Below are 69,912 nucleotides of genomic sequence, written 5' to 3'. Positions count from 1 at the left end.
ATCAATATTAGGTTCCTCAATAATTTTGGAGTTCTCCCATTTTCTGACGGCAGCAAATATGAAAAGGGACTACATGAAATTGCATACAGGGCACGGAAGCTGTACATTAATCATGCAATTGCAGTAATTTAATCACCACGCGACTATTTATAATTTTCTACCACCCCCCTACCAAATGAAAAAAAAATCTAGTATTGATTTGACACTCCATAGAATGTAGGACAAAAATGCATCGCATCACTTTGATCTTCTTTGCAGTCGGCAAATCTTGTGCCCCAAACTACAAATCCAAGGATCGTTGAATTCTAAGCTTTGTCTGGATTACCGTTTTTCGTCGAAAAATTACGTCATTTTCCGTGATCACATTTTCCTATTACCTTTTTTTTCACATACATCAAATCGCTACAGTATTTTTTTCATGAAAAATCATAAAAAATACAATCCAAACACAACCTAATATTCTTTTTGTTGAATAGTATTATGCTCTTCCACTTCTAAATCTACTAGGTTTCTTTAGAAAACTTCACAATATAATTACACTTAACAATCCGACATCAGACATTTTTCTTGAAGTGAATCTAGTTATGAAGTTGCCCAAAAAAAAAAAAAAGGAAATTGATAAACCTCAACCATAAAAGGAGCCGTGATGCCATGGCCAAGTTACAGTCATCATGTGTCTCCGGCTCTAATTTATTATATTTTATACGTGGCCGAGTCTGGTTGAGAATTTCTTCTCAATAAGACAAGAAAGGGAACAATCATTACTTCAAAGACTTTTCTTTAACTACGTGCCAACTGGCTATCCACTAGCCTAATGAATTGGCTAAGGTTGTACTACTGTGTTTACTAGTCGCTTTGAAATGAGTTATTGGTTCTCCGAAGAGAAAAGTAACCGGATCTTTTTAAATAATATTTTTATTGTATTATAAATTTATTTTTTTATATTTTTAATTATTTGTTTTATCTCATATACATTACATTACAAAAAATATTCCAATAATTATACCAAACAATACTCTATCCAAGTGTTTTTTGGCCGCGCATTTGCATTCTCGGGGTGGCAATGACATTAATGATTGGTTGATGCAGTATTTTAGATGAAGCAAATTTTCCATCGAAAGTATTTTGTGGTTTAATGGTAGTATGAAGCTATTTAACATATCCATTGTAATATTACTGCGACTCGTTTGGTTAATTTTGTGCACAGTTTAGAGCAAAATTGGCTGCGAGTAGCTCAAAAAAGAAAAACAAAAAAAAAGGGCTGCAAGCAGGATCTTCTTTCGGCGTAAGCATTTGCAGTTTGCGTGAGAGGTCAGAATCGCTCAATCTATGAAGTCCAGGATTTGAGTGCAAGAGAGAGAGAAGAAAAAAAGAAATATCTAGAATTCAGAACCCTAGAGTGCAAAAGAGAAAGAAGAAAAAAACTCCAATTTGGCTCGGAACCTTACTAAATTCCAATTTGGCTCCATAAGAGCTGGAGTTTGTTTAGCTCCCGACTAAACAAACCAAATGATGAGCATTTTGTGTTCTTGAGTTTGCACAATTAGTGTAGAATTTGAAATATACATGTAAAAATTTCACACTGACTCGATAAAATTTATTTGAGATTGACCAATAAAAAAAAAGTTAAACTCGTTAAAATAATCAAATAGATTTAAATACTAGCTATCTAGTTTGATTAGATCCGTTTGTATTTCTAATTATACATCTAGAGCTTTTCTTAACTTTTCTGTTTGTTAAGGATTAGGTTGATATCAATGGGCGTGTTTAAATACAATAAATGCTATTTGTATTATAAACGTATTTTTCAATCACATTTTATATTCTGAACTATATTTTTATATATCATACATATATCATATCACAAAACATACTACAGTTAAAATTATAAATAATACTTCAAATAATCTCTAAATTTGTGCACAGTAATATTTTTTGTGATGTGATGTACGTGAGATAAAAAGATAATTAAAAATATAAAAAATGAGTTAAAAAATATATTTATAATGTAAACAAAATATTATTTGAAATAACTTACCTATCAAACACACCCACTAGGGAAAGAAACAATTCCTTTTGTTACGTTAGTATATAAAGGGGAAAAGTCTAGATTTTTAATTCCTTATGTCTTTGTCGTTTTCTGCATGGTGGCCAGAAATGACAAAAGATAAATTATTACAGTTTTTTTTTATAGCAATTAGTACATTTCTAGTTACATATAGATATATGCAACTCCAAGGAAGGAAGAAAAAAGCATTTATTTATCGAGTACATAAAAATCCAGAGCAAATACAAGATTGCAATTCCGTGAATGAAAGACATAAAGGTTCCGGTTCCATCATCCAAGTCGGTGTCAGAAATTGCAGAAGCTAAGGGAAAGCGAACTATTAAGAATACCCATATTACAATGTTAATTCTCGAAAAGAATTATGGTGGTATCTGAGGCTGGGCCACACCAGATATGTATATGACCTACCAGTTACCACTTGAACTTGATCCTGTGGTTTTCAAGCCCTTAGTACAGGAAGATGGTGAAAATATTGGATTATCCATCTAGCATATGCAGCTGATATGGACCAGACCGGCGGTACTATAACATAAAACATGTGTAAAATCGTGCATCAACTTGCAGACCAACGATAGCGCCTTCCCCATCGTCACTTGCTCTTTTCTGGTTAGTGATTGTAGAGTGCTGTTAATAATGATGGATTCATTAAGCAATGATTTAGTTGCTGCAACGTTTCTTCAAGGTATTCGAACGCTCGTATGAAGAACTGTTACTTGTCTTACACATCTAACTGGGTTATTAAATTATAGCAGTAAAAGGTATTAGCGTCGTACATATTATCGATAGTTACATTAATCACACCTCGATAAAGAAAAAGAACAAACGGTAGCTCCCACCCCACCACACAGACATTTACATCTACAGCTATACCTTTTACAGTAATGACAAATTAACCAGTGGACACCATGTTTAGTGAAGCACAAGGACTTGAATTAGAGAGAAAGCAGTTCCCTTTAGTTCCGGGCAGGCGAGAGCAGCTGAATTTCAATCACTTGTCCGAACAGCTTCTGGAGTTGGAAGACAGTGAAGTTATATGGATTCAGGCCAAGAGTTTAGGAAAGGGCAGGCAAGAGCCCGGCCATGTCGTCAAATAAAAGATGATCGTCTAGATCATCAAATTTAGTACTGAAATCCTCCATATCCAGCCCTTGCAAAGGAGTTGATGAGCATGAGTGCATGCCAGAGACCACTTCTTCGTGATAAGCTCCATTAACGTTGGAGGATCTCCGTCCAGATGTCTCTGAATTAGTCGTTGGATTCTGCAACATGGTAGAAGAATCCAGGCATGATTTGTTGTCGGAGACATCACTCTGCGTCTCATCTTTGAATTCTTGATTCCCTGTGGCTGTGGCGGTGGTCATCACCCGATTAGGATAAAGAAGATTTTGCTTGATTGGGGCCTTTGTTTCGAAACTAAGCAGACAAGAGTCCATGGGATCTGTGTCTGAGATGATTTGTGGAGCCCTCATCAGGGTATCACTGCAAGTATGATGCCCAAAATATGTGGTTTGGTACATGACGGGCTCCTCTTTGATCCTCTGGACTTGCTTGGTTGCCTTGCAGCCTTGATCATGCTTGTGGGTGCACCTAAAGTAGCACCTGCCAATCACAAAATTGAGAAAAAAGGCATCACTATTCAGTTCTAAAGGGACTTTTTATTTGTCATGACTTGTCAGTGGTGGATCCTCATCAGATAATAGTTTACAAAGCATTCTTGTGCTGCCAACTCCTTTTTATAACTGAGATAATTAAAGTAATATTTTCAGGCTGCTGTGATTTTCTTATACTGTTCTAGTACTGTCACATAAAGAAACAAATTATGCTTCAAGAGACAATATATACCTTGGATATGTTGTGTTGAGGATTTCCTTTTGTCCATATTTTCTCCATGCATGTCCATCTTCCACAGTAGAGGAGACAATAATCGAAGACTGCGCAACGTTTCTGCAGATTCAATATGGATAACTTAATTGATTAGATAGTTGAAGGAGAATGGAAATGTACATAGATCTCAAAAATAAATAAGTAAATCGAATACTCAAAATTTTACCACCCAAGCTCATGAAAGGGAAATAAGGAAAAATAAAAAGAATCACAGAAGAACCTGGCCACCAATTTTATTTATCACAATTATCTAAATAAAGCCTGTAGCTAGTACAGAATATTTAAAGCATATATACGTAACAGATATATATGTCTTTTCTGGGTTAGAAGCATTAAGGTAAAAGAAAATATATAAGGCCATAGGAATATTCAAATGAATAAGAAATAACTGTCTAATCCCATGTGTGAGTTTCTACTACTACTACTATTTGGGACATTATTTGTCAGCAAGTACGTACTTCCTTTTTTTTCTTTCTTTTTTAATCACAAGAACCAAAAAAAAATGTTTGTTATATTTGTCAGCTACACTAATAATTAGCTGAATAACTGGGATGGAGTTATACCAAAATTTCGGCTCTATCATTATTATTTCTGCTGCTCCATATATGATCACCATCATGGTGGCTGAAAAGTGAAATCAAGTATATATTCTTCTTTGTTTTTATTGCAACTTTGAGTTATTTAAAGTTTACTTTCTGAAAACATCTCAGAATCTCCAAACACACACATCCAAGCAAAAATCCAAATCAATATATATACTACTACTAATTTCTTATCGCCGCCATCACCTTGCAAGAAGAATCATGCAAATTATACAACACAACATTAATAAGTACAGTACAGTATATGCTTGAAGAATAAAGAACACAAATTCAACAAGAAGCCAACAGTAAAAATACTAGTGGTAGTCACTATTGCAGAAAGTAATATATTATCGCTTCACCTTCTCCTATAGCAACCCCTCCGATCTTTCACTCCTAGCCTCTTCCTGCTGTTGTCCGAAGTCTTGGAGCTCCCCCGGTCAACGGAAGACACCCTAACGACGCCGTCGGCGGCAACGATCTGGCATATCCCATTACCCTTACCCTCAAGAGAGCTAAAGGCAGAAATACTCTCAGAAAAAGATCTAGAGATTTGGAGGGCAAGTTCCTCAGCCGAGACCGACCCACCACGATCTCCAGAGCTTCTGGGCTTTTTGAGTAAGGCTACAAGTTGGGTTGCGGATTCTTTTCCTTTTAGTAGCTTTCCGATCACAGTTTCTTGGATTGTACGGAGCTGTTGAGGGTTTGGTAAGTCCATGGTCTTAAGCTTATCCAAGAAGTGGGTTTTTGGCTGGGGGGATATTTGGAAGGAGGGTCGAGTGAGTGAAGAAAATGGAAGGGTTGCGCTGCTTTTTGGGATAGGAAAGGAGGAAGGTGGGAGGAAAACGGTAAGCAAATTGGAGGAAAAGAGAAAGAAAATTACTACACCAAAAAAAAATCTCCAGCGTAGATTATACTACTAAGTAAACTAATAAAAACGCACAGTAGTAATGCTGACGCTTATCTTGTGATGTCTTCCTGATGGCGTCTGGGTGATGACGCAGAGGGCAATGCTTCTGGCATATCTTATTTGTGTATTTCCACTTGTGCACCCAAATACGAGACAATTAGTCAGAATCTACACTTCATTTCTTAGGGGGACACTTCCGTAATTTACGATGTAATTTCCAACTGGAACTTCTTTTTTTCTTTTTTTCTTTTTTTGGGAGGGATGGTAATTGCAAGATTATGGACTTATAGTATCGCCTTTTTAATATTTTGCACCATAGTTTTTATGTAATGACAATCTGCCCCCTCAATGTTGCCAGGCTGTAAGTTTAGATGATTCTCTAATACTACTATATATAATTCCTAAAAAATTGTTGAACATTTCAAAGATTGACTAAGAGTGTGACAATCGTATTGTCGGTTAATTACTTCAAAATATTTTTTATTATCGAACAAGTGAAATGTCGAGTTTTAATCGGACCAAATTACTGCATTAGCAAAGTAACTAAAATCATATTTATACATGATAGCAACTAGTAGCAGTTTTTACTTTCTTTATTACTGTGAGTGATTACTGTCATTGGTTGGAATCAGAATATGGAAAAGGAAAAATTCTGGGACTAGTAAGTCGGTTAGTCTAAGGATGAATCAGCTTACTAGCAATTTAGTCAATCCTAAACTGCAGTTTTAACTGCTACTAACGTAGACTGTCAATCATATTTACTATACATTTCCTACAATTTCTGAGCTAATCTTATCATAGTTACTGTGGGATTTAAACTAATTACTACAATGAAAGTTGCCGTTTGTCTTTTACTTGATGGACTAATGAAGTGCGTCTGGAGAGTAAAATGGGAAGGTTATTCTTGATTTAATTAAGTACTTCTCTGTCCCATTTTGATAGTTTTAGTTTTTTTTTCACACAATTTAAGAAAAAATAGTTAACTTTATTGGAAAAACAAATTTAGATTGTTATTTTCCTAATATACCCTTACATTAAATAAAGTTGGCTTTTCATAATATGTTTTGGAAAATCTAAATGCATTAAATAGGGTAGATTATATTCAATACTAACAATCAATATTAAATAAGGTAGTTTACAGTAATAACAACTTACATTAAATAAGGGTATTTTTGAGAAATTAAAAGGCAACTACATTTTTCAATTGGAAAGTAGACTACAATTTGGGACAGACGAAAAAAGAAAACAGCACTATCAAAGTGGGACGGAGAAAACGAAGCGTCTAAGGGATATTCTAAAATGGCAACCGGCTTGAACCTTTGATTTTGTTTTTGGCAAGTTGTCTGAGATTAGCCAATACGAGTATATTGAAGCCTGTTAATTCCTACCCACTTGATCTCGTGGTCCTCATTAATTACGTAGGGAACGAATTAAATTTGATAAATCACTTGCCAATTGCCAATAATAAATACTAAGTACAAGACATTGAATAATCCTATTCCGTACAAAGAGGTATGCCCCCCCCTCCCATCCCCCACTGGTTACATTGAACTATGAATTCCATCTTCAACTCTGCATGTTGATCGAAACCTTTTAAGTAGTTTTTAAATGGTGATCACAACAAAAATAGCTAGTAAGAGAGTGACAACTACAAGAAAGTGTCAAACGACTAGCTCAATAGTAAAATAAAATTTGACCCCAAAAATAAAAAGAAAAAAAAGAAGAAGAAGACTAATTCAAAAAGTAAAAAGTAGTAAGAAATAACCACAGCAAAGTTCCTTTTTCTTTCTTTTTTCGAGTTTTTGAAAAAATATAAATCTTTCTCAACTAGCCAGGGTTCTACTTCAATATATATATATATATATTGTCTCCTTAAAAAGCCAACATCTAGCACTGCACCTTACTTGGGGGGAAAATAGTGAATGACTTATTAGTGTCTCCAAAAATTAATTCCTATGCGTGCTGAGCACGAGATTTTAAGTATCAGGGAAAAATAATTCTTGGAATTTCTCCTTATTATTACTTTTTTATTTACCCAATAAGTAATTTAATTGAGCTCACTCTGGCCTTGTGCCTCAAGTATATATAAGTATCTAACCCTGAGAGTTTATTATAGCCGTATCATCCCAAAGCATGCCTGGGTCTATTGGTGCTAGTTGTTATCCTTTTAGAAGCTTCAAAACCATATAATTCCTGGGATTCTTTTTATTATAAGATCTTGAATTAATCTTATAGATTATTTACCAATTTCTCTTTTTTCTGTTCCAGAATATGAATTAGCTCTCAAGAGTTCCGACGCACCAACTTGCTCTATGATTGTGTTATACCACAATAGTACTGCAGCAAATGGGAAGAAGCGAAGGTCAAAGCCCCAAAGTGGCAATTTCGTCGGCAGAATTATTATCTTACTTGAAATTGGGGTCCTTGTGTCTCGTTGAAGCGCGTAAATATATGCTTAAGCACTTTTAATGGTCGATGCACGTTTTCTAATTGTCGGGGTCTCTTTAGAATAAATGCTCAAGGGGCCTTGATTCTAATTCGGAAACAGCCTTGTTTGGATTGCAATGCTTAAAAGTTTTTGTAGAAAAATATGCTATAAAAAATTAATAAATGTAAAATAAAAATGTGATCAGAAAATATGTTTACGAAAAGCATAAAAAATTTTCGCTGAAAAATAACAATCCAAACAAAACAAAACCGAGAAAATAACACTCGTAGACTTTCCTCCTTTTTGGCAGGGGTAATCCAACAACATAGTAGTATCATATGTCAAATGAAACTCACCTCTTTGCTTATATGGTATTGGTACATGCATATAAATTAGCAGACGATGAGAGGATAAGTAACAAGGGAATCAGTAATTGTGTGATTAATTTTAGTTGTATATGGATCTCAGTTCGATGTCAAGTTTTTGCCAAATCGATCGGCTCTGTTTGGATTGTAAATTATTGGAGATATTTTTACTGTAGCACTTTTTGTGATGTGATGTATGTGAGATAAAAAGGTGAACGCAACAGATCTTCTGTCCCGTATCTTGTGCCACTCTCTGTCCCATTTTTTATTATATTGCTATTTCTCCTGCATAAACATCATGTTTTAGTTCTTTTTTGTTTACTATGTGTTTCTACTGTCACAGGGACCGGTGACATGGGCACAGATTACTACCTTGATTTATGGTACACCTAGCAGCATGAATGCGCCTATAACATTGCACTCCTCTTTTCCAGCTTTCACCATGCTGGATGGATTCAATGTACTAGAGCAGCAATATCACATCAATCAACGACAGTTTCGCGTATTGAAGATTCCTAATAATAGATATAGTAGTCTAGAATATAAAAATCGAGTCCATTTCACCATGTGGTCAAGATTGGAGTGCGAGCTCAGGTTGAACAGTATTTTACCTTCACTCGAATCACTCCATCTCTATCCATCTCTGCTGTGGAGAGAGGGATGCTCATTTTGTAGGTATGCAGATTGCAGAAAAGGAAAGGGCAAAATCATGGCGTTGAAAACATTTTGTGGCTCAGCCAGGTTTATCTAGAAAGAGAGTGCAAGTCATTATACGTCTAGAACATGTAGGAAACCCCAACCAATCCAGGTGATAACGGACATGATGTCATAAACATGCATCTATTCCTATGATTACTCTAGCTTCTTGATTTTTCCACCAAAAAAAAAAAAATGAAAAATAGCTTTTTTGATTTGTTTCGCAATTTGATTATTCGGAAATTCTCCATCTTGCTGTGTTCTAATTTATATCCGACACATCTTGTCATAGCTCTGAAGGTTCGTTTAGAATAAAATTTGAATATTTGATAGCGTGCCTGATTGATTACGTATTTAACAAGTTTTTTTTTTTATTATCCGCAAAAAGAAAAGTGTTTTGGTGTTAAAATCCACTATGTAAATAACAATTTTAGGGAAAAAGGAAGAGGATAAGAGATGCTTTGATCGAAGAAGTACGATCAATTGGTATTGTAACTTAATTACCTCATTATTACTTTCGGACACTTTCACAAAGGAAAGGAAGATATATGAGGGGAAGGGAAGGAACCAGGACAAGACATACGGCTTGTTATCGTTTGATTATTTTACATGATTCTAACTTTTGATAATTATAGGTTTTCCTTTTGAAAATTTATGTTATTGTTTTCCTTCGTATCTAGATTTTATATTTTTAAATGGTTTAAAAAAAAGCTAAAATATAAACCTACCCAAAAGTGGTTTTAGTTTTTTCTAATCATTCTATACAGTCATTTTTCATAATCAACTTTTACAAAATGTAAAGTAGAAAAGAACAAGCCTACTTATTCTAAAATGCTCTGCTGATTATCCAAATACAGCAGCTAAATGATGGGGATTTTTTACTAGTATAAAATTCGATGCTTCTGCATATTCCGTGAATCTTGTTCATAAAAAGATTATCAAATTTTATATTATTGTTAGCTTTAAATTACCAGATATAGAGGAAATATGTCATAAATTGTGGATCGGTTGTGTGCAAAGTAAAATTTTACTCTGATATCAATGTCAACAAATTAAAATTGCTGATAATTATAAAATTTATAAAATATTTCAACAAAATGAAATACTATACGTGAAATGTGATATCATAGAAAAAATTCATAGTGAAAAACAATACAAAAAATAATATGGTGCTATTTTAAATAATTTTTTCCAACATTATTGGTCCATAGAGTCTAAAATATCTGTTAAGTAGAACATATTAATGCGTCCGAATTAAATACCTACGGAATGAGGATCTGATTTTTTTTAGAAAAAAATTCCCACATTTTTCAACCTGGAAATTTTTGAATGTTTGACAACATTTTCTTTTTTGTTTTTGACAATAAAAGTTTTGGAAAATTGTGACAACATTTTTAGGATCTTGGATTCCTCTTTTTTTTTTTAAATAAGTTTTTCATATACAATACTACAATAACACATAAATAAAAATAACTCCAAAAACACCACATCCATACAATATATAAAAAAATAACTCTAAATATACAAAAAATAAAATATAAAATATACACAATTTTCTTTTTCCATCCATCACCATCACCCACCACTGCTGCCGCCGCCACCATCCCTTTCTTTTTCTTGTTTCCTCTCCCTTCCTCTCCCTTCCTCTTCCTCCTCCTTTTTTCTCTTCCTTCTCCTTTCTTGCCACACCCTGCCCTTCCCTTCCCCTTCCTACGATCTAGCCACGATGTCGTGACCAGCGGCCTCGAACTAGTTGAGGCTAGATCGAGAAGGGGGGAAGGGAGGGAGGTGTGGCAAGGAAATGGAGAGGAAAGGGAAGGGAGGAGGGAAGGAAAGAAAATGAGGAGAAAGATGGGAGGAGAAAAGAGACGGAGGAGGCAGAAAGAGAGGGAGGAAGAAGAGGAAGAGAAAGAGGGAGGGGATGGTAGAAGTGGTGGATTACAAAATAATATAAAATTTTTAACTTTAAAAATACTCTAAAATATATTTCAAAAAATACCTTCAAAAACTTCACGAAAAACATTTATAGTTAAAAAAAAAAGTTTCATATACACTGTTACAGTAAAATATTTTTAAAATATCTTAAACAATAACTAATCAAAATAGAGTCAGGGATGTTTAGGTTGACTATCTAAAGGGAAAAAAGCCCTTGGAGTTAGCTCAAATGGTCGCAGGTTTGTAGTCACAAATCCGATGATAATGTATTCGAGCCCCTTCTACCGGTTGTGTATCCCTAGGGCGGAGTACATAGCCACGAGGGAATTAGTCTAGCATAAGTTGAGATACCTTCTGTGTTTAAAAAGAATAAGGGGGAAAAGTGATAAAAAAATAACCTTAGTACTATACTGCAAAGTACTACTAGAAAGGTTAGGGCGCTTATTATCTCTTGCCGTAAATCAAAATTTAGATTCCCCTATGTCTTAATGCAACTTAATCAGCCGCTGCTCCTCTGCCGACCACCGACTCCTTTAGCGGCGGCTCAGAGAATGCTCTCTCCCGCCTCCTCACTAAACCCTAGTGCCAAAACTCGTTTAGTAAACCGCGGAACGAAGCCTACTACTGCCACCGACTCCTTGTCTTGCACAACTCCAATAAAGATTCATCCATCTTCAAATCCCAAAATTGCCTTCCCAACTTCCCAGAATTTCCCTCAGGCCCTCACCCCGTTTAAGTGTTCCTTTGCAACTACAGCTACAAACCCAGCAACCATTTCGAACTCATGTGAAGCAAAAATGGAAAAGCTTGAAGCGTCCAATGACGTCTGCCCTGAGTCGCCATTGGTAGTGGTTTCGTTCTACAAATTTGCTGATTTTCCAGACCATGCTGATTTACGGAAGCCATTGAAGGAGCTATGCGAACGCCTGGTAATTTTCTTCTTCGCGTTGGTACAGTTTATTTTTCTATTTCGCCGTAGTTATCAAAATTGATGCAAGTTATGAGCTTGAGAGAAGTATTTGAGAAATGTGGGTAGATTTTTTTTGTAGTGTTTGTAAATTGAGTAAACTGTGTCTATTTTTTCCCTCTTCTTGTTGCTTGTTCTCCTTGGATTTAGAGATTGCGTGGAATCAAACGTGAAATAAAATGAGGCATGCTTATCAAGTTTGAATCTTTTATTGAGATGGATGTAGCAAGAAAGGGATTTTGCGGCTTTGTTTTTTGTTGTCAAGTGTATAGTACAGTCACTTGTAATTTGATGTGAGCTTTAGCTTTGTTTTTGGATAATATTTGCAGACAGTATTATAATATTTTTATACATTAATATATATTACATAAAGATATGAAAAAGGTCGTTAGATTGGATAGGGTGTAATACTTGGATAGTTGGGCTAATTGATCTTTCATCGAATGTTTTTGCCGTAGTAAGATTTTATTTCATGGGCTCTATGGAGAGTAGCAACTACAATGACTGGTTCAGCTGGAATTATATCTGCATCATTGTTCTTTTCTTGCGTTTACGGCTACCTTAACCCATTGACGTCGGGTCTTTATGTTTTCTGCCTAAATCTCTTCGTGTGATTCATGCCTCACTGAGCTGATATTCTTCAGCGTGTTTCAGGTGGCATCATTCTTGCCCCAGAAGGAATTAATGGGAGTATATGTGGGACCCGAGATTCAGTAGAGAATGTTCTCGCATTTATTCAGAATGACAGTCGCTTAAGGGGCCTTAGGCGTGTGGAGTCACCTGTAAGTCCTGAAGAAGAAGCTATTCATCATGGACACATGAGCAGTTCTCCTCTAGCAGCTGGGGAAGATGCTCCTTTCAGATGGGATCATGTGAGGGTGAAGTTGAAAAAAGAGGTACATTCTATTTGTTAAAGCAACAACTCTTTCTGTTAACCAAAGGCTGCTTTTTTGCTTACTGAAATATGATTTTAAGCAGATTGTTACCCTTGGATTGCCTTCTGTTTCACCAATTGAAAGAGTTGGAGAGTATGTGAGCCCAAGAGATTGGAATGCATTAGTTAGTGAACCAGATGTTGTAAGTAACCTTGCTATGATTTTAGTTCTGAATCTCCTTTCTACCTGTTGAAAAACTCTGTTATAGGTTGCTAATTTTTTCCAAATGCTTTCACTTACTAGCACCTTAATTCTGTTTAGAAGCTAAGAACATTTCCATTGTGTCTGAATGCATTTGTGTTTGCATGCCATCACTTAGATTGTCAGATTATCCTGAATGTTGTTTTCTGGTGAGGTGAACAATTGTAAAATTTTTTGTATGTTGTTATGTAATATTGATGGATTTTCCTGTGCTCCTCAAAGTGTAAGTATCCCTACATTTATTGGAAACTTCTGTAGGATTTTTTTTTTGGTGAGGCTCATATATATTGAAATTGCTTTCTTCTCCTGCTTTTTTTTTTTTGGGAGGAGAGGGGAAATGGAGAACAGTTCTGGAAAAAATATAGAATACATGGGTGATATAGAGTATTCAAGTTGACTTGCTTATGCTGTAATACATCAATGCACCTTCAATCGGTCAATGCACATGTGTTTTTGGAGCTAAACATCTGGAGTCCAATTTATTCCCATAAACATATTAACTGCTATCCTTCTTTAAAAAGTCATCTCGTACTAAATATTTTCATTCGACTTTAGGTGGTGATTGATGTGCGTAATGACTATGAAATTAGAATTGGAAAATTTAAAGGAGCAGTTGATCCATGTACTACAGCATTTCGGGATTTTCCATCTTGGGTGGTTGACAGGTTTGGACTTGCTGAACCAGAAGATCAGGTGGAAACTGCATGTTCACCTGGAAATACAGGTGCTGCAAAAGGAAAGAATATACTGCCACGAGTAGCAATGTACTGTACAGGTGGCATTCGGTGCGAGAAAGCTTCGAGTTTTCTCCTAAGTAAAGGTTTTAAGGAGGTAAATTAGTTATCTACTTTTGGTTTTCTTGTGGGTAGAATTGAAGCTCTAACTGGTGACATGATTGGCTTCAGAAAAGTAGTCTTTCTAGCAATATTTTGTTCTCATGATCATCTTCAATGTACTTCCTGTAAAAAGGGTCTTGGATTCCTGATCGACTGACTAGGTGGTTCTTGGTTATACTGATTCTTATGCTAGGTTTATCATCTAGAGGGTGGAATTTTGAACTATCTGGAGGAAGTTCCCAAGACTGAGAGCCTATGGGAGGGAGAGTGCTTTGTGTTTGACAAGCGAGTGTCAGTTGAACATGGACTAGTGCAGGGAACTTTCAAACTTTGCTACGGATGCAAGCAACCAGTGAGCGATGAGGACATGGAAGCCCCAGAGTGGGAATATGGGGTTTCTTGTCCATATTGCTACTCGTCAAAATCTGAAGAAGAGAAAGAGAGGGCAAGAGCTCGACAAAGGCAGTTCGAGAGATGGGGTATTATTGGTGGTCCGGACAAGGGCCGCAGACCGGTAAGAGCAGGTTGCAATGGCGAGAGCACCGCGGAAATTTCAAATTCGATATAACAGCTTGTTCCGAGAGGACTATTTCGTGTTTGAAGTTGTTAAGAAGGACGAACTTGAACTTTGAATTATTTGATTAGCTCTAATGAGAGATGAATTGTTAAGCTGATTCTGTCTAGTATTACTAGACCAGAGACACAATTTAAAGAAAAATAAAAAATTTCACCACGACTTTGCAATTTTGTTCTGGTTGCTCACTTAATGTTGGTATGACCAATCTGCTGCAGTAGCTTGATAGAGAGATGGTTGATGAGTAATTGATCTGCATACTTGCCTGTGCAGGTACTGTTTGGAATGGTTTTCAAGTTTAACGGACTGCAAAGTGTAATCTGGCCAAGAAATGATTTAAGTGTATTCCGTCAGATTAAGTCACTAATCCCTTTAACAATGAGCCACAGGTAACTATTGTATTAGCGGTACTTGGTTGGCGTATGCTTTAGCTAAGGTTGACAGTAACAATGTACGTAATCGAGTCGCTTCAAACTCTAGCAGCAGGTGCTATCTAGCGGCCTTCTGGGGAAGCTGCATTTTTCCTCATTCAACGATGGCTCTAATCGGTTATTGCGCTGGAGGAATTGCTGGTGTTGCTTTACCTCGATTAGCGTATGGATTTTATGCCTGTGGCCTCCTATGTACCAAGAGAGGGGAGGGGGAGGACTTTCTGTTTCATGGTTAGTAAATTAAAAAGTTGATAATTTTATCAGCTATTCCCCGCCCTTGCATAGGGTAGTACAAGAATCGAATTAATCCGAGCTCTAAGTTGTCAGGCTCGGTTTGAATTCTTGTGCTCAAGTTCGAACCCATATTTGAGCTTAAAATTCAAACTTCTATTGGTGTTAGGATTGAAAGATAAATCAAATTACTCAATATTTAAATCAAACTCGATTTGATAAGAGTTCATCCAAAGTTAATTTGCTAATTAGTCAAACCAACTTTAAACGACATTTATATTAAATAAACTTTTAAATTCAGTTTGAACTTGGTTCGATCGGTCTAACATTATAGTCTATATGTAAAAACTTCAAACTACTCAAATTTGACGCGATAAAAGTTCGTTCAAGCAAAGAGTCAACCATTAGTTCCCAACCATGAGGTAAATGAAATAAGATACATAAATCTGTTAATAAAAAGAATAGAAAAGGCTTTGATTATGTGGCTTAAGTTATATAGGAATTTTTGGGTCCAATAGTTAAGAATAACAAGTTATTTGTTATCCAAAATAGAAAAATCGTTTAGAATACCAAAACATATTATATTTGTAAAGAACTGCAAAATCATATAAATTCAACCCTCATTGTATATGTTGATTAATTTGATCACTTATTTTTGCATTCCTATACAAAGTTTTTATAGATGTGTCTCCGAGTATTCCTCGATCAGTTCATCTAAGACGAGTAGTTCCTTTAATTCTATGAAATTTTCTAAAATACATTCTTGAATATTGATGCGGCAGCCAAAGACGCAATTCGAGTTGAGCTGCTGCGGGCCGGGCTGGCTGAGAGCGACCGAGTTGAGAGGGGGAAAGCGAGCGGGCTATCCTGCAAAGAAAGCGATGGCGGGACTGGTGTCCCCGCAGTAGCTCCGACGGTCAAGTCAATGAGAGCTTGAGAGTGAAGTAACAGTTTAGAGTACTATTGATGGCGTCCCTTGTGTTGTCTTGTGGCGCTGTATTTATAGGCTTGAGGGAGAGAGTTTCCTTATAGGATTTCGAGTTCTAGTCAAGGGGGAGTCTTGCTAGGATTTCACCCGTGGATCCCGAAAGGTTCGGGAGGCGCGGCCCATTAAGCCCACACGGCTTGTGGGGCGGTGAAAACGGCCGAACTAATGCTCTCTATGTCCGAGCTGCTCTGCCCGAGCTGCCATATCACAGCATCCGAGCTGACACGTGGCATCCGCAGATTGGCCCCACTACACTAGCTCCCCCTTTGAGTCTAGGGTCATCGAAAAGTCGTATGAATCTGGACCAAATTTCGAGACAGGTCGGTTCCTTGTGGGGGCCACAATCCCCTGACAGTGGCTTTTCCTTGGTAGCTGCCATGTCTGTTGATGCAACCATCCCCTCAAGCGTCACATCTCTCATAATGGCGGTTGCCAGCTCAATCGTCACGCAACACAGTGATTTTTCGGTAATAAATTCAAATTTCAAGTCGGAACGTTTTGTCTTCCCGCCCTGGTGGCCTATAAATAGGCCCTACCAGACGTCACTTTCACACTTCCTTTCTCATTTCCTCCCTTCTCCAATTTCTAGCAGCTCGCGCATTTCTCCTTCCAGGTTTGTCCGATCACTTAGTGAGTTCAACCAAGAATCAGTTCGTGCCCTCCTCTAAGCACCCCTCAGCTTTCCTTCCCTGTTCGCCAGTAAGTCCTCTCTCTTTTATGTTTTCTTCTTCTACACATTCTGATATAACTAGTTCGGCCCCTAGGTGTAGAGTAGCCCGGCCTATTCCCACAGAAATCATCTCTTCCTCTCCCTCTTCTTCTAGTTCCTCGCCTCCGAGTGCATCCGAGTCGGAGTATATTTCTTTCCCCACTCCTTCTCCTGTCCGAGCTATGGCTTACTCCGACCAGCCTTCTCAGCCCACGGCTGGAACTCCTGATGGAGCAATTCCGCTCGAGACAGCTCCACTCCGAGCCAGGGAGGGACCCTCCAGGGGTCCCGACATTGATTTCGTAGAGGTTGACCTCATCCCCCCTATCCTAGATCAGGGAGATGTGGATAAACTGGTGGAGAAATATGGCATTTTCCATCAGTTTGAAGCCCAGGCTGCCTAACCTGGGGAGGTTGCCTGCCGACCTCCCCCGAGTTTGTGGCAATCTACAAGGACCAGCTCATAGCAGGTCTCCGTCTTCCTATTCCCCACTTTCTTTTTCAAATATGACCTTCTGGGGAATCCGAGTGACCCAGCTCGCCCCTAACGTTATTCGATCAATCCTTGGCTTCTTCATGATGTGTAGAGTCTTGGAGATCCCCTACTCTTTAGAACTGTTTAGGTCATTTTTTCATATGAAAGTCATCGGGCAAGTTCACGGTTGGTTCTATTTCGCTCGTAGGAGCGGGACAGAGCTCCCAACTCGCGAGCTGTTCTCCGGTGCCCCCTCTTCCACCAAGGGCTGGAAAGCCCAATTTTTTTATATGAAAAACATAGGTTTTCCTCCCCTAACCTGAAGAACTGGAGAGAGGAAATTCGGGTATCCGACCCTCTTCCTCCACCCTTTCCTGCTGTCGAACTAGACCGACTGGTCAGTTCGGACATACGTTTGAACGTGAAGGAGTTTAATAATGCCCAACTATGGTCTGCGGGGCTGATCCGGACAGACGTGGTAGACCCCGCACCTGACCTCAGGGCGCTTTCCCCGGAAGAGCTGGCCGCCCGTAAACTGTTTTCCCTTCCTATTCATTGCACAACCCCCCCCCCTTTTTTTTATCTGACCTCTTCTTCTCTTTGCAGTAAAAAGATTCTCCCAACTGTTGAATATTGGAGGAACTGGCAGCTCGAGCATGCCTGCCACCGTGCCACCCAGCACCCCAAGCGGTTTGGTTCCTGTAGCTCCTCCTCCTCCAGTTCCAGCCTCCCATGCCCCTGCTCAGTCATCTCCTACTGAGAGGGCCAGCAAGAAGAAAAGGAAGAAATCAACAGCCAAGAGGGTCCGAACCGAGGTAACTTCCTCTGATGTCCCGGTGGAGCCTGCTACGTCCACTGCTGTCCAGCCCAGGCACTATGGGGTGAACTCTGTGGAGCAGCAAACCTCCTCGGATTTGCCGCCTGCCATGTGGCGGCGAAGGAATGTTATCCCCTTGAAGTCGTCTTCCGAGCCGAGCCCCCATCCTCACCCCGCACACTTTTGCTCGAAGTGGGGACTGTCGGTGAATGATCGGGCTCAATTTTCGGAGGCAGCTCGGGAGCTTCTGAGAGGCGCGATCCTCCCCCGCGATCACCAATTTATCCAAATAGCGTCAAGCCCCGAGCTACTCGAGCACTACTATCTTAGCGCGGCCCAGGTGAATCTTCAAAGTTGGCTAAGACATTCCCTCTAATCTGCTTGTCTAATTTTTGTGCTTTGAATGCAGCTTAACGTGGTCGGTGCCGAGCTGACGCAGAGGTATAAATACATGGGAGTGAACTTGTCCCAAGTAGGGGCTGCCAAGGACAAGCTGACCAACCAGCTCGAGGCTGCCAATACTGAGATAGAGTCGCTTAAGAAGCTGCTCACGGATGCCCAATCCGCTCACGAGCTGGAGCAAAAGAGGACAACTGAGCTGACGTCGCAGCTGCTGGTCAAGCAGAAGAAAACCGTCGAGCAGCTCAGCCAGATTGAGGCTGCCCGCGATGAAGACCGCCAACTGGGCATCAGAGACTTTAAAAAGTCAGAGGACTTTCTGAAGGATCTGGCCATCCTAAACGGGCTAGTTCTACAGGTCGGATACGCCCAGGCTATGCGCGACGTGTAATCCATGAACTTGTCTGGGTTCGACCTGGGGAGGTGGCCCGACTATAACCCTTGGGCGATCGACCAGATAGCTAGGCTTGTAGAGGGCTACACTCACGAACGTAACCTGGACGAACTGGTAGCTGACCCTACTCTGCCTGTGACTTCCCCCGAACCCAAGCAGGAACACTAATGGGAGAACTAGATAGCGCTTCGTGTAGGCATAGTTAGAGTAGAGTAGGATTCCAGACTGGCCAGTTTGATTTTTGTATGGCCCCTCTTTTGTATCTTTTCCTGAAATGAATGAAATTCCCTTTGTTCAACACTTAGCAAAAATTTAGTTTCCCTTCATAATATCTGAGTACATAGGCGTGTAGAACGCGCCGCCAGAAATCGCTTTTAACATGTGTGAAAAACAGATCATCCAGCCGTCCGAGCTGGTTTTCTAACTCTTCTAGATCTACGCGAATCAATCCCAGGCCACGCACCCAAGTATTAGCGAAAAAGCCTTAAATGGGAGTTGTGCCATGTGCGTGGGACTTCTTCCCCGTTGAGGCGAGCTAACTTGCAGTAGCCAGTCCAGTTCGCCTCCTTTACCATATAGGGACCTTCCCAATTTGGATCTAGTTTGGACATGCCCACAGCTCGACTTACCAAATTTTTTCGTAACACCAGATCCCCTGATTAGAATGAGAGGTGTTTTACCCTAGGGTTGTAGTACCGCGTGACATGCCCCTTATACTTTGCCATCATTATGGCCGCTTCCTCCCGCTGCTGTTCGAATAGGTACAGGTTAAGCCGCATCTTCTCCTCATTGTCCTGGGTTACGAAATATTGCACCCTGCCGAGGGTATCCCAATTTCTGCTGGGATGACGGCCTCCGCTCCATAGGTTAGGACAAACGGGATCTCCTGGGTAGCAGTTCAGGGTGTAGTCCGGTAAGCCCATAGTATGATTAGCAGCTCGTCTATCCACCCAGTTCGATCAGACTCGATCCGAGCCTTCAAGACGTACAGGATGGTCCTATTGACATTCTCGACCTGGTTGTTAGCTTGTGGGTGCCCTACGGAAGTGAAGTTTGCTGAATTCCGAGCTCGGAGCACTAATCTTGGAAGGACCTGTCGGCGAACTGTCTACCATTGTCTGAGATCAGGGCCCGTGGGATGCCGAACTGACACACTACGTTTCTCCAAAATAACATTTGAATCGACCTGCTGCTGATGGCGCAGAGGGGCTCAGCTTCCACCCACTTGGTGAAGTAGTCTATTGCCACAACTAGATGCTCATATCCTCCCGAAACCCGGGAAAAAGGACCGAGCAGGTCAACTCCCCACTGGAAGAATGGCCATAGGCTTTGAAGAGGGATCATTTCTTGAGTCGGGGCATGATGGACCGGCGCGTGCAGTTGGCATGACCTGCACCTTGCTACTAGTTCGGTCGAGTCTCGGAAGATGATCGGCCAATAATATCTGGATAACATGCCCTTCTTGGCTAGAACCCGTGGGCCGACATGATTACCACATATCCCCTCATGCAGTTCAGCAGAATGTAGCTCCCTTCCTCGGGCGTCACGCATCTCAGCCATGGACGCAAATACGACTTCCTATAAAGCACTCCATCTGCGAGCACATACCTCTGTGATTTGAGAAGGATCTTGCGAGCCTCCATCCTGTTCGGGAAAAGTTCTCCACTGGTTAGGTATTGTACAATGGGATCCATTCAGGAGCTCATCAATTGTATTACTGCCGTGTCTAGCTGCTCATATGCTCGACTTTTGACGACCTCTACCAATACCTCTTGATTTAGCGTGTCAAAAGAAGTGGAGGCTAGCTTAGACAAGACATCCGCCCTTTTATTGCGGCTCCTCGGGACTCGCTCGAGAGTGAACTGCTTAAACCGGCTTCTCAGCTCATGTACTTTAGCCACGTACTTCTTCAATGGTTCTTCCTTGACCTCGTAGTTCCTCAAGACCTGGTTTACTATTAACTGAGAATCGTTGTGGACCTTTATTGACTCAGCTCCCGATTTTCGATCCATCTCCATTCCTGCAATCAGGGTCTCATATTCGGACTCGTTATTGGAGGCTCTGAAGTCGAATATCAAGGCATAAGCTAGCTCTTTCCTGGTAGGGCTGATCAGGAGGAGTCCGGCCCCACACCCTTCTTTACTTGAGGAGCCGTCAACGTATAACGTCAAGGTTGGAATAGCAAGTCCAGCGATCTCCTCTGTTTCATCGATTTTAGCCCGTTTAGGGCTAGTTTGGCCTCCGCTGACTGGATGCCGCATTCTCTGGCTGATTAGGCCTCAGCTTGCATAAGAGTTTCTCCGATCTGTATGGCCTCGGCTCGCTTAGGAGCCTCTTCGGCCTGTGTGACCACAGCTCGCACAGGAGCATCTCCGGCCAGTATGGCCTTGGCTCGCTTAGGAGCCTCTCCAGCCTGTATGGCCTCTGCTCGCTTAGGAACCTCTCTGGCCTGCATGACCTCGACTCGCACAGAAGCCTCTCCGGCCTGTATGGCCTCGGCTCACAAAGGAGCTTCTCCGACCTGTCGGGCCTCAGCCGGCCTGGTGCCAACCTCTCCGGCACGTTCGACCTCTGGCTGCCCAAAGGAAACACCATCCGTTATGAAGTCCCCCAATGCTAGGATTTTGATGGCCGTCCGGGACTGATAACCAAGGTCATATTCGGACAGCTCGACAGCCCATTTGACCATCCTCCCTGACACGTCCGGTCTGGATAAGATCGGTTTCAAGGGCTGGTCAATCACTACCATAATAGGATGAATCTGGAAGTACGACCTGACCTTTCAAACCGCGTGAACTAATGCCAGGACATAGCGTTCAACTGGCGAATATCTGACCTCCGTCCCCTGTAACGCACGACTGACATAGTACACCGGCCTCTAGATCTTGTTTTCATCTCTTATTAGTACCGCGTTAATGGCCTCTTCCCCCACCGCTAGGTAGATGAACAGAGTTTCGCCTCGTTCGGGGGAAGTCAGAGTAGGCAGCGTGGCAAGGTGACTTTTTAGCTCACTGAACGCTTTCTGGCACTTTGAGATCCACTCAAACTGGGGACCTTTCTTTAGGGCCTTGAAAAAAGGCAATCCCCGGGCTGCCGATTTGGACAGAAATCTACTCAAGGCGGCCATTCTGACAGCTAAACGCTGCACCTCCTTAATGTTTCTGGGAGGAGCCATATCCATGATAGCTCTTATCTTATCCGGGTTAGCCCATACCTCATTTTTGGATATCATATACCCTAAGAACTTGTTCGACCTGACCCCGAAAGTGCATTTCTTGGGGTTCAGTCGCATACGTGAGTTTCGAAGCACGTTGAAGACCTCTCTGAGGTCCGTGATGAACTGCTCTTCAGTTCGACTTTTCACCAACATGTCGTCCACGTAGACCTCTATATTTCGGCCTATCTGTCATTTGAACAGTTTGTTCACCAATCTTTGGTACGTCGCGCACACGTTTTTCAGTCCAAACGACATGGTGACATAACAGTATGTACCATACTCCGTGATGAACGAGGTCTTCTCCTGATCTTCCTCGTCCATAACTATTTGGTGATATTCCTTGAAAGCATCCAAGAAACAGAAAATTTCATACTCGGTGGTCGAGTTCACAAGCAGGTCGATTCGGGGAAGAGGATAGCAGTCCTTCGGACAAGCTTTGTTTAGGTCGGTGAAGTCCACGCACATTCTCCAAGTCATGTCGTCCTTTTTGACCCGCACCAGTTGGCCAGCTAGGTCGGATAGAAGACCTCCTTCACAATTTTGGCTTCTAGCAGCTTGTATACCTCATCCTTGACGACCTCGTTCCACTCAAGCGCAAAATTCTGCTTCTTTTGCTTCACAGGTCGGACGTTTGGGTCTACGTGTAGTTTGTGAACTGTCAGTTCAGGCGGAATCCCAGGCATGTCCTCGGCGCTCCAGGTGAAGATCTCCGCATATTCTTCGAGAAAAGTTTCGAGTGCCCTCCGCGTCTGCTCACCCAGGCCTGAGCCGGCTTTGACCGCATGATCGGGTCTCTCCTTGTTGACTGGTAGTTCAAGTAGCCCTTCGTCCGTCTCCAAGCACTCCTGCTTCTTCATTGGCTCCCAGGGCTCCAAACAGGTCGTCTGAGCCACCAGTTTTTTATTGCCCTTGAGAGTCGCGATATAGCATGCCCGAGCTATCTCTGGATCCCCTAGTATCTCAGCTACCCCTGCAGGTGTAGGAAACTTCATGCTAAGGTGTAGTGTTGAGTAGACAACTCGGAACTCGTTCAAGGTCGGCCGCTCCAAGATCATGTTGTATGAAGACGGTTCCTTCACCACTGCGAAGTTCACGGGAACAGTTCGGCACTTTGGCGGTGCCCCTACCGTGACCATGAGAGTTATCATCCTCTCAGGTCTTACCGGTGACCCGGCGAAACTGATCTGGGGAGTTCGGACTGGGATGAGCTACTTATCTTCCAATTGCAGTTTCTTGAAGGTCTTGTAGTATAATACGTCAATAGCGCTCCTGTTGTCTACATACACCTTCTTGATTTTGTAGTTGCAGGTTATAACTTCTATTAGAATGACTTTGTAGTTATTGGAGGCGAGTGGTACTGCATCCTCAGGTCCGTAGATGATTTTCTCGTACATCTTCAACCGTTTGCTCGAACTCTCTCCATCAGGAGGGGGCGATTACTCCGCATGCCGTATAACTATCTCCTCCAACTGGTCCCCCCGCAATGGTGTTGATCACCCCAGCCAAGTTCTGCTCCTCTGGCTGGGGAGTTCGGTTATGGGGACCCTGAGGTCGATCGCGCTGATAGCTTGTGCGTTCACGCTGATAGCTTGTGCGTTCGCGCTTATACCCTCCTGGCTTCTGGTCAGCTCGTCCACCTCGTATGAACTGACTCAGGTACCCTCGCTTGATCAATTCTTCGATGTCTTTCTTGATGTGACGGCAATTTTTAGTATCATGTCCTACGTCACGATGATAGGCGCAATACAGGTTTCGATCTCGTCTGTTCCTGTCACCGATCAACTGCGGGAGAGACCGATAAAGGCCCTCCTGCTCCATCACCATGAGAACCTGGGCCCTGGGCGCTGTGAGGAAAGTCCAGGCTCTCTCTCTCTCGAAGGGCTTATTTGCGCCCGACCAGGGGCTACTTCTAGGTCGGCGGTCGAAGGGGTTCATCCGCGCCTGGCTAGGTCACACATCCCCCGAATTGGCACTCTTCCTGTGCCTATCATCCCTTAGTCTTTACTGTGCACCTTTTAGGTGACTGGCTTCCTCCGCATTAGTCTTCTCATGGGCTCGGTCAAGCATCTCCTGAACCGACTGGGGAAGTCTCTCAACAAACTCAGTGTATAGCTTTTCTTGCGCAACCCATTGATAAAGGCGGCCATGACGACCTTATCGTCCCGATCTCGGATCTAGAGGGACTTGTTGTTGAATCGCACCATTTATTCACGCAGTGACTCCTCGGGGTTCTGATAGATCGTCATCAGGTGAGCCGCGCCCTTGGAGAAGGCTCGCAACGAGATGAACTGTACTGAGAATAGTCTCGCGAGCTGAGTGAAGGACCGGATTGACTTAGGGGGCAACCCCTGAAACCATTGACGTGCCTTTTCCTCTAGGAATATCGGAAAGGTCTTGCATCTGACCGCATCCGCGGCCGTTTGCAGGCGCATTTGCGTCATAAATGTGAACAGGTGATCCTCCGGATCCATGGTCGCATCGTAGGATTTCATACTCGGTATTTTAAATTTCGCGGGCAGCGAGTAGTCCTCAATGTCGAGCACAAAGGGGGAGGCGATATATTTTGTCCGTATCCGGATCCAACAGAAGATCCAGCTCGTCCCGCACTTGGTGTTCATCAATGTTTTAAAAATCGGACCGTTAATTGAACCAGTGAAGTGAAAGGGTCGAGATTCAACCGGTCGGACCGATTCAACCCCGGTTCAATGAATTTTTTAAAAAATAATTTATATAAATATATATATACACAAAATAAAACATGTAATGGACTAATTTAATACTTTATATGATGAAAAGTTTACTATTTTTTAATAACTTGGATTTTTAAAAATAAATTTTTTAAATTATAAGTTAAAATAATAAATTTCATCTCAATTTCAATTATATCTAAATCCAATCAAAAAATATCACAATATTTTAAAATTATACAAAATTCACGTCTATGAGAATTTAGACATTGTGAACTTAAATTTTAATTTATGTTTTGGGATTTAGAAATTATAATTTAAAAAAAAAAAGTTTGGAGTTCGAAAGAAATCAAGAGAATCGAAAATAGAAATGTAAACTTGATAAGAAACAAAAAATGAGATAAAAGTGAGTAGTTCTGGTATTAAATAATTTGGGTTAAAGAAAAATAATTCTTTTTTAACTTTTTTCAATTTAATGGATAAAAATAAAATTGAAAGATGTAAGAAAATATCAATAAATTAAAAATAAAGAGGTTTGACTAAAAAGAAAGTGATAAAAGAAAAGAGGATAGAGAGAGAGAGAGTTGAAAATTAAAAAGAAAGAGCAATGAGAGGATGAGATTTTGTAAGAAAAATAGAAAAAAGAAATATGAATGTTTGTTTTATATAAATAAGTTATCAAAAAAACCTAATAAGATGTGATGGTGCAACGGTTGATACATTGGTTTTCTATAAAGGTCTTGAGTTCGAATATTGATAATTGCATTTTGCAAAACTTAAAAAAAAAAAGGGGGAAAGTTGAAAACCGAAAAACCGTCGCTTCAATCCGGTTCGGCAGTTTCACGGTTCAACCGAATTTTGACCGATTTTCTAGCAAAGTCAACAATTGTATAGAACTGGACCGGTGCCATGGCCGGTTCGCAGTTCAACCAGTCGAACTGGCCGGTCCGGTCCAATTTTTAAAACATTGGTGTTCATCCCTCTTTGGGGAGATCTCCCTCCGCGAGAACCCCCGGAAGGGTTCCGGATGTTCAATTCGGGAGTTCCTGTGGCAGGGCTCTTAGATTTCGATCTGTTTCCGCGTGAACTCCTTCCTTGCCCGCTTCGGTCGGGGAGTGGGGCTTCCCGTTCGAGACTCCGAAGGCCCATCGCCTCCCTTCCTCCGTGTCTTGGGCTCCTGATCCTGTTAGCCTCTGGCTTGTCTTTTGAGGTAGTTCATAATCGCCTCGAAAGTAGGTAGATTCGCCGCCACCGTTTGCACCAGCTGTTCGGGCGGGATCCGCGAGAGCCCGTCCCCATCGTGCCCCTGGACCGGATCTTCACTAGGGTGCTTAGGATTGCTTCGCTCGTTCCCCTTAGATCCGTCAACTTTCCTGTGAGATTGCGTCATCGGCATGTTTTCGCAAGAGAAGAATTTCGTTTCCCACACACGGCGCCAATTGATGCGACAGCCAAAGACGCAATCCGAGCTGAGCTGCTGTGGGCAGGGCTGGCTGAGAGCGACCGAACTGAGAGGGGAAAATCGACCGGGCTATCCTACAAAGAAAGCGACGACGGGGCTGGTGTCCCCGGAGTAGCTCCGACGGTCAAGTCAATGAGAGCTTGAGAATGAAGTAACAGTTTAGAGTACTGTTGATGGCGTACCTTGTGTCGTCTTGTGGCGCTGTATTTATAGGCTTGACGGAGAGAGTTTCCTTATAGGATTTCGAGTCCTAATCAAAGGGGAGTCTTGCTAGGGTTTCACCCGTGGATCCCGAAAGGCTTGGGAGGCACGGCCCATTAAACCCACACGGCTTGCCGGGCAGTGGAAACGGTCGAACTGATGCTCTCTATGTCCGAGCTGCCATATCACAGCATCCGAACTGACACGTGGAATTCGCAGATTGGCCCCACTACAAATATCATTCATAAAAAAATTTTGGATTACATAGCATTCTTAATCCAACTAGTTCAACAAATAAGCAAATCAAACTTAAACTAAATTTTAAACTTGTTAAAAAAATCAAACAAGTTTGAATATTAGATTGTTCAACTTAATTAGACTCATTTACATCCCCAACTGCTGTCAATAATTTTTTCCTTTTTCGGCTTATTTTGAACTACCCCACTGTCCACCTTGGCCTGTGGGCCGTAAGGCCTGTACCATCAACTATGGATAATTCACAACAGATGGCTCCAATGTGGGCCGAAACAAAAAATTTGGTATGTCAATCGAAGTTGGTCCCGGGCTTATTGATGTTGGGGCCACTGCTGCCGTGTTGTTCTTCTGATATAAGGAAAGAGGATGACTCGATCATTTTCAATTTTGTTTAATGTTCGTATCATCATTTTTTTAACATAACACTCTAAGAGCCAAAGGCGTTACTGTTCATTTACTTTTTCGTCGTCGTCGTCACGTGTTATAAGCATTTCTTCAGTGCTTTTTTATTTCCGCGCAATGCGCGGGTTGTCGGCTTAGGGTTATCTACACAAATCTCATTTTCTCTCCAGGCTTTCCTTTCCAAAACCTCCCTACCGCCGCTTCTTCTCTTCTGCCTTTCCTCTCCTGGCTTTTCAACTTAGGGTTTCCTCTCTGCTTCCTATTCTCTCCGCAGCCGCCTCTGCTTCCTATTCCTCTCTTTACGAAACAAAAAACTTGATCATTTGCTTCTCCTTGGCCACCACTTCAAAACTTTTGATGTTTTCGCTTTCTTTTCTTCTTTTATGCCTCTCAACTCCCGAGTCCAAGATTTCAATTAATCCCTAGCAATCGGCGTGATTCTTCTGGTTAGTTACATTATTTCCAGATCTCAAGATTGTTCAATTATTCCTAGGCTTTTGACGTATTCATCTTCTCTTCTCTTTATTATATTTGGATAGGTCATTCTGACTTCTGTTTTTTGCCCATTTTTGTATATTTACAGTATTTTTATATATTTGCATGTGTTTTCTGACTGAAGCTTTTTATGATTTTTTTGTGTAGTCTTTCTTTTTCATCCTATAGACTATTCTTTACCGGATTACTGAGTCGATCAAGCCAACCATATTTCATTTAGGACCTATTAGCTGGTTTATCGTGCCTCCTATAATTTATTTTCCTATTTTAATGAATATTCTATACCATATTAGAAACAAAAAAGTAAAAGAAATTTATGACGACCAAGGCTGTGTATGCCAAAAATTTATTATTGTGTATCAATGCCTTGTCAGTATGCTTTGATAGATACAAATGGACATATTTATGCATTTTTATCAGTATTCCCGCTCTAATTGCTGCATCTTCTAGATTGCACTATCCTACCATTCGTTTACTATGATGCAATTTACATGTTTTAAATTTGCAGGTTGGACTTTTTGTATATGACATTTTCTGGATCTTTTTTACCCCAAAAATGGTTAGTGTTGCTAAATCTTTTGATGCTTCTATCAAGATAAGTGTGTCATCTTGTGTTCTGTATATCTTTTAAAAATTCTTGTTCTTGGATTCTGTCTATCATAGTTTGCAACCAAGTGTAACAATAAATACTTTCTACAGTTTTTGTTCCCAACGGCTGACTCTGCACGTCCATTTTCAATGCTGGGTCTTAGGGATACAGTATTTCCTGGTTTAGCTTATATTCTAATTGTTCTAATAGTTGTTGTTAGTTTGCCACCCTCATTTTGGCTTCTGTGTTGGGAGTCCATGGCTGAGTTTTTGAATTTGATGTTTGACTGTTTTTCATCCTCGACTGCTTATAAGTAGCACATGTATCTGGCGATGAGAGTCGTCATTTTGAATCCAACCCTCTCTAGAGCATTGCATTTTTTACAATCTAAAATAATTGGAAAGCTTTTTGTTTTCATCTCTAAGCTTCTTATTTGGTTTATTGGTGATCCCTTGTGATGTGTGCATGATTCTAAATTGTATGAAGAAATACTCGGAAGTGTGCTAAGTAAAATCTGCATCTGTAATTTATATATCTCAGGGCTTTTGGCATTGCACTTTGATGTTTCTCAGGGGAAGCAGAACCAATATTTCAAAAGTGCTTTTGTAGGATACTCTGTTGGTTTGATCCTTGACAATAAGTGTCATGAACTGGTTTCAAGCTGTACAGGTAGGTGTTTTATGCATGTCCTTATCTTTCAAAGTAGATAGATACATTTGAGAAGTGTAAATTTGTTCCAGTGAGGAGGGTCCATACTTCTCATTTCGTTGATCCTTTTAATGGTTGTTTATTTAGTCTGTGCTCTTGTATATTGTACTGGTTGTCATCAGATTTTTGGGTGTGTACGTCGCTTGGAATGGGGAAGTGAAACCAGTAAGTCTTTTGTGATCATGAATTTATTTTATAACTGTTTTTAAATGCTGAACTTCTTTCTTTCCTGGTGTATTATAGTGAAATGACTTTATGCATGTCTTTGGCAGATACTTTTAAATGGCCGGCTAGCTGCCTGGCTTATAGCTACTTGATTCTAAGCTTTGCAACTAAGACAATGAAAATAAAACTAGAGGTAGCAACCAGCAATACAGAATACATAAAGGTATTATAGTTTAATTTTTTGGCTTATGAATTTTTTCATATGCTCTTCTCTGAAGGTTTGAGTTTTGCTTGCATATTTCTTATGTATGATTGAACGACATTCTGTAGATGGAAAGGGTTACCAATAGAATGTTTTATTTTTTGACTGAATTTTTTTATGAATTCTTCTCTGACGGCGCGAGTTTTGCTTGGCATGTGCATGAGTAAACCACATTCTATAGATGGACTGGGTTACCGATTGAACCTTTTAATTATAACAACTTTAAACAAGAAGAAAATTATAGTCAGAAGTTTTGAGTTTTATAATATGTCATGCCACATTTTAGTTCAATCATAGTACTGGTTCTGAGTGCCTTAATCTTGTACATAAGTTTAATTTTATTGCTTACATGATAAGCTGTAATTCAAGTGAAGTCTGGAACATCCCAACAGTATGCAAATTTTAGTTCGATCATCGAGCACTTGTTCTGACTTCTGAATACCTTCAGCTTTAATTTTGCACTTTTATTCTATAACTAAAAGTAGTTTTTTTTTTGCACTTTAAACCTTCTGCTTTGGTTGCTTTTATTCTGTGATTAGTGCGTTTTGGTAAGCTTGACAAATTGATCCTCCTGCCTTATCTTGATATTGGCCATTTTACATCTTTTCCAACATTTAGTTGATGATGGTGCCTCTATAATTGAGTCACCGGTTTCCTTTCTCTTCCCTTTTTTTTATACGAGTAGTCATTTTGTTTCTGAGCTGATATTGTGATATACTATCTCGTCTTTTGGTTGACTGATTTGTAATAGATATGATGGGAGTTGTTTTACATGCTTTACCAGTGAGAAAGGCGCTTTTTAGATGGTGTTCCTATTATTGCTAGGATTATGCTGTTGATCAAAGGTGATCCCCCCGTGTTGCTTTTGTTGGCTCCTGCAATTTTTTGAGATTGCTGACACCTTCTTGTTTACGTTTGTTGCTATGGTAAGAAGCCTGTTCTGCTGACATTGTTCCGTGATTTTTGAGACTAAAGTGGGATGAACCAAAGTAGATGCTACGGGGTTTGTTGAGTCCAAGCCAATTATTATTGGTACTAGATTCAGATTGAAGCATTGATAAATGTGAGATCTGTTTCTATGTATATTCATGGTTTCTTAGTTAATTTGTGTTAGGCTGTTGTATTACTGGTCACTGTGCTATCTTTTTTTCTTGGCACTTTTCCCTTCTGGACTTTAAATCACGGATTGTTTGCTAAGTCATAGCAAGCTAGAATGTTATATTGATTTTTTGAAAGGTGGCATTTTTTATTAGGCATTTCTGATGGATGGTTAACCTCCTTTTCTTCAACTGATATACTTGAATTTTTTTTGAATCGTCCAGAAATTTCTTGTTTTTGGTAGAAGATGGCGCCAACATTTTCTTGCTTAATATTGCATTAAATAGTGCGATCCAGGTTTGAATTTGAGTATACCAAATTGTGAATTCAGTGGTTGGTTGATAAGCATTAATTCATTGATCTCCAAGGAAAAAAAATCCAAGGATATGGATAGAATTGAAACTCTTATTCAGACAATGCTTAAGAGTGCGCAGTCTAAAAATATAGACATTGCCTGGGATTGCTTTGAGGTCCGTGAGATTACCTGCTATATTTTTTTCCTTTCTTTATTTACTAATCAATTTAATAATGCCAATTTCATCAAATAAGCAATTTGAGAAAAAAGGTTCAATTAGCCACCCTAGCAATCAAAAGAATTATTTTCTCTAGGAAAAAATAATAGTGACCTTAAAATTAGCAAAGCAGCAGAGGCCGCACGTGCTAAAGGCCTTCCAAAGAAACATCCGGTAAAGCGCAATGGGTACTCTCCAACTCCTAACTGCTTCATAGTTTTGTACGACTCCAAAACCTCTTCATTATAAGACCAAAATAGAAGGAAATTAAAAAAATAAAAGCCCAAAGGGCTGGTTGTCAAATACATGCAAAGTAAATATGGTCCTAAATATATAGCCATTTTGTTCATATGTAATTTTCAGCTATTAATCTTGAGCTTTAAATGAATAAGCAATTTTCTCATTTAGCATTCCCGGCTATTAATCATAAAGTGGGCATACAAGTTTTTATCTCTACCGCGCGAAGCGCGGTTTACCTTTCCTAGTATTAAAGCTAAGGGAACAAAGGAAAGCACAGGAAGTTCAACAACGACGAAGGCTTTTGATTTGATCGGAGGTGAAGAACACGAAACGGTATAGTGCCAGAATTATATATGGCGATCCCCGCTGCATCAGGTGGACTTTTCAAGGTCCTGAAGCCGAGCTTTCGCGTTCAGTCCACTGATATCCAGGCCGCTGCCTCGTGGGGCATCGCCGCCGGAGTTACAGCCATATGGCTCATCCAGGTTGTAAACATCCCCTGTTCCCATTTTCTCAAATGTCACATCTCTGATTTCTCTTTTCCATTTTAGCTGATTTGTGGTTCGTCTGGTGATTCTGATTGGATCTGCTTGTCTTTTTGTGTTTGATAATTTGCAACATCAGTTTGATTTGGAATTTGGAGTTTTAATTTTTATTTTATTTTATTGGATATCTAGGAAACTATGAATATGATATGTCGATATGTGCCAATTTGGGGATATAAGTTAGTTATTGCCGTGGTAATTTGGCATTTGAAGTGCCGAAATGTTGCGTTTGTTATTCATCTGATATTTGTCCTTTTTTCCGTCAGAAATTAAAAATACAGCGGTTGAAAGTGGATTTTTAAGAATTCGACTTTCATTGTCCACTGATTCTCTTCTTCCTTTACTTCTTCTTATCCCCGTTAGAAACTGCATGCGAAAGAAACAGAACAGATCCAACACAGCGGCAAAAATAGAAATTGAACGATCAGCTCCCAAACTCAAGACTTAAATATTCTAGGAACATGATGGCGTGTCAGGTCACATGCTCAAAAGACACTGGTCATCGTGTCTATACCGCTACAATGACTAAGCAGTTTTCATAGTTAGGGCAGAACTCAATCTATTTGGCAGTCATCGCTTCCACAATTGAGCAGGCAAAATAGCCAGAAAATTAGAAGTGAAATCGATTGCAAAAGGGCACGTACAGGAAGCTGAGAAAGGAAGAGGGAGAAGATTGTGGTTTAGTTAACAAGGAGGAGGGAGGGAGAAGATTGAGGTTTATTGAAGGAAGAGGTGCCAAGATGATTTTTGGTGAAGGGAGAAAAAATAATCGTTCTGGTCTTGGCTAACTGAAGTCAACTTAATATATATTTTTAATTTTCAGCAAAGAAGGCAGTATTTTGGTGAATGACCCCAGAAATGTTTGGGTTTTATCTTCAGGTTTGACTTTTTTCATAGTCCTTTGAGCAGTTCTATGAAATTCTGGAGAGTTGAATGGTTTGTTTTTGTCCTCAATTTGTTTGTTTGACAAGAATATGCGTTTGAATATTGCTTTTGCAGTTTATTGTTTTAGCAATATTTAGTTTGGATAGATTTTCACATTCATGCTGAGGGAGGACTGTTTCGTATAAATTTTCTTGTATTAGAGACGTATGAGAGCTGTGCTTGAGTGTTGCCTATTTGCTTGAAACTTGGCTACAGATTATTGGATAGCACTTTTCACTCTTGCCTTTTCATGTTACCCGTTTATGCCTGTTAATGCTGCTAAACTGGAATCTTATATTAACTTGTTAAACATGTGCAGCCATTTGATTGGTTGAAGAAGACTTTGTTCAAGAAACCGGAGCCAGAGGGAAATGCCTAGTAGGATTAACTCTTTGACATATGAGAAAACTGTGAACATTGTTGAGTAATTTGAGTTGAATAATGCATTTCAGCATTTATTTTCCATGTTAGAACGACTATGAAGTCTTGTTGGTTTTGGTTTTGGTATAATTAAATGGCAGACATGGTTGAATGCTCTTTCGCTCCGTGTTCTTTTTTTTTGCATTTTTCCTATGATCCTTATTGTTGCTTCCTCCTTTTATTAGCTAACAATGATAGTAGAGGATGCAGAAATTAGATCTGTAGTTATTATTCATCTCACCCTCTCTATGTGACTGGATGTCCTTATCAAGCACTGCACATTCTTTGAGTGACCTTGGAATTGTTTCATTAGGAAGAAAATTGTTCTTGTGTTCAATACAGATCTGAGCTTATCTTCTTCTTGACCCTTCTTTTCCCTGGTAAGCATGAAAATCCGTTCTGAAATATGAAACAAAAAATTTTTGATAAAAACTTGAAGACATTGAACAATTGAAATACATTTAGTTCCTATCACCTATTTCCTTGAAGGACCTAAATGATTCCTTATTTGTGTTGATGGCTGATTTTGTTACTATTGAGAGGGATCCACTTAAATCTGATTCTTTGCATGATCAAATATCTTCTACACGAGTTCATGAGATTCTACCAGGATGTATACATTCTGGGATCGGTTCAAGCAAGATATATTGGTTTGCTAATTCCATTGCACTCCCAACTGTTTCCTTTCACTTCATCCTTTAGTTTCTGCATGTCAAAATGTATTGAACCTTTCTTAGGCTAGAAATTGTCAACGATCATATGTAGGTGAACATGCCTGTCAGCAACTGAGAGAATGATGATGCAGTATGGTTTCTGAAAATATCACATTCAGAGAATTTTCAAAACTGCAATGAATGCATGGGAAGTCAGCTTCTCTCTCTAATTGTTTTTCCTCATCCCTCTTAAACAGATTATCTTTCTGCGGAAAATATACTGTTATGTAGCCCCGCCTCTGAAACTTGGTAGCTGCTTTGGCTAGTCTTGATTGTTTACTGATGGTTCTGTTGGGAGAAAAAAATAAAGAGAAGAGGGAAATGTCACACCGAACCAATATGTCATCTTAGGTTTGTAGGATTACCTTCCCTTTACGCGGCCAAATTGCTGACTGAGGTTTTACTTTAGCTACAACTACAAATCTGTTTTAGCATCCTTCATTCCAATCATTGTGTTGAACTTATGGATTAGTTGGCAAAAACTCCTAGATGTTTTACATGTCATCCTTAACAAAGAAGAATGTTGTTGTTTTCCCTATAAGTCATTGACTTGGGGCCGTGAAGTTTCATTCTAGAATCAGGAGATCCAAAGTCTGCATCAAAATATCAGGTCTTCAAAATCTCTGCGGCGTTTCCAGACCTAGCCTGTCTTCCTTGGAAGATCTAACCAAATCCTGGAGATGTTCGTCTTCCGTTTGATGCTTAAGGCGGGGTGAATTGGAAAATCCTCAAAAAAGTTGCAAAATCACCCTCGTTTGGATTGTCTTCCTTGGAAGATCTTGCCAAATCCACGGGATGTTTGTCTTCCATTTGATTCTTGAGGCGTGGTGAATCAAAGCCGTTTGTCTTCCATTTGATTCTTGAGGCGTGGTGAATCAAAGAGTTTCAAAATCTCCTTTTGATTCACCCGTTTGGATTGGAGTTATTGTAGAAAATTATATTTGATTCTGCCGTTTGGGTTAGAGTTCCTGTAGAAAATTATATTATAGTGATGCGATGTATGTAAAGTAAAATAATAATTCAAAAAGACACGAAAAGAGAATATTCCAAACATTTTTCTGAAAAAACTCGCGGTCCAAATGGAGTTAGTTGACAAAATATTGCTCGCTCTTTTTTACGTTTTACCCTAAAAAATTGGAGGAAAAAGGAAAAACAGAAAATTGAGTAGGAGGAGTGATTATAAATAGGAAGTTTTAGATTCAACACCTCCATTTCAAAATAAAATATAAAAACAAGAATAAAAATAAAAATAAAAGAAATTTTTTTTTTGAAGGAATTAAGGCATGCTTCATTGTTTTTCCCGATAAATGCACGAACAGCAGCATGGCTATTAATAGTACTAATGGAAAAGTTGAAAGCACTTTTGTCGAATTACACAAACCGACCTTTGTTCATCATTTCAAGACTACCATTTTTGGAAAGCTTTGCCATTTCCGCACTCCTTTGGCGTGCGTGTATCATTAGTATTTTGCCACTTGCCAGTCGGAGATCGCTGACACCAGATCAAACATAAAACCGTTAGGGGCCACAAAGCCCAATGGTCTATGTCCGTAATTGCTCTTTGCGACCGCAGGGCCCAAATAATCTGCATTTACTTGTGCGGTGTTGTAAATACTAACCAACCGATTTTCAAGATCTGATCTTTTAAAAAAATTATTTTATTATATTCCCAACTACTTTTTCTATCTTGATTTTAAATATTTTGGACCTTAAAAAAAAAATTATAAGTAACTATTTTATTCTATTTTTTTTTAAATGATAAGACATGCATTTTCTAGTTCTTTGTTTTATTTAATTTTTGCTCGTAATACTTACCATTTATATGATCAAAATGATTTGTACTTTTGTAGTTGAATTTATCACACCGCGAGGATTGAGACTAAAAATCAGAAGTAGTCAGCTGAGATCCCGCATAAATTTTGTCTCCAAAAAACAACCGAACCTTCTGGACTCTTCGACCCTTCCCTTTGGAAGGAACAATTCCAACTTCCAATCCCCAGCTTTTTAAGTAGTAGCAGTCCTAGTCATTTTCTAATTCTCTCTCTCTTCTAAATCGTATTCTACCAATATGGTTTTAGTAGTACTAGAATAGCTGGGGAGCTCCTAATTTGTCACAACTTCCAATCGCACCCGAAAACCTGATGAGGCGCGTGTAAATCCCAAACCGCTGATGAAGATTTTCCCTCCCCAACACCAGACCGTCCGATCGACTCACACGTGCCAGTCCAGTACCCTCGGTTATCTATCCATCCATATCAGCCTTCCGAAACTGTTTGACCTCTTCCCAGAAACTTTATAGGTTTTCGATTGCGGCCGACTTTGAACTATTTATTCACTAATGCAATTAGCTGCTGCAGCTGCTGCAATTTTCTGAATTCCAATTGATTTTGCACCTCTCAGGTTCAATTCCATAACTTATGTTCTCCATTCTTTATAATCGTATCTCATTCTCTCTCGGTAAAAAACGGAGTTTTTTTTCTAGGTCCATTCTTAAGTTTTTGCTAAGAACGTGGATCAAGTCGCTTTTTATTTTTATTTGTTTATTTTTATATGTTGTCTGAATAGATTGAGGAGAGGTGATGGAGAAGGAATTGGTTGAGCTGTTTGAGAAGGCTAAGAAAGCGGCGGACGCTGCATCAGCTGATGGCGGAGCAGATTCCTCTCCGGAGGAGAGTCGTTGTCTCGACGCCCTCAAGCGGCTAAAGAAGCTCCCCATTAATTATGATATCCTCGTATCAACGCAGGTACTCTAAAGTTATTCTACATCTTTTTGAGGAGTATTCTATTTTGAATCTGCATATTTAATTTGTGGTCGTATGTACGTGTATGAATAGTTGTTTCTCAGATTCGGAGTTGAAGAGTTCCCTCTGTTTGATTTTCGAATTTGCAATTTATTTATAAAAGTTCAATCTTTTTTTCTTTTTTTTTCCTTTTTCCAAATTTTCCTTTCCTATTTGCTTTTTCATAGTCTTTGATAGAACTTTTGGTTTTCTCAGAGAGATGGACATTTAAAGATTGAAACTTGAGCAAACATGTTGCGCTGCATTTTTCATGAACAACTTGAACTTGTTTATGCCTCCATATTTCAGGCTGTTTGCAATGCCGTCGTGGTTAATTGTTGGTTGCAATATGTTGTTGTTTTTCAAGTAAATGATTCTCCTTTATTCTCTGATAGCTTGTTGGTTGAAATAAGCTACTTTTTTCAAGAAAATAATACTCTTTTATTCTCTGATAGCTGCCCTTATTTGTAAGCCAGCCAGATACCTTTTCAGTGACTGATTCACATACTGTTCTAGTCAAACCAGACCTGTTTTTTGGCTTTGTATTGATACAGCGGATACTCTTCTTAATGTACATTGAAGCATTGTGAGGAGGCATAATCCTCTTTGCTTTTACTGCACAAAGCTTTATCCTCTCCAAGAGGCATCACTACCTTATTTGCAGGTGGTCTTTTACTTTGACCCTTGTTTTAGGCAAGTGCCAGAGTGCAAAACTTTTATTCTGCCTGGAAAAAAAGCTGAGGTTTTTGACTTGTGCATGACATGTTTTTAAGTTTTTGATAGGATAATCTGACTTTGCAATTTTAGGATGACATTGTTTTCTTGAAGAGGTTTAACCTAGCTGTGGAGATGATTATCACAAGATGTCAAAGTCTACTAGTTGTCATGGCAAAAGAACATTTCAGTAGAAGGGTCTTTTGCCATGACAACGCTTTGCTTGAAGAGCTTTAACCTAATTCATATTAGAAGAGGACTAAAATGTGGAGATATTTATCACAAGGTGTTTGAGTCTACTAGTTGTCATGGCAAAAGAGCACTTCGATTGTCTGTGTTATACTGCATAAATTCCTTTTTCTTCTTCATGTACTTTTTGAAATTTAAAGCAGGAATTTGTACAAACCCATCGTTAATGGGGCGACAACTGGAACTTAAAATAAATGTGGACTTTCTTCTACAGTCAAGTCATACCTTATGCCGCTTGTAATGTTTTTTCGAGTAGTTTACACATATCAGCTTATAACTCTAACTATCATTCCAATTACTGGTACTACTTATTAAGAAACTACTAGTACTCATTGTTTTGTTCTGTTGCTGGTGTAATCATGTCTCAATTATGGTAGTTGGTGATACGAAAAACAAAGAAAATGTGTGTTATTCTTAAAAAAGTTGTTCTTGTGGAGTAAATGGCGTTGGGAGTAATCCACATCTAAGCATGTTTTCCCTTCATTATTTTGCTTGACCTTTTTGGGGGAAAAGGAACTTGGAAACAGATTTATCTTCTGTAGCTGTTGACTCTGATCATGCATTCATTGGTCTTAGTTCAAGAGCTTTGGGGTCCCAGTTAGAGAGTAACTGATTTTAGAAGTGAAGACCTTTTGTATTAGGAGGATTTGGAATTCTACTCTTACTTTCTGAAAATGAAAAGAAAAATACAAATAGAATGATCATGCATCAATAGAAAAAGATCTGAATAGGTATTTGATTCTTGCTGACTTCTATTTGTGTGATTAAATGCTAGTGTCTGCCTTTTGATCTAGTTGTACAGTGTAGAAATGTAATCCAGCGTGCTCTCTTCCCCCTCCCCCCCCCCTCTTCTTCTTTTTTCCTGGTTAAATGTTTCATCTACTGTCACACAATTGAAATATATTTCAGGTTGGAAAACGTCTTCGGCAACTGACAAAACATCCAAGGAAGAGTATTCAGACTATGGCTTCTGATGTGGTTGAGATGTGGAAGGGTATTATTGTCAAAGAAACGGCCAAGAATAGGAAGAATGGGAACGTTGAGCATGAGGGTTCTGTAAAAGCTGAACCTGGAGGTGCAGATTCTGGTGAGCGGACGAAGGTGGGGAGAGTGAACTCCATCAAACTTGAGGGTTCTGTAAAAGCTGAGCCTACAGGCGCAGATTCTGGTAGTGACAAAAGGTTCCAGAGAGTGAGCTCTGTGAAGGTTGAGAAGGCGTCAACAGCTAGTTCTGTTAAAGTTGAGAGAGTTGATCGCTCTTTCTCTTCAACTTCTGAAAAGGCAATGAAATTAGAAACTTCCTCAACTGAGGTAAAGGTTGAGGAGGATGGAAAGGTTTCTTCTGGAGAGCGCATGAATGTTGAAAGGATAACAAAAGAAGAGAAGCCAAATTCTGACATGAGAAATACGGCTCCCAAGCTGACTTCACTCCTTTATACAAAGGACCAAGTCAGGGACAAAATGCGTGAGATTTTTGCAGAGGCCTTGTGCAAGGTCACTACTGAGGTTGATGAGGATCTCAGAGAAGAAGTTGATGCATGCGATCCTTATCGTGTTGCTACGATGGTGGAGAGTGCAATGTTTGAAAAGTGGGGCAGATCTACTGGTGCCCACAAAGCCAAGTATAGGTCCATATGTTTCAATATTAAGGATCCAAACAACCCAGATTTCCGGAGAAAAGTCCTCCTGGGGCAGTTTCCACCTAATTCAATTGTTTATCTGAGTGCGGAAGACATGGCAAGTGATGCAAGACAAAAGCAGAATGAGAAAATTAAAGAAAAAGCACTGTTTGAATGTGGGCGTGAAAATTCTGCGAAGGCCAGTACTAACGCATTTAAATGTGGTAGATGTGGGAAGAGGGAAACCACTTATTATCAGCTGCAGACTCGGAGTGCTGATGAACCTATGACTACATTTGTAACTTGTGTGAACTGCAATAACCACTGGAAATTCTGTTAGGCATTTGTTATTTATTGGCAGCAGGTAGGTAGGTGACCAGGCTCTTGATAAGATTTAGTCGTTACCTAGTCCGGCCGTCAGGAAGAGTCATTCATTCCGTGCATGGGCTCGTTAAGCTTAATTTGTTGTACTAAAGATGTCATTGGATGTTCGACTGTTTGCATCTGGCTTATGTCTCAATTGTTTTGATTTGTCAATCACTCTCTGTCATTAACCTGGCTCTGGTTACCTTTAGGTGATCGGAAGGGCATAACAAAAGCCAAGGGTCGTATCAAGAGGACCTGAACCATGCATTAATGCAGACTCATTTAGGGGCAAAGGAGCAAATGCTTCAATCTAATATTTGTCGCAACCCTGGCACGGATGCGGTCAGTTGGCAGCAATCTAACATTTGTCGACTCTGGTGCTCTCAGATTAGCTTCTGATCACAGCTCTGGCACCAATACAGTCATTTGGCAGCAAATTCCTCAAATCTGATATTTGTTGACTTTGGTGCTCTCAGACTAACTTACGAACGAACATAGTAGTTCAACATGAGATTTTGCGGCGTCTCTCGTCAGAAACAAAAAAATTGAGTAGCTCTAATCGATATATTCTGTTAATAATAGAATCTCGAACGGAATCCGTGCTTCTAATAAAACGTATTCCATCGAATTACTATTTTGCAATACAAATTTGATACCATGAGATTGATCTCATCAGGCGGGTTAAAAAAAATAATAAAAAAATCAACATGTGTTGATTGATGATTTGTGATATACAATTACACAAAAACTGTTGTATGATTAAAAACACTGTTAGCTTAGACAGTTAACGCTCGACGTCATTCTTCCCAGTTATTAAAAAATCAACCCCACACGCTGACGCTATAGGCCCGGGTCGGGTACTGCTACCTTCCCCAGAAATCAAAAGAACAACTAGGGAAGAGGGGTGCTGCTTTCTTTAAGCGACTGGAAAACCCTAGAACTCTTGTGAAAAATCTGAGCCCTTCGATTGTAATCAGTGGGCTCTTTACCTTCATCCTCCCCCATGATTGCTTCTCTTTCCAAGCACTCCAACAACTCTGCAATTCCTCTGGTCTCTTCACACTTGCCTCCCAACTTCCCCAGACCCATCAATTCTTCTTCTGTTACGATTTCATCTCCCCATTCCGACGCCGAAGCTGAAGCTGAACCCCCTTTGGCACACTCGACCACCTTCTCTAGCTGCCTATTTGGCCATGATTGCTCTAATCTCAACCTCCCCCCATGAGGCTGAGACCAGGCGACTGATGTCAAACCCGAAGAAATCGTGTATTTGGATCTCGTCGTCGGCATCAACAAAGGTGAACAAAGATTGTGGACTTTGACAACGTGGGAGGTAAAGGTTGCCATTGTTGCGCTGGCAAAGTGGTCGCCTTTAGATTGGAAGCAGGAAGGCCCGGGCTTTCATATAGGGTTAGGTCGGGATGTGGGGTTTGTGACACGTGAGGATAGAATCCAGTGGCTCGGAAAACAAGGACGAGATTGGCACGCGCTCCCAGGAGCGGCCCAACACGTTGCGATGCTGTCGAGATTGAGATTTGCGCATGCAAATTGCTGGTCTGGTGACATCATCCATGAGAATAGCGGAGCGGTGGCTAAATCAATCAATCGGATCCCGGATCCCGGGTTCTGCTGAATTTGGTCTGGCCTGGTCTGCTCTGCTGCAATTTGGATTGGGCCCCGCGCGGACTTAGGCCCAAACATTCATCAGAAAATACGAGGTGTGGTCTCATCTGTTGCGCCGTGCAGACTATTCCCAATCACCTTTTTATCTCACACACATCACATCATAAAAAGTGCCACAGTAATTATTTCAAATAAATCATCCAAATAAACTCCTACCCAAACAAAATCACGATTTTTTTTTTTGTTAGATTTAACAAGGTGTGGTCTCATTTGTTCTAGAGGTAATTTACTTTCAAAAAATTGTAATTGTATAATAAAATTTTATGAGTTTTACATGTGATGTTAAAATCGATGTACAAAATATGTATGTGATTCGAGCCTTATATATATATATATTTTTGGACCAAATCATGGCCATTTAATCATCCCTGTCCATTCCTGGCGCTTGCCAAATCTTGTGAGTTGTATGCTGAGGTACGATTTTTTTTTTCCTTTTCACTAAACTTAGGACCCCACCCCTCCTAAACCCCACCAAAAAAAAAAAAGAACTTACGTTACGGTCGACCCTTTGAAGAACTTTGTTTGCTTCATTATTTCCGTCCTCACCCAATGTTCACCTAATTTAATTGGCAGTTTTTAAAAGGAACTTTTAGATATTAGTACTATCACGATTCCACAGACTGAAATATTTCCTATTGGTATTGTTTTTGACACTCGACACGTTCAATCTGCAACCTAAGTTGTGCATACCGTCACATGATAAAAAAAAACATTAACAATTTCGGACAAATAAAACAGGATTACATGCTCCTCCAAATACGCTTCAAATAACACCACATGACATTTGTTTTTCCCACTAATAATCAATTACAAATTCTTTTTATCAATTTCACCTTCCCAGACACTAAATATACACAAGAATCAGTGAAGTCGGTAAAAAATTCTAGAGGGGACTAACAGCAACAAGCTTGCATGGTCCCCACTGGACTACCTGATTTAATTTTAATCTCTCCGAGCTATTATAAACAAGACAACAGAACAGCTTTTAGTGACCACTGGTCTGGAACAATCTCAATAAATTATGTTCCAGTTACACGCCCTTTCAACTCTCTCCCCCTACCTACGTGTTGCATGAATATTAACCTGCAAGTGAGAGCCTCACTCACGTCATGCTTTGCCCTCCAATAGCCTCCTCTCAGCAGCTACAGCAGCAGCTACAGAAGGTGGTAAGTGCATCAAGCTCCCACTTTCCTTTTCTTCGTCCATATCTGAAGACGGAACTACTCTGAACAAGGACTCCACATCTCTCAAGGTCAAAACTGGCTGATCTTGGTTTCTTCGGTTTCCACTCACGAAAAAGCCTGTATTCCTGCTCCTGTTTAGTTTGTATATGCTTTCCTCTACCGTATCTTTAACCTAGCACCCAAGTCCAAGAAGGAAAAAGAAACCAATTATGCAATGGATTAGCAAGTTTCCTACAGAGCACGTAGAAATAGCATGGAACAGAAGGATGACTTTTCTTTTCATGCAGTTGGCAGCATAACAAAATTCAGTAAACTTTCATAGAAAGCAACTTGTAAGTGGTACAACGTACTATAAAACGATGAACGAGTGTCTTGTTCTCCTGTCCAATTCGATGCACCCTCCCTATTGCTTGTGCTTCTGCTGCAGGGTTGAGCAGCGGCTCCACAAGAATGACATGCTGAGCTTCCAAAAGATTGAGGCCATTGGCACCATGTTGGACTAGGAGCAATAACACCTGAACAAAATCATCTACTGGTTTCCCGTTCTTCTTCCTCTTTCCACTTCCTTTTATGTCATTATTCTGCCCTCTGAAATGGCTTATGGCAACATGTGATTTCCTGTAGGATCAGAGCCACCAAAAAAATGCTTGAACTTTGTACTGAGATGCTAAATATTCTAAACCTAAGAAGCAACCATAATAACAACATCCAAGCCAAGTTACTATATGTAAGCAGTTTCCAATTATTTCAGGTACAGCAGTGTGTATCCCAACTTTTGCCATTAAAGAGAGGTATATAATTCAGCACAAGAAACCAACCAGCCAAGTTTTGCTTAGTCTTTTGCAGATTACTAAGCTAAAATCATCAAATTGAATAGTTTTGGTTCATTTAGTGCTACACACGGGTTTTGCAACAAATGATCCTCAGTGCTAAAAGACTTCTAGACACATCATTCTCAAAAGCCATTACCATAAGATGTCAGTCCTCCTAGATTTTAAAGATACTTCCTTTGGAAAAGCTTTTCCATTAATCACACAGGAGTGTCAAAATAGTTTGACATACTTTGTGTTCATGAGAAAGAAAAAGCCATGCCTTCTGATGTTTTCAGGGGGTGAGAGGAGGAACTACTCATTGGTTGATGGTGTCACAGGTGTTCTTAGCATAAAAATTAACTGTCCAACTAACTATTAAGAGTCTCAGACACAATTCGTAAGAGCTACAGAAAATATAGGTGAAAAGCAAAAAGGTGCCATGCGTTGTCAATGGTTTTAATAAAAACAGCAGTGGGTTACTCAAGCACACAGTCATTGTCACTTGTGGTGGAAGCAGATCTGATGAGTTACAAATGACTATAAGCTACAAGGACCTCTACCTCTACCTCCCAGATACAAAAACCTAAATTAAAGGTTTTCAAAACATAGAAATCATCCAAATATATTCCAACAGGACCAAACTAAATTGTAAACAGCTTCCGTCCATCTAGAATTACAAAAGAGATGCAGCTAAATATCCCATTCTTCCAGTAATTCTGAGAAAAGAATAGGCAAAGAGATTTCAGTCATTGAATGACCAAAGTCAATTAGCACAAACAGAACATCAAGATTTTTCTTGTTAAAATCTCTATCTAATGAGAAAGATTTTGAGTCGCTGCGGTTAATGTTTGTGTGGATGCAAATAGAAGTTGCTCAACAGACCTGACAAAATTCCTCTACAGGAACATGATTTCGAGGACAAACCGAACTTTCATGCATTTAAGCATATGTAAATAGAGTGGCATGATGATTTGTTTTAACAAATTGATAAAGGCAAAACTTGACAGAATTCTCCGTGACAAATTGTACCTGCCTCCTTTCATCCGGATGTAGCTGATACTATTGGCTGTAAAAGCATGCTCTAACACATCAAGAACGTCATTCCAACTGGTAAAAACAAGAATCTTTGCTATTGGATCTTTGGATTTGATGGATAAAATTCTCCTTGTCACTGCTTCAATCTGCAACAACCATCCAAAACAAGGTAAAAGAAAAAAGAGATTAATTTAAGATTCCCAGCATTTTGAAGTTGACAGATGACAGTAAACACAGGAAAAGCATAATTTGCTAACAGCCGCTAAATTGTTGAAGCGCAGATTAATGATTGAATTCAAAACTTAAGCAATTATATTGGTGACAGTAGGGAGACCACCTTCGTACTGTATGAACCTTGGACTGTTAAAGTTTCAGAGTTTGCACAAGCCAGCATGGAAGATGCATCAGAGGCATTATGTCTATCATCAGCAAAAGCTATATTTCCATAGTCAGTATGCTGTCGGCAAGTTGGGCACATTACCCACTTATTTCCATGGTGAACAAATCTCTGTTCAGTGATTGCAAATAAACCTGCAAGCAGAAGTGGAAGATGCATCACTAAGATATTTTATTCGTTAACATGAGGCTATCCATGCATTTTCAGAAAAGAAAGCTATATGTGCAACCCATAAAGGGGTTTTTTTTTGGTGGGGGGGGGGTGGGGTGTGTGGGGACGGACGATGGGGAGAACTACCAAAGCCAATAATACTTCGGCTATTTTCATCCATGGAAACATGAAGATGGTTTTGACACAGAATTCTACCACACCAGAAATTTCAGGAAACAAAACTTACATTTACAACAAATAACATGCCCACATTGGAATACCATCTTTTGGCCTCTGAGCTTCTCTTGACAAACTGGGCAAAATTCCACATCAGCTTTAGTTTGGCATCGTTCATCTTCCGTTGCAGAAGCGACAGAGGCCTTGGCAGATTCAGTTAAAGTTGATTCATTTGAACATTCTGACTGCAAGTTTTGTTTAGATTGCACCAAACCCTGGAAAAGAATCAAGGAGGCAGCAAAAATAATTGAGTATAACAGAACTGCTATAAATAAAATTGCAGTGAAGAAAACCTATCTACAACTGAGCATTTTGCCTCACTAGCCCCACAGCAAAGTCCAGTGAGTTCAAGTTGAGCCTCGCCACCAAATTCTCTAACAAAATTGCCCAAGTGACTAAGGATGAGAAGGATTAAAATCATCTGCCGTGCATGAGATAGTGGCTGACGTGAACTAAGAAAGTTAACCAATGAAAAATCATCAGCACGAGGTAATGCCTAATGTGAACTTCAAAGGTTGATCAATGAGATCATCTTTTAGGCACATGGTGCAACAAATTGGACTTACGTGCTTGTCAACAGAATATTTAGATAGGACAACAAAACAGCAGCTATAACACTGAGTAGCCATAAAATGAGCTAGAAGAAAAAACATATCAGATCAATTTAAATGACCATAGGAATCAGATCAAGCTGAAAGTGGTAGTTGTATATTAAAACCTTGGTAAATAACTGCTAGTTGTACATTAAGACCAATAAGGTAACCACAGAGCCTCTATAAGAAACCAATGGTACTTTGGAGATCTTAAATGCTTTCAGAAAACTACATATGTAAACTGTATCTCCAAATTAAAATACACGAGCATGGTCATTACTTTGTAAAGGGAAATCCTAAATAGTCACTACCAATACAGCTGATGATATACTCTTGCCCTCTAATAGTATCTAAATTCAGAATAATATTAAATCACAGAACAAGCAGAAAGCTTAAAGACATAACATGAATTTACTGATTACCTTCAAATAACGAAGCTGTCCTCTGATACGTGCCAATGAAGACACTGCCAGAAATTTATCACTAGAATTTTGAGTACTTGCAGCATCTAACTCCTCAGGACCCAAGGCATCAACTGAATTATCTTTTTCATCTTCTTTTAGTCGCAATCGTGAGCTTGCCATCTTTATTTCATCATGAGCCCTAAGCACATGAGCTTGGGCACGAGCCAAGGACCTTGCATAGGCATATTCCTTGCGCATTCCCTTTGGTAATTTAAATGCCAAAATTCAGATCATGCAATCCAGCAAGCTAGAGTTTTTAGTACCCAAACCCCCTCCCGGCGAGTGTAAGCGACAAAATATCATTCTTATGTTTCTTCAAACATAACTACATTGCATTCGTGTTTAGAAACAAAAAAACACAGCAAGACAATATCACACATAATGAGCTAAGAGCTTGAGATAATCACACTAATGCTACAGCTCTGATCAGGACTTTGGCCAGATAGACAAAACTCTGAAAGAGAAACCAGAATGTGCCCACAAAAATAACTCATACCTCAAGAAGAAATAGGTGCTTCGCAGCTGCTGATGTGCCTTCTCTTTCTAACAAACCCTTGGCGTTGTTCTTGATAATCCCAAGCACCACCTCCAAATCAGAGGGAGATTTTGAAACCTAGTGATCCAATGTCATTAGAAATTGTAAAGAACTGAAAATCTTAGAAATTGATGGAGTTTTTCTCTAGCCTAAAGAAGCTAATTCAACTTACATTCTGCAAGCTAGGAATAGCTAGAAACTCATATAACTTTAACAACCCACTTCTATATGTGGTGGTCTGACTAATAGCTAGACGACTGATAACAATTTCAAGAAACAGCACAATGAAGTTTGACATGCAGGTATGCATGCATCTCTGTCACTTTAATTGCTGCTGTTTACACAAAAAAGAATCTGTCATACGTTAAACTTGTCAATTCCTAATCTAACCCTTATTAGAATTTGAAAAGGCATACCTTTGAATTGATTAAAACCGAAGTTTAGGCATCAAAGTACCTAGACCCTACTAACCACCTCGACATTTATGATCATGAACTTTAATGATTTTCTTCTTTTGTGACCAACTCTGCATACTGCAAATGTAGCCTCTGTGAATTAATAGTCAAAATGATAGAGAGAATACTTCTCCTACATTAAGACATCAAGCCTGCTTTGGGCAACTGACAGAAGCTCACACTCTATTCTAGCTCTTGCAGAGTGGTATCCCACCAATGACTCAGGCCCCCCAGAAGGAGGCCTTCTTCACCTTCCACCTAAGCTGCACAGGAAAGGCCCAAAGCCAATCCCAGGGACCGGTGAAGCTTCATAGGATCTGTCCATAGATTTTCCTTTTCTTTTGCTGCGTTTTGCTCAGAGGGTTGAAGGGAGATAATGCAGCAAGCTGTTGGCAAGGGCCAACTTGATCTGCTTCCCCAGGGATCTCAGATGAGGAAACCCTGGGAGAGCTGCCAGTCCTATCTTTTTTCACTTTCTGAACCTTTGGTTCAAAATGGAATGGCTTTTCTTTTTATTTTGTGAACGGTGGAATCATATGCATAGTATGCCCGGCCCCATCAACCTAGATGATTTACAAGTGCAACATCATGATTTCATTCAGCTATCCTGAAACTTGGAAAGCTGATTACCCTAATGAAATGTTAAATACTTCGCCTGGGCTCTTTTGATCATACAACAAATTTTCCAAAGCCAGTAAGCATACAACAACAATGATTAAGATATTCTTTCTAGTTTCATCAGAACCATTTGTTGAAACTAGTCATTTGAGCCCATCTATTTTTCTGCATAATATGCCAACATTACATTGACATCCTGATAGAAAGACAAGACCAAAAAAGAATGGAACAAAACGATGATTGTGAGTGCTAAATTTTTCTCCACATGCATGATATTCTGCAACTGTTGCTCAATCTATGGCTCATATTATAAGCATATAATTTGGTATCAAAGAAAAGACCACCTGCCTCAATATTACAGAATAAATAAACAGAACAAACATATCCGAGTATTGGTACCTAGAAATATGAAACAATTATGTTCTGACTCACCATCACTTTCTCCTTGACATCCGTAATATTGAGGCAGGTGGTCTTTTCTTTGATACCAAATTATATGCTTATAATATGAGCCATAGAATAAACAGAATAAATATTACAGAACAAATAAACAGAACAAACATATCCGAGTATTGGTACCTAGAAATATGAAACAATTATGTTCAGACTCACCATCACTTTCTCCTTGACATCCCTCTTCTTTCCATCATCTTCATACTTGTTAGTAGTCAAAGCTGACTTAGGGTCAGGTTGTGACAAAGTGCGATAAAAGTGATTGAGTGCAGATTTTTTCTTTTGCAAATCTACTACTTCTTCAGCAGAAGTTATCACCTCACCATTCCTTCCTTTATTTGTACGGAAAAGCCTGGCCTCATAAACCTATAGAAAATGCATAATATAATAAAATATCAAATGCAATCCCCAACCTTTAGCTAAGTTGATAAAGAATCAAGCTAAATAGAACTTAACTACAACACCTGAAACAAATCGTCCAGCTCACAGTGGACACAGAGAGGACCATGATCATTATCTTGACAGTTTGGACAGTGCCTTACACGATCAATATCTGCCTCGCTTGGATTTTCCATTGTGCAGTCGATCTCCAAAAGTCTATCAAGTACGTTTTTCCTACACTCTTCCAATGAATCCAGGCCAGTCTGAATGTAATATTTTAGGCTTGTTATGCTACCAAAGCTGCATTAAAGAAGCAAAAGTGACTAGCAGTCCAAAAATAATCTGAGCAAAATATTAAAAAACATAAAAACAGGAATTTATTCCTGAGTAAACGAACCAGGATGCAATTCTTGATGTACGTGAAGTACTCAGAGTAACAGAGAGAGCTTCCCCTATTTTCCTGATCAACTCACTTGATGTGTCCTTGTTTTGCTCGAGATGATGCAGGGCATCTAACCACCAAGTCATGTGCTGGCTTTTCCTGTTGCTAAACTCACTAGAAACCTTCAATAAGAACAAAAAGATAGCAACTGATGGTCAGCCATTGACAAATTTCTCTTTAGACCAATCCATGAAGAACTGGTCCACACACAAAACCACCATTTCATCTCCTTGCACTCGCAAAGAAATAATTCGCAAAATGATTTCTCACTGGAACAAACATACCTGTTCATATGACTTCCAGAACTCTTGTTGAGCCATGGACAATTTTGAATAGAAGAGAGATAAGTATTTCTGCTTTAAATTCTCACATACTGTTCTGAAAAATTGATCACTTGTTGATTGAGATGAAGCATGTGGATCAACAATGAATGCTTTCTGACTGGAACCATTTGCCTCAGCATAACATGGTTGCTCGGGTAATTTCTCAGAGTCAATGATCATATTAGAGTTTCCAGCATCAATTTTTGCCCTTTTTACAGCACGTTGTTCACTCTCTTCAAGATCACATACCATGGATACATCTTCTTTAAAGCTTCTATGGACATTCTGTGATTGTTTTTTATTGTCTGATGACAACAGGAGTATCTCAGCGAGATTATGATGGATATGTATGTTCAACAAAGGGTCCAAGCGAAAATCTTCCAAGTTTTCTTCAGCTAAAGCAAGTGCTTCCTTATACAATGAAACTGCTTGTGCAAAATCTTGCTTAAGTACAGCTATACCTGCAAGTCCATTTATTGCAGAGACTAATTTTCTCAAAGCTTCCTCTCCTTCTATCTTTGTTTTACCTACAAGAGCCTACATAGAACCCAAACATACAAATCTGCTTTAACATTTGAAATTTTCTGGCTAAAACTTATGAAAGATACAATAGTATGTTGAACCATAGGCTAAACCTACCAACAGTATCTCCTCCATGGTCATGGGAGATTGTTGCAAAGAACGTAGACCAGAACTTCCCACTTGAGGATGGCAGCAAGCTTGTCGAAGCTTCAAGAGTGAGTTAAACATCTTTGCAGCCTCCACATGCGTAATGAACTCATCAGATAAACTATCAGAAGTTTTGGAACCTATGCAAGGGCATCAAAATATGTAATACAGTTTTTTTTTAATGAATTACAATTGAAAGAGTGGAAGAGACCATAAGTACCTGGTGCTTTTCTCTTGACAACGTCATTCTTCAAATTTCTAATCACCTCATGGGCATCTTTTAAACAAGTCTCATGCTGCCTCTGGTAAAAATGCTCCTCAATTGGTCATACTGATTCTTCCTGGGGAGGAATATGTAGCTCTTCTGCAACATGCACTTTTGAAGAGCGCCACATTATCTTTCTCAAAAAACTGTGTTCAAACATCATAGCTCCTGCATCCCCTGCCTGCAAATTGAGAACCTCTCACATAAGAGGAAAGGGAAGGAGAACATGACTACTAATTCTGCATGAATGAGTACGGACATTTGCAGTCAACAATTAGAACTGATAATGTAAGGGTTAACTGAGAAACTTAAAGGTATATGGGAGATTAAATCACAGTTTCAATGAACCAAAACATCACTACGTCTCCCTTATAAAAAAATAGATATATAAAAAAGACTCAATATGTTATATCCTCATTAGATTTACTAGAAGATCCTAAGAATTGTTATAAGAAAACACCATTTTTCCCTTTTTATGTCTCTTTTGTCTCTAAGAAGACGAAAGAAGAAAAAAAATGGTATTCAGCACATCAGCAACTTTCCAAGATTGTAAAGCCAGAATCTTTGCCAGAATCTAAAGATTGCAAGTTTCTTAAAAGTCATAGGTGAAAGATTTGAATTCACTACAGCAGAGGCGCTGATATACCTCATAGGGATCACGTATGACTTCAGCCCACCACCTAAAAACATCAAAAGGGCATGCTCTGAGGAATTTCAAAAGCCCGTATAAGTCATCAAGCTTTCTCTGTATGGGAGTCCCTGTAATACACCACCGGTGCTTGGCATGTAGCCTTAGTGCCATTTCTGTTGCTGCAGCAGCATTACTCTCGACCATCTGAGCTTCATCCAAACATACTCTCCACCATAGTATTCTAGTCAGGAGAGTTGGGACAACTGGGTATCTGCAGTTTTGAAAACCAAGGAAATGAAAAATATTTCAATCTTTGTCTGTAATATAAATGCAAGAATATGCAGTAAAATAAGGTTTCCAATAATTTTGCAAAAAAAATTGACATAAAATGATATCCTTGAGATAAAACTGTAGATCCAAGAAGCACGACTTAAATAACCCAAAGATAACAAGATCAATAGATACTTGAAACTTGTAGAATGACTAAGACATAGTTGAGTCTGACAAAAATTTTGGACTTGCAATCTGAGCAAAGGGGTTTCCGTTTGTCCACATGAATAATTCAATGGTTAGACATTCAAAGACTTCTGGAAAAGGTAGTAATTAGTAAATATTGCAAGCCATATTTGATAGTTGCAATCCCGAGTTATTACTGTAATCTCTTTCAGATGTTACCCATACATTTTGGGGTTTATCCCGGCAATAAATCACAATTGCAATTATCCAGATACTTCTCCGCTCCATTCTCAATGCAAATGCTAATGATACATCATTGAATCGTAGAGATGTTCAAAACATCTCTTCCTGGGAGATTATTTTCTGAACCTCCAAACATATGATAGAGCCCTCAGCAATTAACATGTAAACGAATACTCACGCAGAGAACAACATGAAAAATCAGCAATCATCTGCATTAACATGCATATGACTGCCAGATGTAATCTCGAGAATTTGAGAAAGGAAATAACTTCTCCTACTATCTAAATAGGTGCATATATTGCCAAGTGCTTAATTACTTAAATGCAAAAGAGAAAACATACAGATAGAGTTCTAATAGAGGGGTGTCTTATGAACCATGTAAACACAAGACGTGATTTTTGGGTCTGGTTATACGGAACCCATCCCCCTCCTGCAGGGGAACCCTGAGCAAAGGGAAAAAAGGGAAACTTAAGTCAACCAAACCCAGGGGAAGCAAATTTTCCTCATACAAGTTACTCTATCCACTAATGCAATAAAATTTGGACATTTTCCTCCCATAATTTGTTGTATTAAGTCTCCTATTGTATCAAAAAATTGTCAATTATGGTTTAGCAAGATTACCAACTTGTTATACCTTAGTCACCAATAGATTATAGAGAACTCAGCAACACAGGAAGCACCCATAGTCTTCCTGCAATCAATATGAAACTGTTTCAGAAATCAATTGATGAAGGCATGCTTAAACTAGTGTCTCCCAAAGCCTAAACATGAAACCGTAGAGATTCAGCCGTGACCCATCAGAGATTCAAGAATAACCTATAGAGTACTCTTTTTACTTGTTTCAGCTTCTAGGAGAATTTCAGGTATGAAATTTATCCAAAACTGACATTCTGCCAGCTTGGACGCGGTTAACCTTTTGCTCCAGAACTACACAGTGAAATTCTTTATACACTAGTTTTCTGTGTTTGTTAAAATCCTTGAGACCTTAAATTTAATCAGACCTAACATATGAAGCTGCCACAACATCTGAGCCCTGTTTCACAACATCGAACTAAAAACTAAAAACTAGGTGACATGGTTGAGGGTCTTGAACAATGTCCAAAAAAATGTGTGCTCTTCATTCAATTAGATGTACGAACATGGTTAAACAAAAATCTAAGAGATTCATTTCTCAAGTGGAATTAAATGCAATAAGTGCACAAGTCTTCACATCTACCCTGCTCTTGTTTATTAAGCAACCAAACCCACAAAAGAGGAACTTCAAATTTTCTTTCAAGTCATCACACAGATCAACTTTTCTCATAGCTCAGATATAATAATGATTCAAGAGAACGCTAAGGTCCCCCTCTATATGGGACACATTGATTTGGGGTGAATTTTGGTTGTCCAAAATGGTTTTTAAACAGGAAAACAGATTATGCCATAAAGTTCTTCCAACTTCAACTACTGGAGTTGGAGAAAGAACATCATGAATCATGTTCTCAGAAATGCATCTTTGGGTGCAGAACTGCAGACATATAGCAAAGTTGCCCTTTTCATCATAGGAAAACAAGAACAAATTCAAAAAAATCCTGGTGTTGCTATTATATACAGAACCTAAAACTACAGAACCAAAAGTGGAATAGATTAGTCCCCTTGCTATTTAATTTGAAACTGTTGATCATATGATGAAATCACTTTTCCCCAGTAAGAATCCATTCCTCCTTTATTAAAAGTTGCAGAAGCAAACCAAATGTAGTTCTTTCAGTTTACGTCCACTGGGTCAATTCTCACTTGAAATTTCAAAGTCCAATAAGTTGGGAATACCATCAGGCAAGACTGACGCACACATTTTTGTGCAGACAAAGTGGTGCTATCTTTTATATCAGTCCAGAAGTTGACTTGAAAATGAAAAATGGTTCCTAAAAAATCAGTCAGCAAGAGACAGAGAGAGAAGTGAATATTGCAATAATGCTATTCAAAACTCACAAGATCTTTGAAGCTGAACAGAATAATAATTTGTAGAGATAATCATGTGGGCCAAAAAGCAGATAAATTTGACAATAAATTTGCTTAATCATCAGAACTTCTTTTAGGCAAACAAGAAAAGCACAAGAAACTTCACTATAGAAACAAAAACCCAAGGGGCCCATAAGAGAAATAAATATAAAAAATTAAGGTCAACAACCAGCAACAAACATTTAGTCAGAACAATTTCCATTTCAAGATGACTTCACTCTAGATACTTCTAATAAAACATGAAAACCAAAAGTCTAGTGCTACCTCTTCTCAAATCTCATACAGCGACGATCACCTTCATGCCTATCGGAGTCGTGCGATAAGTCCTCCTTAAGTACATCATAGGTTGTCAAGACAATATCAGCATTCACAAGCTCATTTATGTCCACGGCAGGTGTATCTGAACACGAAGTGTCCTTAACACCATCGTAAAGACAAATTTTAAGGGAACCAGGAGTCGTGTGACTGTGGTGTAAAACATGTAAACAAATGTTAGAGAGGAAGGAAGAGGAAAGAGGAAGAAAATGAATGTTTTGGAATTATACATCAGCAAAAAAAAGAGATTTCACTAAGCAAACAGCTTACATGATGAGCATGCTTTACTATGGAAAACAAGTTGAAGCAAAAGAAATTTCTATTTTTGAGAAAGTTGCTACAAAGAAAGACTCTCTTTTTGTCCTTGCTAGAAGTTACATTAAGCAGATCCCAGCCCATATGATAATACTACATCCTAGAACAATCTATGCCTAAGAGGTTCATATTAGAAAGCAAGTCAATTACAACCAGCACAATGCATGTGCACAATTTTGTTGTTTGCAAGCATAATATACTGTTTCCTTGTCTTGCATTCCTAACATGTTTGCCACAATTGGGAATCAGAAAACTTAAGACCACAATTAAATCGACATAAATGGCAAAACCTCTTCAAAATTAAAGTCTTAGAAAGCCGCATGATAGATAAAATTGTAATTTTTCTTCCTATCTGATGACCAACTAACAAGAGTAGCTATTTTCTTGGTGAAGATCTTGTTGACTTGCAGATATCTGTGTACGCAGTGCAAATTATTTTCTTTTCCTGCAGGATAATGTCCTAGAAGGCAACTGAATGAACAGAAGCCCTCCTACTGACAATGTTCTGCTGCATAAGTCTTGCCCCTTCAGGGGCTTTCCCAGATGAATGCCTCTAACAAGCAAAAAGCACCCCTATCCAGCCTCCAACCTCCAGACACTTCCCCTCAGTCCCCAAATACCCACCCCACAAAAACAATAAGAAAATCCGTGAAGAAAATGTTGTTTACTTAAGCAAAACCATAGGACAAGAAAACATAAGATATGAAAAATACCGAATTATTTCAGCATGCCACTGGGACAATATGGGTGTAGGACATACTATAAGAGTTGCCCCTGTGGATACTGGAGATTCAGTAGCTTGGATCAATTCTGAACAAAGACTGCAAATATGAACTCCTTCCATGACAACTATCTTGGTGTTGTTTTTCCTTCTACTAAACTTTTGGTAGTTTCCAGTTGAATGTTTGCTAAATTCTTGTTCTTCTGAAGTATTTGTGGATACTCGCATTTTCCTTTTAGCAGAAAAACCTACACAATTAGCATGTTGCCAAGCATCACACACATCACACTGCACCCACAATCCTTTGTACTTGATGCTTTCAGTCAAAGCACCACATATGCATTCAACCCGCTCCCTTTTCAGTCGTCTGAGATTGATTCTTTTCTGTCCATCATCTTGCATTTCACTATGTGGCAAACCCAAAACCTCAGATGACAACATGCGGTGAGCAAAGACACAAGAAAGCAGCTCAACAGTTTTCCCCAGGCCCATCTCATCTGCAATTTGGTGATTAAATGTAGTACAAGCAGCCAAAACCACATTAGTCTATCTCATCTTTATATTCAAAATAAAAGTTATGTTGTCACAACTAGAACAACGAAAAGCAGGAGAATTTAGCGAAAAAGTCTCTGTTCTATATTATGAATCCATTACATGCTTTACAAAAATAATAATGCCAACCAAAATGGAAAATAATGATGCCAACCAAAAGGGAAAGGAAAAAAAAAAGACGTTTGTTTGTACAAATGACAAAGAAAGTGACATACCAGCGAGAATACCGCCAGAAACATAAGAAGACAGATACTCTGGACGCAAGGAGATGTTTCCACTGAAACAAAACCAATTAACAAAACATCACAATAATTGAATTTCATGACTGAAGAGCCAAAACACAGCAAGACAGAGATATATAAGAGTTTTCTATAGATATCATGACGTCTGCAGATTTTCAAGTGCAGTCTACTTTTTGGTCTAATTCCTGAAGAATTTTTGAATTGATTCTTGACGCCTATCATTCTCTGTCATATGCGTAATGTTGTACTCAACCACAAACAGTTGATAATTCCTTGAATAAATACACGTGTATTTGCATGTGATGAAGTAGAGAAAGAAGTATACCAAAACGGATTGTAGTACAATGTTGCAGATGCTTCGATTAGATTCAAAGGCATACAAAGGGGGTTAACAAACTGATCTTTTCCACTCCCAGAACATTCAGAAACTCCTTTCTCACGCTGAATCATCCAGTGAGCTGCACGACATTGGTACGGTCTAAGTTCAGGAAGCAAGTTGGGCAATTGAACATCCAGCATAGGTTCCTCCCTATAGCAAACCATTTGTGCAAATCAGGCGTTAATTACACATAAAGTTCCATAACTTTCAGACACACAGAAAAAATGTAGTAGTTATATATACTTGTAAAGTTCAAAAATTTACAATCGTTACTCACTTTGATGGCTTAATAGCTTCATAAAAACGGGCAACATCAAAACGTGTTCGATTCTTTCTTGAAGAAGCGGAGTTATCTCCTGCATCTGCATTTGAATCAATGCTCTTCCCAATTGGTGCAGGACTAAATCCATATCTAGCCTCAGAAGTCAAGACTTCAGGACGCAGCCAAGCCATGACATTCATCATACTCTTCTTCCAAAGTTGCCTCGTAGTATCAAGAAGTGAATCACAAGCATCGAATGCCCTTCTCAGAATCTCAACCCTCATCCTCACAGACTGCAAATCTTCCGATAATGTGAACTTCAAAATAGGCCTCAAAGTCAAGAAATTCAAGCTAACTAAATGAACAAGACCCGAAACAGCCTCATCTGGGCCGTCAAAATTCCCGGACACCATCACAGCATTGCTCTCCATTCCCTCGGTCACACGTCTCACCACAAATTGTAAATAAATGCTAGAGGCAGATAATTCAGGCCAATGCCCCAATTTCATTCGATTAAGATACCCATCTACATTGCTCAAACTAAATATCAACGAAAACCTCGAAGAATCTCCATAAAATTCTTCCTCGTTCAAAGCATACCCGTAGAATTCTCGATTTAATTCCAAATTTGATAAAACAATTTCTGAAATATCAAAATGCTGGCTGGCCGTATCCCAACTAGCCCTAGTATCCACTTGAACAAAATATGGCTTATCAACACCGATATCGATCAATTCGTCATGCTCCTCAGGTTTAGTACCAGTAGTTTCAGTGACGTCATCCAATTCTGCTGCTTGGGAGGTTTGTCCCTGCTGCAACCCTACCGCGCGACGTGGCCGAAATTGCTTCCTTCGACCCATTATTCTTATTGTTGTTCCAACAAAAACCCACAAGTTCGGCAGACTAAACAACCAGATAGCATTCAAGTGCGTGAGCCTTCTTGTAGGAAGAAAAGTTCCAACTGAAGACCTACAGATTTTTCTGCTTAAAACTGGAAATCCGAAGCCTGTAGACTGAGCAGGGCAAGCGTCATAGTGTTATGTTGCTGACAAAAAATTTTGGTGGGAAAGGAATGGTCAGTGGTGAGGGCAGGTGAGGTTCCGAAGAATCTCACTCTGCCTGTTGGAAGAAGTTGAGGTAGCTATAAATAAATAAATACGAATATAAGCAAGGGTTACCTAACCATTAATCTCCTTACATTACACTAATGATTCTCACTTTTCTTCCCTTTTTTCTTTCTCATTGGTCGCTGGAGTCTGCGAGATGTTAAGGGGGCGTTTGGTTCGCAACTTGGAATCGGATTCGGATTTGGAATCGGATATCCTGGGTTTGAAATGAAACCATTCATTTCAATACATCTGTTTGGTTCAAGTATCTGAAATGGGTATCATTACTATACTTGATGTTTGATTCGTTGGTTCTTTCGGAATGAAATCTAATAAATTTCCAATTTTAACCCTACCTGTAAAATTGACAATAAACTTTGTCTTAAGGTTTCAAAAGAAAATTTACATAAATCTTATTAATAATCTTGTCATATGCTGGGGAGAGTTATGCAGGTTTTTGTAATTTTAATCCTACTGTGGTGTTCATTTTGTCAAAAGTTCGCATATGCTCATATTCTCCTTGACATGTTATAACAGGCAAATACGTAGCTGGCCGAACTTATCCATGACGAGAATAAAAATTCTTCACTTTTCATTGATCTTGGTGGCATATTGGTATAGTCTGTCTCAATCATGGACGGAACTTAGGCCTCTTGTTACAGCAAATCTAATGCACTGAGTGACAATCCTATGTATTTCTTTACATGTTATTACCTAGTTATCTTGCAAGAGCTAAAGGAGTCAAAAAAAAAAATCCACTTTTAGTGAGAGGGTAACTGTGAGCATTATAATGTAACATAACAATAATTATTTAGAAATAATCAAATGACATAAATAATATATTGTCATTTCATTTTATCAAAAGTAGAAGATATTACATAGAATCCAAACAAAAAATCAACATGTTTATGGCATAACCCAAAAAATCATGAACAGAGTCACTTCCAAGATAGACAAAAAATTCCCATCGAGTTTATCACCATGTTTACAAGCCATACTTTTCCAAACATTCATAATAAGGAGCCACACTTCAGAAATTAGACGAAGGATAGAGGAGATTAATGACATATTGCCTTCTCATGTCAGCAGGAAGATTAAAGAACATATTTAGCTTTGCTGTATCTGCTCCTATAATGTTGCCTGCTTTATAAACGTCTCCACTCGGTAATCCAAGATTGACCAACTCAATAGGTAAATTATTGCTTCTATCTACAGCCAACTGTTCACGTTTATCTTCATTTGTCATGACAGCTGCCATAGTGGTGAAGTTAGTGGCAATACCTTCCATGAAGGATCCAAACTGTCCTATTAATTGTCGAAATTGAACATTAATGGTTGGCTGTGTTGAAGTTGATTTCATCTTCTTTGATGGATTTCTTATTGTAGGTGATGCTTTCTTTTGCTTCTTTGATGAGTTTCTTGTACTTGTTGAAGCTGTTTGTGTTACTGAATTTGCTTCATCATCATCATCACCGTTATTATCATTCGTTAAGTCTATTTGAGCAGCAACCTCTTCCACTTCTTTTTCCATATTGTGGACAGCATCTGCAAAACCTTCAGCAACATCTCCAGTAGCTCTATCTCGCCCATATACTATGTCAAGATCATCCAAGTATGAAAACTTAACATCCCAAAAGCCTTTTGCTTCTCTATGCATCTAAAAAATAGTAATCAAATAAATAAGCAGAAGTTTAAATCTTCATACCATTGAAAATATAAATAATAGACTATTACTAAAAATTTATGGTTAGAAGTTTTTTTACCTTACACCAATCTTCATACCATTGCCTTTCACATTGAATTTTTTTTTCAACATCATTCCATTGACAGCCACTTTCTTTACACATGTCAGTGATTGCATGATATCTAGATTTCAACCATTTTACCTTTGACTCCAAGTGTGGAGAAACTTGTTTTTCAAAAGTAGGCAGCTTGCGTAGTATTATCTTGTGTAACTCATTCATGTAGTTGTTTCTGAATCCACCATCCGTCTTCCATAAGGGATCACAAGCTAACTCTTGTAATGCTTCAATCAATACCTTTACTTCATTATCATTCCAGAAGCACTTGTTTCTTTCTCATCCCCGAATACTTTCATCTTTCTCCATCCTATCATAAAATATCACTCTAAATAATTATAAGAATAAACCGTAATGTCAACAAATAAACTCTAGTTTAAAAGTAAATATCAATTCGATATATTTACATATTTATTACAACAAACTTTCAAGAAAGAAATTGTCAAATTATGAAGCAAAAGTTCATTCAAACTACAGGTAAATAAAAAATTTGAAATTGTAACAAATAATACACCAAAGATTGCATTCGGGGCTAAATTGGCTAAAGGGTGATACACTTTAAAAATCAACCATCAAATGTAACTCGCCAGGTGGTGAACATTTCTTCAGCTAAATTGTTTCTAAAATTGGTCCAGTCATCACTTGGTGTAATAGTTGTTATATACTCCATTTATCCATCGTCGACATCACTTTCATCCTCTTCACTGTCTGACACTTCACATGGCATTTGTTCTTGTGGATCATAGGACATGAACTTTCGAATCAAGTTATGCAATAAACAACAAGCCATTATAATTCGTACTTGTGTTCGAATTGTAAAAAATGAAGGTGATGCTAGAATTTTTTATATTCCTTTTAGTAGTCCAAAACATCTTTCTATCACATTTCTCGCTTTGGAATGCTTCATATTATAAAATTCTTCAGGTGTCTCTGGTCGACGACCATGAAATTCATTAAGGTGATATCTTTGCCCTCGAAATGGGGCAAGAAATCCCTTTGCATTGCAATACCCAGCATCCACCAAGTAATAACAACCTTCAAGATTAAATCATATAGAAATTAATAAAAATTTTCTTGAAGATAATCATATTAGGATACTGGATATTCCAATGATACATTTACCTTGTGGTACTCTAAGACCATTAGGTCTAGAGATAGCATTTCGAAGCACACAACCATCATGTGCAGAACCTTCCCAACCAGGCAAAACATATATAAATCTCATGTTTGGGGAACAAACTCCTAATACATTTGTTGCAATACTTGCTTTTCTTGTTCGATATCTTGGCTTCTGATCACTAGGTGGTGTCACTTTAATTAAAGTCCCATCTAAAGCTCCAAGACAGTTCTATTATAGAACCAAACATATCAAATTAGTAACAAAATATGTCGTAAATCAAAGAAAATTTCATTAAAATTCAAAATATTTATGTCAATTTACAATATACAGTACCTTAAAATATTTTCATCTGTCGTCTGTGCACTCATCAGTAATAGGCTCAGGATTCTCGAGTAGCAAGTCATGTAATTTTAATACTGCTAGAAGACAAAGATTAAATTGGCGACTCACTGTTTCTCCACTTCGGAAAAATGTAAGGCCAATCGTTCTATTTTTTCATGGTGAGCCAAAGTGTACACAAACATGGCAACAATTTCTTCTAAACTCATGTTTCTTGTGGGTCTCAAACCCCCAAAATCTCTAACCATGTCACATAATATGCCGAATGTGCGTCTATCCATGCGAAGTATACTCACACAATGAATATCACTTTCTCTAGTGATTCTAAATAACCACTGCATTCTCTCATTTTTTTTTTCTTCTTTAGATTTTATTGTACGTCTCACATTGTACAAATACACCAAAGTCACATGGTACCACATCATGAAAACCACAATGAAAGTCATAAGCATTGCAGACATAATTCAAAAATTGCGCATTCGTTTCCGTCTTCTATTTGTAATAGGAAGACGTGCCATTTATCTACAATAGAAAGTTACAAGAATAAGTAAAATTCTATTTCAAAAAATATATAATTCTATGATCTAAATGATTGTATTGAAGAAAATTACATGTCCAAGGAGGATTAATGTCCAAAGAGAATGATACATACATGGAGAGTAAATAAAAACTTATAGAAAAATGAATTCCAACTTCGTTTGACCAATTATCTTTTTTAGAATATTGTGCTATATGACCTCAATATTACCTAGAAAAAGCAGGAAAATTCTGTACTTATTAGATCTAGGTGGTCAAACATCATAACTAGTTACGAACTAGGCACACTTGAGAACAAGCACAATAAGGTTTTCATTCGTAGTTATAATTATGTAGTTATAATTCGGCTGTACTCATATTCATAGTTGTTTCCATTAATTAAGGTTTTCAAGAATTTCTCCCTACAAGTACCAATACAAGTGAGGCATAATGTACCCTTCAGGAATTTAGAATAGCAAAGCAGAGAAACATAGGAAATTTAAGCCACAAGTGCCAGCCGAAAATTCTGCACTTGTTGCATTTTACTTATTGCCAGGCTGTTCGGAAACTATATTAAAATAATCCCTGAAGCTAAAACACAGATAATGGCAGATGACATTTTAGGAGTCAATTCTCAAGTTCAATGAACTTAATCATAGATGCATCACCCAATAACAACTTCCAATTAGTGGGGTCTGTCGAGCAAGTCTGTGAGAACCCGTAATTTTTTCATTTTCTAGGTTTTATTATATTTCTAGATTTTCTTATCTTCAATGGTTTGTTTTCTGCACTTTCTGTATCCGAAAAATTTTCTAGATAATTTTTATGAGTAAATATAGTTTTTAGATGATTTTTCTAATATCGAATAGATTTTGAGAAATTAAGAGCGTATACCGGACGTGTGACCCACTAGTGCGAAAAGTTCGGAAAAATTCGGCCAACTAGATTAAATTTTGAATACTGGAATTAATTGATCGGGTGTTAAGAGATAAGTAGAGGGTGTTAAGTGGATTGATATAAGAGAGACAAGGTTGGTGAGCATTTATTAAAAGGTGACAAGTGTCACCCTCCCATTTATTCTTGGATTTTGACTAACTTTCCTACTTTACCATTTAATCAAAATTTGACCAAAAATTCATCACATTTAGCTCCCCTTTGGCCGAACCTCTTGCTCAAGAGAAGAACAAAATCCTCCAACTTCCTACCTCATAATCTTGCTCCAATCTTCAAATTAAACCGATAAAACTTCAAATCACTCCATAAAAACTCTTATCTTGGTAGGATTAAGGTTCTTGGTGAAATGATTTGGAAGATTTAAGTGCAAGGTTGCTCTATCTCTTTAGTTATTAAGGTGAGTTGTGAAGAACCACCATCCTCCCTTAATTGATACTTAAATCATGCTTAGTGGTTGTATGAGATGTAATTTTATGGATTTAATCTTGAGTTTTGGTTGAATGATGAAGTTTTATTATTTTTGGATTTTTCTGTTTTAATATAAGCATGATTGTGTGGCTATCTATGATGATTGGAAATGGTATATAAGGCATCAAGAAGGTGGAAAAAGTGGAAGATTGCAAGTAATTTCTGTTTTGGAAGAAAATTGAAAAACCTAGGGTTTATGAAGCTACATTCTGCCCGAATTTTTAGGTCCTAGTTAGAGGCCGAATTGGCCTTTGGCTTAAAACATGAAAGTTGTAGGGAATGACATTTTAGAGGTGCCTGCTAAATTTCAGGTCAATCGGAGTAGTGTAGAATGAGATAAGTCGAAATTACTATTGCTATTCTGGTTTTACCCGAATGTAAGAATTGCGGCTGTAATTGGTTGTTTTGGTTGGAATTGCTTCCGAATTGGTTGTTGAGGCCTTCTGATGAAATTTAGCCCTGTTTCTTAGCTTTCAGCTGGTTTTGAAATTTCTGGATTTGGATTTGGAGAGCCTGAGTTATGATGTTTCCGTTAGAATGCGTTTTGGTGAATCTGTTTTACGTTTTTGATGTAGTATCTTGCATTTTTGACCTGTTTGCACTCAAAACTGGGTTGAGTGACCTTCTGTGATAACCCTGTCTTTTAGCTTCGAAATGGTGGGTGATAATCCCATTACCGCAAAACGAGGACAAAAACTGTTTTTTTAGGGCCAAAGCTAATTGCATTTCCGAATTTTCTGGTTTCCTTTAATGTTTGTGTATGCTTAGGGAACCCTGTTTTGGTAGTATATAGAATTGGTTTATGATTTGTAATCGAGTCTTATTGTGTTCATTTGAATAGTTTAGGGCTTGACTTTCATATCCGGTTATTTCCTAGCTAAATTTTGTACTTGAATGCCATTAAGCCTAGTGAACGGCTTTTGGGAATGAGATTATTTTTGTACAAGATGTTGGGACTGATTTGAGGAAATAATGAAGCCATGATGGCTGGAAAATAGGTAAACACAAGGGATATGCTGCCGAAATTTTACTTGAAAGCTAGTTGGATTTACTTGTGTTTTGAACGAAGGGCTTTTGGGTTGTTTGAGTCTAAGTCTTTATGTTACCTTTTCGTTACCAAAAATCATGTTTTGCACCTTGCTTTAGTAATTATTTGACGAGGCATACGACTGGTAGTCGAGCCTCACATGTGCATTCTGTATACTCAATTTTGAAAGTGAAACCTTCAATTGTTTTCCTTGGATTATTTTAGGATTTATTGGTGATTAAAGCTCTCTTTTGGGAGGTATCTGCACTGACCCTGGTGAGTGTACTACTCACTTGTGTGTTACTATATGGCTATGAATGTAAATTGCATGAAGTGAATTGAATGTGACTTGATTGAAGTGAAAGTGCACTTTATCACTCTCACTTATATGTTTTATATCATTGTTGTCATGTTATTGGAATGTTACATGAAATGTTACATGAAATGAAAGTACTTGACTTGGTGTCGATCGGACGAGTATCCAACGACTACAAATGTTATCATTGAATTCAACCCCATTGGTAGTTGATTGAATCGAGCCGGCAAGGGTTTGGTCGTGACAATTAATGAGTTTTGGGTAAAGTTATAAGGAATCTTGTAGTATGAGAGACTCTTGATTTCGGTATACTCGAGTAATACCACAATGCAAGTGTTTGGAGTGCGGGCCCGGTAGGGGGATGTTAGGTGGAAGGAATGGGAGAGAAGTGGAGTCTACGGTTGGTTACTTTTGAACATTGACGGAGAGTCAATAACGTCCGATCAAGAAATGCAAACGAGGAAAGGGCTCTTGAGAGCCATCTGTATCCTTTTATCACCATATTTGAAGTGTGCCTTTGCTTATTTTTACTAAATTGAATGAAAATTTGATGCTTATATGCACTTGGGTGCGTAAGTGATAGTATCTCATTGGGCAATTAGCTCACACCGTTCTTTTTGTTTTCCTTACAGGAATATGACTCTTTTTGGAATGAATCTTGATAGATGGTTGTCGAATGAACTAGATGTATATTTCTTTTGTATTGTATATGAAGTGAAACCCTAAATGTATCTTTAGGGCCGTTTTTCACTTTAAATTTGGCAAACCGTGTATATGTTAACTTTTGAAAACTTTTGTATGTTACTTTGGATTGTAATTGCTAAAGTTCAAGATGTGAATGTTTGTTTGATATTCGGTTGGGTTCTGACGGGTCGGTTACTATTTATAGCCGACTCCGGATTTCATTTTTATTTTGGGTTATTTCGCCCTTTTGCCTTGTTTACGCGCGTTATAAGTTCCGGAACGCAATAGATCGTTCTAAACTGCACCGTTAGTCCTGGCGAGAGTTGGGCAGGCAGTCCGCTAACCCCTTTGGTTCGCCTTAGGGGAAGGTGGGGCTGTCACAAAGTCCCTGCCCAATTCACCACTGCCAAAGACTTATCTCCGGTCAATTAATGGTTGGCTACGTATGTTGCTTTGAGTACGAAAATGTAATTTATAATATTCCACGGTCTGCACTTCTAATCTTGCACCAATATGAAGTAGGTGGGTTTCAAGTGATAACTCCACTCACAAAATCAATGGTTTGAGTAACGCCTAAATTCCAATTCGATTTGCGAGTGGGGAACTTTTGGTGATATGATGCAGATCCGTACTTCATCCTATTGATACAAATCTGATGCTTATTGGTTTTGGATTCTTTTGCATTTTTTGGGTTGCATTTGAGATCAGCATTCAAGAAGATGATGGAATAAAATATGATTTTCATTTTGACCCCACAAAGTCAATAGCGGAAGACAAAACAAAAAAGAGCCAGAACCCACAAAAAAGAAGCACTAAAGCTCAAGAATCATGAAGATCTGCTAACTGCTAATATCAGAAGAGAAAACAAAATAAGAAAAGTGTGCAGATTTGCCGGACCGTACAGAAAGCATAGTACGTACTGCTCCCAAGAGCAAAAAATCTAAAGAAACTAGAGATACAAACCTTTTAAGGAGCAATCTACAAGGAAATGGAAGATTGAGAATCAGCAGAAGAAGATCCACTATTGCACAAATTATTCTTGTTTATGGACTTGGAGAATAGAGAACTTGGACAAGAAAACAAACAGAAGAAAACTTGCGTACCTCTCTAGTAGCACAGATGTGGTTTTCATTCGTTTTTTTTCTTCTTCCCACGGCAAACTGGACTGAGGATTACAGGAATGGATTTCAATTCCAAATATTTCAATTCTAATACCAGTAAACCAAACATGAGTTATGGGGTTTATTCCATAACCCCGTTCTGATACCCTCTTACCAAACGCCTTTTCTTTTCTTTTTTTTTTCCCTTCATTCTTTTCCTAATCAATTTTAACCAATGAGCTAACTTTGACCACTCTAATTCATGGTGATAAAGTATCACAACAGAGAAGTAGATTTATAGAAAATATACTAAATTTTTGAATACTTATAAAAAGTGGTAAAGAAATTAATCTAATACACAAAAAGTATTAGAGAGAAAAGGAACATAAATGTCTCCAGATAACATATGAACGTGATTGTAAAAAATGAGTACTTTATATTCAATTATTTAATTATAAGGATATAGAATAAAATTTTTTAGATTAAAAAACACATGAAACTAATTTATAATGAAAGAATATATATATATATATATATAGTGTAAATCAGATAATCGTATCCAAACCTTTTTGTGTAGCATGGATTATAGTAATAAATAAAAGGGACACATGTTAGTTTAGAAACTCTATAATTTAAAAATAATAGAATAAAAATTCAATTCATTGAGAAAAACATTTTGAAAAAGAAAACAGATGGACAAAGGGAATTTTTTTTTTAAAACAAGGAATTGAAAGCAGAAAAATATTTTGGAAAAAAAGGAAAAATAAACATAATAGAGGGATAGTTTGATCATGCAAAGAGTTAACTAATACAAATAAAAGTTAAGGAATAAATAGATAATTAAGGTATTCGTTAGGAGATCAATTATAATTATCCTTATAAATAAGTCCACCTCATGATTTTGATTCAAGTAGTAACAAATGAAAAAAAAAATGAAACGGAGCAATAACAATATAACAATAAAAGGCAACCTTTCGTTTTGATTTCTCATATTTTGAAAAACAAAATTTTTATATATAAAATTACAGTATATCCACAAATAAAAAATAATTTCAAACACAACATATTCATACAATATATCAAAAATAACTTCAAATATATAAAAAAAATAAAAATAAACTTTACACTTTTTTTTTCTTCTATCTGTCACTACTACCCACCACCACTATTCCTACTCACTACCGCTACCATTTTCCCCTTTCTCCTCTTTTCTTTCCATTCCTCTCCCTCTTCTCATTCTCCTTTTTCCTGCCACATCTCACCTCTCCTCTTCCTTCCTAGATCTGGCTTCAACCATAGGCTATAATCTGGTCACATTGTCGTGACTAGAGGTCTCGATCGATCTCGACCAGATCTGAGATGGGGGGAAGGGAAGGGGTGACCAGTGGTGCGAAAAGGGAGAAATAAAGGAAGAAAAATGAAGAATGGGAGGAAGATGATGGAAGAGCAAGGGATGAGGAGGAAGAAAGAGAGAGGGGGGATGGTGTTGGTAATTTAAAAAAAATATCACACAAAATTTTAAACTTTTAAAAACTTCAAAATATATTTTAAAAATACCACCAAAAAATATCTAAAGTAAAATTTTTTTCATATACACTGTTACAGTAAAATATTTTAAAAACAATTCAAAAAATAGTTGATTCCAACCGTTTGGAATAGTTATTTTTAGGGGTGCTTTTGAAAAATTTTACTATAATAATGTATATAAAAAAATTTTACTATGAAAACTTTTTAAAATATTTGATATATTATATGAATGAAATGCTTTTGGAGTTATTATATATTACTGTAATATTGTATTTGAAAAATTTGTTTTTGAAAAAAGGTGAATCCAAAAGGACAAAGTTTGATTTATTCAACGGACTTTTCACTTAAAAAAAAAAAAAGTTAAAAGCATTTCCCTAATCTCCCACTTCCCAAAAAAAAAAAGTTATAAGCATTTCCCTTGCTCAAAAATAAAGAAATAAACAGTAAATAAATACTACTCTATAGTTTTATTAACATATCTAGTTAACATATATTAACATATCTTATCTTATCTTAAACTACATAAAGCCGCGAGCCTCGAGCTACAGTTGATTGTCTTGGTTTCCATGTGATTCTGCTAGGGCTGCAAACGAATCGAGCCGCTCGCGAGCGGCTCGAGTCAAGCTCGAGTCAAGCTCGTTATTAATCGAGCTCGAGCCGGCTCGAGTCAAACTCGAGCTCGAGCTCGAGCTCAGAATATTAAGCTTGTTAGCTCGCGAGCCGGCTCGCGAGCTTGGGTATATATATATATATATATATTTTTTTTTATTTTTATTTAATAATAAAATTACGTATATTATATATATATATATTTTTTATTTTTTATTTTTATAGTAAAATTACGTATATATCCTTAATATTTTTATTATTTATTAAGAAAAAATATTATTTTATTTATTTTTTTTAAAATAAAATAATTATTTTTTATTTTTTTTCGAGCTCGAGCTCGGCTCGACTTGATTCGAGTCGAGCTCGAGCTCGAAATTTGCCAGCTCGTCGAGCTCGAGCTCGAGCTCGAGCTTGGTAAAATTTAGTCGAGGTTCGGCTCGATTAGCTCAAAACTCGACTCGGCTCGGCTCGTTTGCAGCCCTAGATTCTGCAGCCCATTTTGCCCTTTTCTGTCTTTCACCATTGCATCTAAACGTTGCACAGAGCAGCTTTGCCTGCTGTTGCTTCTTTCCTCCTTTTAGCTTTTGTCGCCTATTCCGATTCTAGCCTTTTGTCTTGGTTTATTTGTAATTTAGGCGTCAATTTTGTCCTTTTGTTTTTTGTATCTTGCACTGCTCCTGCATCTCCTGTCTTCAGCCGCCTATATCCCAACAAAAAATATATTGATTTGCTGCAGCATGTATACGTTCAAGGAAATTCTACGCCCATCTGATGAATGCAAATCAATTGTGTTACTCTGCGTTAGCATAATTTCCCTCTACTTTTTAAAAACCTTGCTTCTATAACAAAATCAATCCCTTGTCGATCTACTGAATATAAATCAATTGTACCGCTTTTGATATAAAAAATACTATGTTTATAATATTTGTTAATTTTAAATTGCACAAAACTGCAAGTTATAGAATTATTAGTCTAAAGTTTTCGCATTTTAAGACTAAGTGACATAAAATAAATATAACAAATACAAAATAATAATTAATTACATGATCATTTATTAGTGATTACAGATTTTCCCTTTTTGCTTTTTGCTGATTAATCACACATTTATTTTGAAAAATGTAAGATAATTTCCCTGTGTACAATATTTGTTAATTTTAAATTACACAAAACTGCAAGTTATAGAATTATTAGTCTAAAGCTTTCGCATTTTAAGACTAAGTGACATAAAATAAATATAACAAATACAAACTAATAATTAATTACATGTTCCTTTATTAGTGAATACAGATTTTCCCTTTTTGCTTTTTGCTGATTAATCACACATTTATTCCGAAAAATGTAAGATAATTTCCCTGTGCTCCAAAAATATTATTTTTATCAAATTTCTTTAGGACATCAATTTTATTCTCTACAAAAATGATGATTAATTAGATAATTGCTTCAAAAATTATAGGATTGTTTCCCCTATTTCATAAATGTTACTTCCGTAATATTTATTGATCAATGAATAATTATGGAAGTAAATATTTTTTCTGCTATCGAAATATTATGGAAGTAAATGACATAAGAATCATCAACTACTATCATGCTAAAACTCGATGGAATAGAAATAACAAAAGATTGGCCAGAGTTCGCACAGAAACACTTCTTGCATGAAGGAAGTGTCATCCTCTTCAAGCAGAGACTTTATCCAACAATCATAATTAAGCATCCCCTGTACCTTATTACGCATACCAACTATATGTCCCTTAAATTCTCTTTATTTTCCACCCAGTTATATCTAACAATATAAAAATAAACATATCCAAAATATACCAAATTATTAATTTATCTTAAAATTTAAAAAATAATTTACATTTCATTATTTTAACTAATGTTTCCATCCTATTCATTTAAAAAACTAAAATACAAATCACATCACTATTACTATATCCATTTATAAATATATTAATCTAATATGCCACATCTCCATGACTCCATCTATGATTCCGACCCTATTATCATACAAAACACTCTAAATATCAATTATTAAATAAATCTTACATTACATATATATATGTACACATACATAAACAAATAAATAAATATAT

At 38.3% G+C, this 69,912-nt stretch overlaps 5 protein-coding genes and 1 long non-coding RNA gene across 7 annotated transcripts; 3 read left to right on the top strand and 3 right to left on the bottom strand.

Annotated features, from left to right (window-relative positions):
- Positions 1-2,781: 2,781 nt before the first annotated feature.
- LOC113761300 (WRKY DNA-binding transcription factor 70) lies at positions 2,782-5,434 on the bottom strand. The gene is made up of 3 exons (XM_027304231.1): positions 4,896-5,434; positions 3,911-4,012; positions 2,782-3,667 (listed from the first exon to the last, which is right to left on the bottom strand). Exons 1-3 carry the CDS (start codon positions 5,249-5,251, stop codon positions 3,121-3,123), a joined length of 1,005 nt encoding a protein of 334 aa, XP_027160032.1. The 5' UTR covers positions 5,252-5,434; the 3' UTR covers positions 2,782-3,120.
- Positions 5,435-11,256: 5,822 nt separating this feature from the next.
- LOC113764052 (rhodanese-like domain-containing protein 7) lies at positions 11,257-14,913 on the top strand. 2 transcript variants are annotated; one of them, XM_027308087.1, is made up of 5 exons: positions 11,257-11,796; positions 12,479-12,730; positions 12,813-12,911; positions 13,526-13,801; positions 14,000-14,913. In XM_027308087.1, the coding sequence occupies exons 1-5, from the start codon at positions 11,356-11,358 to the stop codon at positions 14,372-14,374; spliced, it is 1,443 nt and encodes a 480-aa protein (XP_027163888.1). In that variant the 5' UTR covers positions 11,257-11,355; the 3' UTR covers positions 14,375-14,913. The 2 variants fall into 2 exon arrangements, with proteins under 2 accessions (XP_027163888.1, XP_027163890.1); XM_027308089.1 differs by having other exon boundaries at positions 11,693-11,796; positions 12,489-12,730.
- Positions 14,914-31,368: 16,455 nt separating this feature from the next.
- On the top strand, positions 31,369-33,123 carry LOC113761864. Its single transcript, XR_003467163.1, has 2 exons — positions 31,369-31,602; positions 32,906-33,123. It is a non-coding gene; the product is annotated as an uncharacterized LOC113761864 (long non-coding RNA).
- Positions 33,124-35,822: 2,699 nt separating this feature from the next.
- Positions 35,823-39,618, top strand: LOC113760384 (transcription elongation factor TFIIS). Its single transcript, XM_027302937.1, has 3 exons — positions 35,823-36,119; positions 36,285-36,463; positions 38,372-39,618. Exons 2-3 carry the CDS (start codon positions 36,299-36,301, stop codon positions 39,419-39,421), a joined length of 1,215 nt encoding a protein of 404 aa, XP_027158738.1. The 5' UTR covers positions 35,823-36,119; positions 36,285-36,298; the 3' UTR covers positions 39,422-39,618.
- Positions 39,619-39,982: 364 nt separating this feature from the next.
- Positions 39,983-41,222, bottom strand: LOC113760385. The gene has a single exon (XM_027302938.1). The coding sequence runs from the start codon at positions 40,792-40,794 to the stop codon at positions 40,339-40,341; it is 456 nt and encodes a 151-aa protein (XP_027158739.1). The 5' UTR covers positions 40,795-41,222; the 3' UTR covers positions 39,983-40,338.
- A 673-nt stretch (positions 41,223-41,895) lies between these two features.
- On the bottom strand, positions 41,896-57,331 carry LOC113762852 (E3 ubiquitin-protein ligase SHPRH). The gene is given in 19 exon segments (XM_027306469.1): positions 41,896-42,486; positions 42,665-42,932; positions 44,156-44,307; positions 44,499-44,692; positions 44,956-45,160; positions 45,961-46,203; positions 46,499-46,615; positions 48,223-48,429; positions 48,528-48,744; positions 48,842-49,008; positions 49,171-49,746; positions 49,849-50,018; positions 50,099-50,324; positions 50,790-51,045; positions 53,736-53,936; positions 54,815-55,319; positions 55,590-55,651; positions 55,942-56,145; positions 56,273-57,331. Coding segments are annotated over 19 exon segments (5,064 nt in total). The 5' UTR covers positions 57,118-57,331; the 3' UTR covers positions 41,896-42,237.
- Positions 57,332-69,912: the final 12,581 nt, after the last annotated feature.

The sequence above is a fragment of the Coffea eugenioides genome, chromosome 2, assembly GCF_003713205.1.
Source record: "Coffea eugenioides isolate CCC68of chromosome 2, Ceug_1.0, whole genome shotgun sequence".
Classification (NCBI taxonomy): domain Eukaryota; kingdom Viridiplantae; phylum Streptophyta; class Magnoliopsida; order Gentianales; family Rubiaceae; genus Coffea; species Coffea eugenioides.
The sequence above is the reverse complement of the archived record's forward strand: the minus strand, read 5'-3'. Positions and strand labels throughout refer to the sequence as shown.

What these genes read in the sequence shown, in the direction of transcription:
- LOC113760385 (XM_027302938.1), bottom strand. Translation starts at nt 40,794, where the DNA reads ATGGCAACCTTTACCTCCCACGTTGTCAAAGTCCACAATCTTTGTTCA.
- LOC113764052 (XM_027308087.1), top strand. Translation starts at nt 11,356, where the DNA reads ATGCAACTTAATCAGCCGCTGCTCCTCTGCCGACCACCGACTCCTTTA. An exon ending in TAGTTAGTGAACCAGATGTT is followed by an intron (nt 12,912 to 13,525) that starts GTAAGTAACCTT and finishes ATTCGACTTTAG; the next exon opens with GTGGTGATTGATGTGCGTAA. An exon ending in TAAGTAAAGGTTTTAAGGAG is followed by an intron (nt 13,802 to 13,999) that starts GTAAATTAGTTA and finishes TTCTTATGCTAG; the next exon opens with GTTTATCATCTAGAGGGTGG.
- LOC113761300 (XM_027304231.1), bottom strand. Translation starts at nt 5,251, where the DNA reads ATGGACTTACCAAACCCTCAACAGCTCCGTACAATCCAAGAAACTGTG. An exon ending in AGGGGTTGCTATAGGAGAAG is followed by an intron (nt 4,013 to 4,895) that starts GTGAAGCGATAA and finishes TTGAATCTGCAG; the next exon opens with AAACGTTGCGCAGTCTTCGA. An exon ending in CTCAACACAACATATCCAAG is followed by an intron (nt 3,668 to 3,910) that starts GTATATATTGTC and finishes TGTGATTGGCAG; the next exon opens with GTGCTACTTTAGGTGCACCC.
- LOC113760384 (XM_027302937.1), top strand. Translation starts at nt 36,299, where the DNA reads ATGGAGAAGGAATTGGTTGAGCTGTTTGAGAAGGCTAAGAAAGCGGCG. An exon ending in ATATCCTCGTATCAACGCAG is followed by an intron (nt 36,464 to 38,371) that starts GTACTCTAAAGT and finishes AATATATTTCAG; the next exon opens with GTTGGAAAACGTCTTCGGCA.